This window comes from Silene latifolia, chromosome 3, assembly GCF_048544455.1.
Source record: "Silene latifolia isolate original U9 population chromosome 3, ASM4854445v1, whole genome shotgun sequence".
Lineage (NCBI taxonomy): Eukaryota > Viridiplantae > Streptophyta > Magnoliopsida > Caryophyllales > Caryophyllaceae > Silene > Silene latifolia.
In genome coordinates, this window is record NC_133528.1 from 142,120,088 (window position 1) to 142,192,176 (window position 72,089).

General features: G+C 37.3%; 3 protein-coding genes and 2 pseudogenes across 3 annotated transcripts in view; 2 read left to right on the forward strand and 3 right to left on the reverse strand.

The window, feature by feature from the left end:
• The window catches only part of LOC141649816 (uncharacterized), a 5,433-nt gene extending 3,187 nt beyond the window's left edge, over positions 1–2,246 (forward strand). Inside the window, exon 5 of the mRNA XM_074458492.1 lies at positions 195–2,246. Within this exon, the coding sequence (XP_074314593.1) occupies positions 195–2,246 (2,052 nt within the window). The remainder of the gene's footprint in view (positions 1–194) is intronic.
• Positions 2,247–16,900: 14,654 nt separating this feature from the next.
• On the reverse strand, positions 16,901–19,345 carry LOC141649817 (uncharacterized). The gene has a single exon (XM_074458493.1). The coding sequence runs from the start codon at positions 19,076–19,078 to the stop codon at positions 16,901–16,903; it is 2,178 nt and encodes a 725-aa protein (XP_074314594.1). The 5' UTR covers positions 19,079–19,345.
• A 1,232-nt stretch (positions 19,346–20,577) lies between these two features.
• LOC141646353 (uncharacterized) lies at positions 20,578–23,774 on the reverse strand (annotated as a pseudogene).
• A 553-nt stretch (positions 23,775–24,327) lies between these two features.
• Positions 24,328–27,031, reverse strand: LOC141649818 (uncharacterized; annotated as a pseudogene).
• Positions 27,032–55,423: 28,392 nt separating this feature from the next.
• LOC141646354 (uncharacterized) lies at positions 55,424–60,895 on the forward strand. The gene is made up of 9 exons (XM_074454266.1): positions 55,424–55,489; positions 55,754–56,185; positions 56,255–56,333; positions 56,688–56,838; positions 56,963–57,138; positions 59,527–59,624; positions 59,739–59,782; positions 59,878–59,966; positions 60,621–60,895. The coding sequence occupies exons 2-9, from the start codon at positions 55,761–55,763 to the stop codon at positions 60,801–60,803; spliced, it is 1,245 nt and encodes a 414-aa protein (XP_074310367.1). The 5' UTR covers positions 55,424–55,489; positions 55,754–55,760; the 3' UTR covers positions 60,804–60,895.
• Positions 60,896–72,089: the final 11,194 nt, after the last annotated feature.

Genomic DNA, 72,089 nt, shown 5'->3' on the forward strand with positions numbered 1-72,089 from the left:
TTGGGCTATGTAATGCTCCCTCTACCTTTCAAAGAGCTATGATGTCAATTTTCTCCGATTTCATTGAACAAGAAATGGAAGTTTTCATGGATGATTTCTCGGTTGTTGGGAAAAGTTTTGAAAATTGTTTGATGAATTTGGAGAAAGTTTTGAGTAAATGTCAAGAGTCTAACCTTGTGCTCAATTGGGAAAAGTGTCATTTCATGGTACAAGAAGGTGTTGTGTTGGGACACATAGTGTCCAACCGAGGAATTGAAGTTGATAAGGCTAAGATAGAGGTCATAGCTAGTCTCCCACCTCCCACCAATGTTAAGGGGGTGAGAAGTTTCCTTGGTCATGCGGGCTTTTATCGCCGCTTCATCAAGGACTTCTCTAAGATCGCGAGACCCTTGACCGAGTTGTTAGCCAAAGATACCCCTTTCTTGTTTTCTAACCGGTGTCTTGATGCTTTTAATAGGTTGAAGGAAGCTTTGACAAGTGCCCCGATTATACAACCTCCGGATTGGAGCTTGCCGTTTGAGTTGATGTGTGATGCGAGCGATCATGCCTTGGGCGCGGTATTAGGCCAAAGGAAGAATGGAAAGGTGCATGCAATTCACTACGCAAGCAAAACTCTAGATGATGCTCAAACAAATTACTCAACAACGGAAAAGGAGCTCTTAGCCGTGGTTTTTGCAATGGAGAAGTTCCGGACCTACTTGGTGGGAGCTAAGGTTATTGTGTTCACCGATCATGTTGCTTTGAGACACTTGCTCATCAAGAAAGAGTCCAAGCCTCGGTTGATTAGATGGATATTACTTCTCCAAGAGTTTGACATGGAGATTAGGGATAAGAAAGGAGTTGAAAATGTGGTGGACGACCATTTATCCCGGCTAATCAACCTCAATGTTGACAATGGGCTTCCTATCAATGATCACTTGCCCGATGACCACTTGTTGTCTCTAAGTTTGAGTGAAGCACCGTGGTATGCGGATATAGTGAATTATTTGGTCTCCGGGATAATACCACACGACTATGACTATCACAAGAAAAAGAAATTCTTTCATGATGTGAGGCACTATTATTGGGATGACCCATGTTTGTACAAGTCTTGTGCCGATGGGATGATAAGAAGGTGTGTTCCAAGAGAGGAAGCTACCTCCATTATGAGCCATTGCCATGACTTGCCTTGTGGTGGCCATGCAAGCTCCAAGAAGACGGCCGCCAAAGTACTTCAATGTGGTTTCTTTTGGCCCTCTCTATTCCGTGACGTTGCCTTTTATGTTAAAGGATGTGATAAATGCCAAAGGAGCGGGAACATCACAAGGAAACATGAAATGCCCATGAATTTCATGCTTGAGGTTGAGCTATTTGATGTGTGGGGGATAGATTATCAAGGTCCCTTCCCATCCTCATTCGGCAATGAGTACATACTTGTGGCGGTCGACTATGTAAGCAAATGGGTTGAGGCAATCCCAACCAAGACTTGTGATGCTAAAGAAGTGATCAAGCTACTTCAAAAGGTCATCTTTCCTAGGTTTGGGGTCCCGAGAGTCCTCATTAGCGATCGTGGTACTCATTTCGGAGAGAGAGCATTGGAAGCTTTGTTGAAAAAGTATGGAGTGCAACAAAGGAAGAGTCTTGCCTACCATCCTCAAGCTAATGGGCAAGCCGAGATTTCCAACCGTGAGTTGAAGACTATACTTGAGAGAACCGTGAACAAGTCAAGAAAAGATTGGTCCTTGAAAATTGATGATGCTTTGTGGGCCTACCGTACGGCCTTCAAAACACCTATCGGTACCTCACCATTCCGATTGGTGTATGGCAAGGCTTGTCATTTGCCGGTTGAACTTGAACATAAGGCATATTGGGCCATCAAGCATCTCAACTATGACTTGAAGACGGCCGGTGAGAAGAGACTTCTCGATTTGAATGAATTGGAAGAATTTAGGCTAGAAGCCTATGAGAATGCCAAGTTGTACAAGGAAAAGATGAAAAGATTTCATGACAAGCACATAATTAGAAGGGAGTTCAAGGAGGGGGAATTGGTTCTTCTATACGATACCCGTTTGAAGTTCTTTTCCGGAAAATTGAGGTCGAAGTGGACCGGACCCTTCACCGTGGTCCAATCTTTCCCTCATGGGGCGGTTGAAATAAGCCAAGGAGACCGAACTTTTAAAGTAAACGGTCAAAGATTAAAGCACTATCATGTTGGCAATCCCGTCCAAAAGGAAATGAAGACCCTTGAAACCTTTCTAGTGAATTGAGATTTTTCCTTCCTAATCATAAAAATTTGTTGGCTTGTTTACTTGGTCGAGCCTACGACGTAAAACAAGGGCGCTACATGGGAGGCAACCCATGGAATTTGTATATAGCTTGCAATTTTGGTAGTTGGTCGTCACTTGATCATTTTTGAAGCCTGGCGATGGGAAGGAGGGCCGGCGGCCGGTCGGCTGACCGGCGCCGAGGAATCTTGAATTTTGGAGGTCGAAAAATTAGAAAATGAAGTGCTGAGGACGCTGGGCCGGCAGACCGGCGCCGAGACATGTCTATTTTGACACAAAAGTCGAATTTTTTGAAAAAAAAGCTGTATGACCGAGAGCCGGTCGACCGGCGGCCGGTACCCAGCCGGCTCCCAGCCATTTTTCCGCCTTCTATTTATTTGCTCACCCACCCTTTTTCCCACCACTCTCTAAAATTCACTCTCTCTCTCTACATTCCCTCTACATCAAATCCTCTCTAATTCCCCAATTCAACCCACACAAATACTTCCCGTTTCACCTAACTTGAAGATGGCTTCCAAAAGAACAAGGGCGGACACGGCTAGGGCCATTGAGGAGTCGGCTCAATTCGGGGTGGCACAAGTGACGGATACCTCACCGGATCCCGACTTCCCTAATCTGGTTTTTGCCTCCGGTACTCAAAAGGGTAAGTTCCTCTTATTTAAAAATCGTCCAATTCATGCTACTAAATTCATTTGTAGCCAGACAATGAAGGACCTAGGGATAGATACCGATGCTAAGAAATTGTTTAGAGGGGTGGGAATGGGATTCTTGTACACCCTTAAGCGATTGACTTACCCTTGCCTTACTTGGGAATTTTTGAGCACGCTTCAAGTTGACAAAAGGAGAAGCACCGGGGAAATTGTTGAGATTAGGTTCCGTCTTATGAACCGAAACCACACTATGAACTTGAAGAGGTTTGGGAAGGCCTTTGGTTTGAATTACATGGACTCTTATAGGGAACCCGCCGACTTTCATCATTCTAGGGTTTGGGAGGCTATTTCGGGTAAGCCCGACCCCACGGTAGGAAAAAGGAGTGCCAACTCTATTCATTTTCCGGCTATAAGGGTTTGGCATCGATTTATGGGGTGGACCATCTTTGCTAGGAGTGAGCCGTGGTCCGTACGGACCGATGAACTAAATATCCTTGGCTCTTACCTATTCCAAAAGCCCAAGCCGTTCCAAATTAACATTGCTCACCACTTTGTGCTACACCTTCGGAAATTGGCTAATTTCCCGGACCAAAGTGTGGGAATTTTTGTGGGTGGGATGATTACCCAATTGGCTAAGGATATTGGTGGGTTTGACGAGTCTTTGTACAACCCGGTTCAAGAACCAAATGTCTTATCAAAATTTTACTTGACTCACTCTTTAGAATGGTTTAAAGTTGACCCCGCCGATAATCGTGAATATTGGCAAATCGATGACAAAGATTCAATTGTCCTTCCTAACACCAAAGAAACAACCATCAAGCAAGACCAAGCTACTTACCTCCTCACGGTACGTGAGCGTGACCACACCGGGGGTGCCCGGCAAACACTTTCTCGGCGAGAACGCCATGGCCCGACCTCGGAATCCCACCCATCCACCTTTACCTCTTTGCCACAACAATTTGACACTCACTCTATGCCTTCAACGTCTCAACAACCGAGCTATCAACACCCTCCCCTTGACCCTACTTTGGTAGGGTACTTTGACAACTTAAATTTGGCGTTGGGTGAAATGAAAAGTGAAATGAATACTCGGTTTGACGCGGTTGACCGAAGGCTAGACCACATCTACTATAACCAAGGAGTAGGGAATTACCCTATTTATGATGATTATGCCCGCCGCGGGTTTGTCACGAGGGATGGGCCGCACCCGGATTACTTCCAATGGCCCACCCATGGTTACACCGAGCCGACTATTCGCGGAGGATTCCACTTGCAGTCGGATTACTTTGGTAACCCGGCCTTTCCTACTCCCGTGGTTCATCATGAGAGTGGCACGTGGTTTAGTGGAGTGGCTCCTTCATTCCAAGGTGACGCGGGGGCGTCGGGGTCCGGAGGAGGGTGGAACTTGAGTACCGATGATGACGTTATTCGTGACGGGGGTAATAATGATTTCAATTTGGATGAGGATATTGATTTTGAGAATTGAGTTGGTGAAGTGGAGAGGGTACTTTCAAATGTGAGCTCTTGGCAATGGTGGCTTCCTATGCATCTCGTTCCATGACCCTTTGTTAGTATTTCATCTCTCCATTTCTTGAAAATTGGTAATATTTCTTGTTGGTTGGAAGAGTAGAGTGGCTCTTGGAATTCCTAGCCTTGCACCATCATAAGGCTTATGCTCCCGTTTGAAAATCCAAAATGACAAGTATGATCTCTCCCTTTTATCCAAATTTCTCATCCATGTTTAAATTTTTCGCATGCATTTAGTTGATAAATCATTTAGTTGCATCATATAGGATTGTATTAGACTTCAATTTTGTAAAATATTGTCACATGTAGTAATTGCATTCACTTAGCATAACTTGCATCGTCATTTAAATTTTGCATATAGAATAGAGCATGCATTGCATTTTCAAAAAAAAAAAAAAAAAAAAAAAAAAAAAAAAAAAAAAAAAAAAACTAAAAATTGAAAAATGACCAAAAAATCACCAAAAACATGTTATTTTCTTTCACTAAATTGCCCTCCCATGTCCATAAATAAGTGTGGGGAGGTCCTAAAAAAAAACCAAAAACATGTCTTTTAATTTGTATTCCCTCCACACATTTATTTCCATTTGGAAGTAATGTAAATAAATAAGTGTGGGGAGGGAGTTCTTATTTCAAAAATCACCAAAAATATGTTATTTTACCTTTGAAAAATCAAAAACCAAAAAAAATATGTTCCTTTCTTTTTCTCTTCACTCCCTATGCTTTTGTCCATTGAGGACAATGTACATTTCAAATGTGGGGAGGGAAATATCCACTCTTGTGAATATTTGTTTATAATTGTAAATGTTTATAAATTAGAGAAAATGCCTAAAAATTGAAAAATTTCTGAAAAATTCAAAAAAATTTGCATTGTATATATATGTTTTGTCTAACCTTTTGGCTTGGCGCATTGACCACTTGAGGCAAAAGGGAGCTAGAAGACCGCTTGGTATAATCCTTCCTATCTCTTGCTCCTTTTACTATTCTTTCTTTTTGGTATTTTGCATACTTTGAAGGAGAATGGGAATTTTGTTGCTTTGGGTGTCTCCTTGGGAGACCGTTTGGAATTTTGGTGTTGATGTGCTGCTAGGTTTAGCCAATTTGTTGCACGTTTCATTTCATGTTTGTTTAAATTTCCGCATGCATTTGTTCACATGTAAATACTTGTTGCATTTCTTTCTTTTTGCATTAAGTTTGTAAATAAGTTTTTAAGGAAGAACATGGTCAAAGGAAGGGAACCAAGTACCCCCATGATGAACTAATGTGCCCATTTGTGCCTTTCCCCTCCTCGTGACTCGCGCCCGTGGCCTCTTAGTTAGCCGAGGAAGGAGGGCTTGACCAATGAGTCTAGACCGATCTTGTGAGACCTTGGGCCGTAGACTAGACCTTTGGCTCGACTTAACTACTCAAAGGTAAGGGTAGAGCCTCCTAGGGCGGGTACATTCATACCCCGCCCTCATCTAGGTTTGAGAGTAGGTCTCCTCGCGAATCGTGTCACATCTTTACGCATAAGTGTGTCGCATCGTCCTTAGATCATGAAATTGCATTACATTTTTGTGCATATGATATGAAGCAAAAATCAGTTTATATGAACCTCACAATAGCCAAATAGCCTTGTTTTATTCCCTACATTATCTCCCTTTTTGGTTCACCCCCTTTGAGCCTTAGCCTTTTCATTGGCGAACCCACTAAATTAACTACATTCCATAAACACCTTTCCTTAATCAAGAATTGTTCGGTTTTGTAGTAGTGTTTTAGGAGGTGATTGGGTCATAATGGCGGATAGTTTATTTATCCACTTGGGTCGGAATTTGGTATGAATTTGGTTTGTATATAAATAAGAGGTTTTGAAAGAGAAATGAAAAACAAAATAGAAAAGTGAAAAAGTCATGAAAAATCAAAAAAATGAGTTGTGTTGTATATATTTGTTTGTTGTCAAGAAAAAGAAAAAGGCAAGCAACACCCCTACTCATCATTTAAAGGGGTAGAAAAAGCCGTTGCTAAATAAAAAGGGGCAAATTGATGTTTTTCCAAAAATGAGTCGGGTCTACACATTTTTTTGCATGGCTTGGGAAACCGAGTCGTTGTTATGGTGTAGACGTTACCATTTGTTGAAATAAAAGGAGTTTTATCAAATTTTTCCTACTTGAGTTGGGTTTATGCAATTTTTGCATAGTTTTGATCATCATTGCTATGTTAGGGCATAGACGTGTCTCATGTGTTGCAATAAGAGATGGGATGTGATGTGTCGACGATTCTTGATTTGAACCCCACATGTCCAAACGGTGCTTGCACCAATCCCGTTTCGACCTTCTCCTTAGCGCCGTTGTAACCCTTGCTTCATGTTTTGTGCATTTTCCCATTGTTTGTATTTCATTGGACATAGGACGGTCTTACACACTAGATTGCGGGCGCGTTTTCGCTAGTCGAGTTAGTTGAGTGATTTTGGTTACTTATTGTCACAAAAATCGCCTTGTTCTTTCATTGAGTGACGAGTGAAAACCGTGAGGATGTCGTTGCCTTGGTCTCCTTAGTCATGGGTCCTTTGGTTGAATCTTGTGTCGGTTTTGTAATTCTCGGCGGACTTGCCCTTTCTTCCCTTTCCCCGCACTTGAATTTGTTTCTTGAGCATTGGTCACACAAGGGTTGCTTTTGTCACATTTAGGGGGTTGGCACCTCAATTGGCACTTCTGAGACGGTACTCCCGACCAAGACCGTGTTTTGTTATTTGAAAAATTCGGCCACTTAGAATGAGGAAAGTGGACCATTTTGTTAGATGCATTCTATTTGTTGATTACGTGCTTTCATGATGAATGTGTCGAAAGTTTTGTAGCAAGACCCAACTTGCCTTGCAATAGGGCACTTTTCCCTCATGAGTGTCAAATTGTGAGTTGAAGGGGCGTTGAGTGCGCTAATACTAAATCGGCTTAGTTAGTAGCTTAGTTGAGTGATGCTTATATTGTGCACCCACTCACCGTATTTATCTTAGTAGTGCTTTGTACTTCGGTTGAGGACTTACTCGGGGACGAGTAAGGACTAAGTGTGGGGAGATTTGATGAATGAACATTCGGCCCTTTTTACCCCTCCTTTTTGCTAATCTTTTGGACTACTTAGGCACGATCTTAGGCCTTTTTCTTGCATTTTGCTCCATATTCCCGCTACTATCAATTCCGGTGCTCTATTGTAGGTAATTGAGCTAGCTAGAGTAAATTTGGGAAGAAACAAGGCACAAGAGGAAGATAGCAAGGAAGAAAGAGGAGGAAAAGACGAAGAGTGACCCTGAGCGGGTAGCGGCCGCCCGCCGACCGGCTGGGCTGTCATATTGCCAATTTCGAGCTTCAAATTTGGCATTCCTCGGCGCCGGATGGGCCGCCGGCCGCCGGTCGATCGGTCAAGGTCATCGCTACGCGTGTTTTGTATTAATTTCCCCTTTTTGTAACTTAAGTAGGAGGACACTATAAATACCCCCAAAATTCGGTGTTTTGACACATAACCCTAGATATGAATTATTTCCCTTTCCAAGTTTCAAACTTTGTTAATTACTTCACTAATCTTTCCCTAATCATTCCCTAATTAGTCTAGTTCTTCAATTAATTAGTAATTGGAGTTGGGTTGTAAGAAGAATTGAAGGTTCCTCCTTCTTTGATTTTCTATCCTAATTCCTTTCTTACTATTTGATTGGTATTATTTCTCTCCTTATTTCCATTTGTTTACATTTTGTTCTTCCTTCAAGTTTTTGATTGTTTATGTTAAAAATTGTTGTTGTTGTTTGTTTGTTGTTCTTATTTTCATCATTGTTCATCTTTGAATTGTTCATCTTTCCTTTGTCTCTCTTTTATTTGTTCATCCTTGGTTAGTTTTCCTCAAAGACTTAATCTTTGAGTTGATTTGGGTAAAGATCGTGTCTTTTAGTTTAATAAACCTTGTTATTAGATTAAAATCACTTTTCCTCATAATTATTGTTGGATTCTTGCATGCTTGGTTGTAGAAATTCATCTTATCACCATGTTTATGCCTAAAGACTCTATCTTTGTTGTTTTCCTTGCCTCTAAAAACATGATTAGTGAGTAGTCTCCTTCTAGGACTCGGTTTGACCCGATATGGGTAACTTCACTAACTAATTGTCATTAAGGCTAATTTGTGGGGGAAATTGGTGAGGGTAGTTTAGAGGAATTTGCATGCTTAAGGTTTGGGTTTTGGGTAGTGTCAACTTGTGACCCTTGTCCACCAACGGAAGTTGGTTAGGTTGTAAATTGGATACCCGAAATTTAGCCTTGTCACCAACTAAGGTTGAGACCGGAAGGGAGAACCGAGGGAGGGAGCCTCTTAGCTAGTGTTTGAAATCGACCTCCGGAAGGGGGAGTGGGATGACCCGGAATATGATGAGGGCTTAATGACCTTGACCATTTCCTTGATCTCCTTGGGAAAATGCATGTTCTTGGGGTGGTCGGGTTTTGAGTTAGGGAGACCGGCTTTCGAACCCGGGAGGGGGGTTAGTCGGAGTAGCTAGTGTCCTAGTGCGAGACCGGAAGGGAGGTTCTAGGCGAATTAGAGCCATCTCCCCCTTACCTTTCTACCCCTCTTGATTAGCCGAGACGATTAGTATGCGGAATTACTCATATTCATGTCGGACCGAGTTCTAGTCTTCCTCTTTATTTGATTTATCCTTTATCTTTAGCTCGTTTTTATCTTACCTTGTCTTTAGTCTTTAAATTTGATAGTTTAGTGCTAGTTTGTTACTACCCTCTTTGTTATCTATCGACTTAGCTAAGCTCAAGAATATAGACAATTAGTAATCACCCCTACTCCTTGTGGATCGACCCTCTAGAGTGTACAACGATAAAATCGTGCACTTGCGAGGTTTAACTTGAGACCATCAACCACCCAACGGATGTGAGGACCACCTTCCTCCGCCAATCTTGCGGCCCAATAAGCCTCGGTCGAAGCAAAACTATCCGGGTACAACTTCTTCCTCATGGTAAGGTGACGGAAGGAATAAGAAGAAGGATTAACCGGAGGCTCTACATACCTTAGCCTCTCCAATAGCCACACTTGGAGGATCCTTGGGGATCCGAAAGAAGGAGCTTCTCCACAAGAGCCTTCCTTGTCCAAAGCTTGGATGATCTCGCCAAGCACCAACCATGATGGATCTCTACCATGCTCCATTTGCTAAACCACATGAATAAGGGTCATGCTACCATAGCATTTTGGCCCCTCCTTCTTCAAGACATCAACAAAGAGGTACACATGGACAAGGCAAAATGCAAGAGCCCTTCTCCTAGCCACCTCCGAAACATTGGCATCTAATCGGTTTGAAAAGATGTTGATGAGAGCCAACATATCCACACCATGAGGAGTAAGAAGGAAGTTGATTTGGCTTGTCGACAAACCCAACATGGAACGGAATTTCTCCTTGTAGCACAACCGAGTCGGAGGAAGCACCGGAACACAACCCGGCCACCCACCAATGGCTCCAACTTCTTCGGCAAGAGGACAAAGCTCACCCTTCGGAAAAACGAAAACATGGTGTTTCGAATCCCAAAACCGAGAACATGTTTCAAGAAATGAAGGTTGCACCTTGACTTGACGAAGCACCAACAATTGACCAACTCCCATGCAAACGAGTTGATACTTTTCGGGAGGCGACAAATCCCGGCACCATTGTCGCAACGCGCTCTCAAAAGCATCCATGAAATATTTTTGTGGAAGAAGAAAAGGTTTTGTATAGATGATTTTGTGTTTCGGATGATGAAATAATGAAGCGCGAACGTCCTTATTTATACAAAATGATCAGCGCGTTTTTCACAAAAAGGGGAGAGCCGGCTTCCATCGCTAGGCTGCTCGCGCCTCTTTGAGGCTTCCCCAGGATTCCCGCTGTTGAGTTGTCTCTTTCAACTTGTGTTTTCTCCTGACACCTCAAACCTCCCGCCAGGAAGCTCGCGCCTCTTCGGGATGACCCAGAACGTTTTTGTGTTTCCTCATACTCACATTTCCTTGTTTTCGCGTTTTACGAAATCCAACACGGTTTCCATGACGCAGCTTTAAACATACGGATTTTTCTTTCTTATTTTAAGGGGGGAAGGGCTAGTCGCCCCGATCCGCAACGGATCGTTTCTATGTCGGTCGAAATTCCGAAAAATTTTCGCGTTTTCGCAATTTTCCATCAAAAATCAAAATCGAAAATTGATAACACGACGTCAATTTTCCTCAAAATTCAAGCACTCACAAATTCGAGTCTTGACCTCAAAAATCAAAAATCAAATACACTCGTAAAAATCTTTTCTAAAATTCATCCTGGCGGTTTGAGTTTGAGTTTTTCGAGTCACAAATCAATTTCAATAATTTCGATGCAATTTAATTCACGACACGAGTTAATTGCTCAAATTTTCAAATCAATTCCTTTTGGAGTCCAAACGTGACGACTTGTCGCGGAATTTTCAATTTTCAAATTTTAACTCCAAGTCATCTTGGTTAATTTTTGATCAAATGCTTTTACGTGTTTACGTTTATGAATACGTGCTACCTATTGCCTATTTTTCTACACTAACGATGCAGGAACTGGTGCGAGGCAACGAGGAGAATCAACAGCCGACAGCGCTCCCCCGAAACACAACACAAAAAAGCCAAAAATTACAAAATGAACCACAATCCAAAAATACATATATACAAACCGCCTCACGCAAAATACATCGACACGCGTTTGATACGGGCAATTGACCGTACAAACAGGATCCAGTACAGACATCTATCATACCGACACTGGCCTAAGACAACGAACTGGGGGCTATCTGCCACCTACCGAACTAAGCACTCCCTACCCTTCCAATCAGAAAAGAAAGGGAGCAACACAAGGAGCAGAGGAGCAACAGCGGAAGCAGAGGTGGTTACCATGACGGTAATACCTCGTTCCTGCTCCACGACAAAAAGAAAAAAGGTGCCTGGCAGATTTTGGATGATGCGATAACCGAGGATCGTAACTCAGCGCGCTACCCCGACGTTGGCCTCCAATCGTCAGAATTCAAGGGTGAAAAGGGACCAGGACAACGGATACTACCCCGATGTTGAACCCCAATCAGCTGAATTCAACGGCGATTGAAAGCGGCAACATGGGATAACACACCCGTATTAAACCCCACTCATCGGTCATCCGGACCTCCGCAGACAACGACCAACGATCGATACCCGATCATTGACCGGGCAAAGGCCGCCAGGCAGAAACACAACCAAGCCTGTAACAAAAAACAGTCGCCTTCCCCCCTCCAGGATCGTCTTCCTCCTCCAAAGCCTCCACAGCAGACCCCATAGGTCCCAAACGATACCCTGCAATAAATAAAAAAACACAACAAACAAAAAACATCAGCCGAAATTTCGGCATTATGACGGCGTAAAATGGACAAACCCAAAACAAACACAACCTGCAAAACAAAACAAGGGCAATTCCGCCCAAAATCCAAACGGCAACAAAACCATTCAAGAAAAACAAACACAAAACGACTCGCCCATCTTTTCAGGCAAAAGACGAGTCAAAACCACAAAAAAAAAACGGCATTCCGAGACCCCTACAAGGTCCGCCAACTGACCAAAAATACATTCCCAAGGCAATGGGAAATTTTTCTACGGCTCGAAAAGGCAATTCATACGCCAATTCGAGCACAAACCGGTCAAAATTCAAAAAACGACCGCAACAAGGCAAACGTGATTTTATCACGCCTCAGGGTGACCTAAACAACCAATAAGGTCCATTTCAAGGCAAACTGACTCAATTTAAGCCCAAACAAGCGCTTATTTTGTCAGACATAAGACCGTCACAAATAGCAAAAATTCCAATTTTGCCCACAATACCCAACGAAGGTCCATAAATGGCGAATACAGGTTTTCCCAACTACAATGCAACCTAATGGGACCCACTACCCAAGCAAATAAACTTGGCATTGCGAAATGAGACGGTTTCTCACCTCACTCACGTTTTTCGAGCATGGGGAGCGGGAACGGGGACCAAAATGCAAACTAAAAGCACCCCTATACTCCTAAATAGGTTTCTAACCTAATGCAATCATCAATTTCACTCAAAATGGGCTCAATCAAAAACGCCCAATTCGATTTTCTAGGGTAAAATTCCGCCCTAATTCAATTAAGCTAAAAGATCAACAAATTTAAATGGATTCAAGAGGAAATACATACCTTGAGATGACATTGTTGTTAATGGCACGAGTGGGAACGAGCTAGAAGGTCCAACAATGGCAATCTTAGCTTGTTTTTGTCGAAATGTGAAGAAGACGGAATGAGGATGGTATGCAGCATGAACTCGCGTCTCTTACAAAAAAAAGGGAAGCCCCTTTGGTTCGCAAGGAGGCTCGCGCCTCAATGAGGCCTCCCCTTGCTTCTTCACCGAAATTTGGGCTTTGGCCCAATTTCATATATTAAACTTCGAATTTTCATTGACGATATCAAAGGTCGTCATTTTCTCAAAGACAAAAACAAATAGTGGAAATTTAAATTCGCTATTTTCGAAAATTTCAAACAAACGGCGATCAAAACCGCCAACTTCAAAATAATGGTGAAATCAAAGTTCACTATTTTCCTTCAAAAATTTCAAAAATAATAGCGAGAATCCAAAATCCGCTATTTCTTCAAATTTCAAACGACGGCGATTAAAACCGCCATTTTCAATTAATAGTGAAGATTCCAAATTCACTATTTCGATCAAATGTCAACGGCGGCACATAAACCGTCACTTCAATTAATAGTGAAGATTCCAAATTCACTATTTCCATCAAATGTCAACGGCGGCACATAAACCGTCACTTCAAACGTAATAGCAAAATTTAAAATTTGCTATTTCCTTCAAAATTCAAAATTCAACGGCGGCAACATAAACCGTCACTCCAAACGTAATAGCGAAAATTTAAAAATTCGCTATTTCCTTTAAAAATTCAAACAAACGACGATCGAAACCGCCATTTCAAATTCAAAAAAGAACGACGAATGGTGAAGATTCCAAATTCACTATTCCTTCCAATACCAGCAGGGGGTTTCCTCGCGGAACCCGCTCATTTCAAAAACAGTGATAGTGAAAATTCGAGCTATTTTCACAGCGGCATCATAAGTTCGCTACTTTCAAAACAAGCCCATTTGACGCGGCTATGTTCACGGTCCGTTAACCGACCGCCATGGCTGGCGAGCCTTTGTCCGCAAGCACATCAAGGACACATCCCGAAGATGCCTCGGATACATTTCCTTACCATGGCTGGCGAGCCTTTTTCCGCAAACACATCAAGGACACATCCCGAAGATGCCTCGGGTACATTTCCTTGCCATGGCTGGCGAGCGTTTGTCCGCAAGCACATCAAAGACACATCCCGAAGATGCCTCGGGTACATTTCCTTACCATGGCTGGCGAGCCTTTGCCCGCAAACCCTCAAGGACACATCCCGAAGATGCCTCGGGTACATTTCCTTATCACAACTAGCGAGCCTTTGTCCGCAAACGTGCAAGGACATATCCGAAGATGCCTCAGGTATGACTCCTTCTTATGGCTGGCGAGCTTTTGTACGTAGTATAACGGACTTTAAACGACCCGCACGGATAGTCGACAGACTCTAAACTGTTCCCGACGACAGGTCCTTAGCTCGTACCCTCGAGTCGCCTTGGCGTCGCCCTTCCCGACGGCAGGTCCTTGGCCCGAATCCTTTCGAGCCGCCTTGACGTCGCTCGGGTCTCCAGGTTGTAATCTTCGATTGGCCTGGGGGCTCTACTTTGACTTTCGCCCTGTCCAAGCCTCAGTTAAAGTGGGGGCTCTGTAGATACCCAGTATCTGCTGAGACTCCGACAAACACCCGATGATTATCGGACTATAACATGTTTTGGAATCGCGGCGTTTGATCGACAGTTTGTATACAACTTTACGTCGGAAAACTTAAAAAGATTTCGAAAATAAAACATTTCAAAACATTTCAAAAATACCTGGAGTGTTTAATGCACGACGACGGGGTCGCAATGACACTAACTAGAGTCAAAACCGACACCGGACCGAAAACCGACTCAAAAATTCAAATCCCGACTCCAACAACGAGTCAAACCGAGTCAACCACCAAAAACAAAACATTTCAAACCTTCTACCTTAAGTTTTCCCGGATTCATGTTGGTCAAGTACCAAACATGTGACTACAAAACCTAGGATAGAACAAATCATGATTGCGTTTGTTGTGAAAGTGACAAGACAACTTGAAGAACCGCGACGTGGCTCGCGCCTCTTTGAGCAGCCCAAGTGGCCACGTCGTTCAAAACTCACACAACCACTCATTTCCCTATAACATGCTAAAACGTGCATAACATGAAACAAAACATGGAATAAACGAGCCAAAACTGATTTTTGGCCTGGGACAGAGGCCCCTTGGTTCGCCGGCTAGCCCGCGCCTAAATGGGGTATCCAGGCCAGAGATCAACCGTGTTTGTTCTCGTCATTTCCCTTTAATCCATTTTCATATTTGTAATCGGTTTTCACCATTTCAAATATTTTCGAACCCTTTTTATTTCATGTTATTTGTTTTAACCATAAAACATTTTTCACCCTTGGTTCCTCATACCATGACGGTTAAATCCGTGTTTCGGTGATAATATTTGGTTAATGACATTTAAAAGGTATTTTGAAACCTTTTATTTCATTTCTTTACATTTCTAAAATAAACATATTAGTCACCAACACAAAGTCATCCTTGGTTCTACATACCATGCCGGATTTTAACCCGGGTACGATGATGAGTATCGACTAATTACATTCAAATGGACTTAAAACAATTAGTCCATAATTATTTTCAAAACTATTCATGTCAAGTTTGTCAAATCGAACCCGACACCGAATATTACCAAAATAATGATGATTATTCGAGTCTAGTTCTTCAAATCAACAAATGCGGTCTAAACGACCCCTTCAAATCAAACCGGGTTCAAATACCCATTTTCAACACGTTTCATAACGTTTTCTAAAAAGTCAGAACACGGCACATAAACCGTGGGCTAACCCGCGCCTAAACAGGCCCTCCATTTCTCATTTTCAAAACCAGGAAGAGGCCCCTTATACCGCCGGCTGGCTCTCGCCTCATATAGCCGTCTGGTACAGGACCTGTTCCCTTTTCCAGCATGAGTCTAGGACGATCCCGACTCCGGTTAGCCCGGATACAGGGCGGATCAGATGACTATTACTCGTTCAAAATCATGTTCGCAAAATACCAAGACAAATGGATCATGTTATACACCCTAAACCTAACACGGTAAATGGATGTTTAATTCCCGTCTTGCATGTAAATCTATTATTAATCCAACTCGACATCTTATACTTGATACTTGGATTAAATCAACCGACTTAGAAAGCTCTCACATGTTAGGTTTAAATTATTGGATGCGCATTCATGCATTTAAACCGTTTTATCAACTTTTGCATTCAACCAACCAAGATCGATCAGAGAGGCGCTATCGCGGGCGGGATTGGGTGTCTGATTAAAGGGCTTCCCAATACGTACCTTCACCTCTTACTCAGAAACTTTGGATAGTGGACGACCTTATCCAGGGCGTACGAGAGTCATTCTAGAGATATGATGCTAAAGAGGGATGATTTCCTTATCTTTAGTGCCTATGTCAAACGTTGCTTTGTGCTTCGATTTGACCGAGGTATAAAGTGGATTTCGAACGGGTTCCAGGCATCCCACAAATGCTTGGTGGCGACTCCGAACATCTCTAATCGTTTCGAGACCCTTACCGAGACGAAACCGACCGATCTAAAACGATCCGGTCGAAAGCATTTTTACGCCGCCGAGCGTGGCTTTCAAAAGACCGCTACATGTCCACCAGATCGGCCTGGCGTGCAGGTGGCCCGTGACTACGGACCGGTAGGTGGAACCCCAAATCCACGGACCGAGACGTGGCCCATGTCCACAAATTAACAAAACATCAATCATGATATTGTTGGATTGACAATCATCTTGATACTTCTTATGTAATATTTCTGTTGAGTTAGTTGTTTAACTTTTATATTTATCGTAAAGGGTATTTTAATCAAATGTAAATAAATGATTGAGACGTAGGGAGTATCACGGTATGTGGGTATGGATGTGATTACGGATAACATTTGTGATATAAGTGGAAAGAAATTAGTTAAAAGACTTACTAAAAAATAGTTTAATCTTAAATGTAGTTAAAAATTTCTAGTATTTATTGTGAATTTAAGATGTAAAATATTCTGGCATCAATTATCAGTTACATACAACATTGTGATATATTTTTTGGATAATTCTGTCTCTTGCTATCAGGGGCGTCTCAAAAGAATTGTAGGCCCAGTGCGGAAAAACAAAATGAGGCCCTAAAAAGTGAACACACTGTTTATTTTTCATATGCTTAACACGTAAAAGTACATAAGAAAACTTGGATTACATCATTTATTCATTCAAAACTACGTATATAAAATAATCACTTGAAAAGTAGCCTCCTGCGAGCTTTTCTTGAAGAAAATATATCAATCAGATGCTCATAATCAACCTTCTTCAACAAATCTTTCTCTATGGCTATCAATGCTAATCCATTAAGTCTTTCTTGCAACATTGTGGAGCGTAAATAAGATTTCAACAACTTCAACTTTGAGAAACTCCTTTCTGCAGATGCAACTGTCATAGGTATAGTCAACAAAATTCGATACACAATAAATGCATTAGGGAAATAACATTTAAGTTTCAAAAAATCTAAGATATCGTTGGCTTTCATCTCTTTATCGTGCAAAATATCCTTGAGCAACTTTAACTCCATATAAAGATCATTTCCATTAATATCAAATTGTTCGCCATTAGTAAGAGCCTTTTGAAGATTATTACATTTAGAATTCAAGGTTTCGTTATCTAATGAATGCAAATGACTAGAAGTGAACAAAAATCCAAAAATATTTTGAAACTCTTGATATTGCTCAAATCTTTTATCAAGTGAACCAATAGCCTGATCAACAATATATAAGAAATAATTCACTCTAAATGATTCCTCGGTAGTTTGGGGAACCTCGTCAGATGAGCTAGCTTGATTTTCATCAAAATGTTTTTTCCTTCTAATTACTCGTCTTTTTCGAAATATCGGATCCACATTCAATTCAATGGCAATGTTTTTAGCGACACTTAAAGCATCCAAAAATCCAGATTCTCTATATTCTTCAAAAAACAAAATCAATTTCCTAATATCTTCAATTGCTATATCAAGAACCATATTATGTGATTGTAAACTTTTGCTAACATAATTAACTCTAAACAATATTTCATACCAAATGACCAATGCTACCAAAAACTCAAAATCGCCAAGTTCATTTTTTGCCAAGGATTTAGCTTCACTCCTTATCTTAGAATCATTGTCCGTTTCTCCTACTTGAAGTAAAGCTTCGCGTATCTCCGCAATTTGAAATCTTATAGCTTTAACACTTTCAACACGACTTTCCCAACGAGTAGATGATAAGGGTTTTAGAGTAAGATCGGGTACATTTTCTAACAAAATTTTCCATCTTTTTGTTGAATTTGCAAAAATAGTATATATTCTTTGAATGACTCCGAAAAAATCTTTTGCCTTACCACAACTATTCGCAATATCACATAATGTTAAGTTGAGACTATGAGAACCACAAGGAGTAAAAAATGCTCGACAATTTATATCTAAAAGTTTTTTTTGTACCCCTTGGTGTTTACCTTTCATATTTGAGCCATTATCATAACTTTGTCCTCTCACATTATCAACATCAAGGTCAAGTGATTTGAGCTCATTTAATAAAACATTAAAAAGACCTTGACCAGTAGTATCGTCTACATTCAAAAATCCTAAAAAAGACTCTTGAACACAAATAGAATTAGAAGACACATCAACATATCTCAAAATCAATGACATTTGCTCTTGATGACTAATATCAGGAGTACAATCAAGAATAACAGAAAAATACTTTGCTTCTTTAACATTTTTAATAATTTCAGCCTTAATAATTGAAGCAATAAGAAGTATCAATTCGTTTTGAATATTATGACCAAGATAATGAAAATGAATCTTATCATTAGTTATATGAAGAACATGCTCTTGAATAATAGGGTCAAACTTCGCTAACATTTCAATTAAACCTAAAAAATTACCATTATTTTTTTGATATAATCTTTGTTTTTTACCGCGGAAGGGTAAGTTATGCTTTGCTAGAAATTCCACCACATATATAACTCTTTGCAATAAATTTTTCCAATGATCTTTCTCTTTTTTCATTTTCTTTTTAGCCACTTTATCAATTGTTTTATTCTTTTTAACTCGTTCACGTAAATCATACCAAGCAGTCATATTAGTAATATGTTCAACACCGTTTTCGTGCTCCTTAAGTCTATCACTAAGGTGAGACCAATGCCCAAAACCCTCATTAGCTAATTGACCTCTAGCCGCACCTTTTCTAAATATTTTACAACAAAAACAAAATACTTTATCAAGCTCCTTTGAATATACGAGCCAATCCCTATCACACTTCTCCCCATTTGACAAAACTCTAGTGAACCATGTCGACGAAAATTGTCTAGACCGATAATCCTTGGGACCTTTTTCAAATGATAAATCTCTTTGAGGACCTTTATCGGCTAAAATACTGATCATATTAGTGTCAAGCACATTCCAATTTCTCGGATCAAAAATATCGAACACATTCTCAACATTATCAGCATTTGTATTAAGGACTTCCTCCACATTAACATCATCATTTTTACCATCAAGGACTTCCTCTACAATAACATCGTCATTTTTATTGTTACTATTATCATCATTATTTTCAGTATTATTTTCATTATAATCACCATCATTACTATTATTAGTATCATCCTCATTAACATTATTATCATTAACAATCACATAGTCGTCTTTGGGGGCACAATTTAAAGATTTTCATTAACAATCACCAAATCATCACCATCAACACAATTTTCAGCCGCAATACTAGTCTCTTTCACAAAAAATTTATCAAGGGCTCCGGTTTGGGATCGAGTTAACTCTTCTATTCGCTTCCTTTTTTTACGTTTTTCAGAACCCGAATCAAACTTTCTTATTCTCGGTGGCATGTTAAAAATTGGTAGAATGGAAAGAAACAACCTGATACAGTAGACTTGAAATTGATGTACAAGTGTTCTATGCTCCTCCGTTTGAATCAATTTCCATGAAAAAAAAAAAAAAAAATTCGAAAGCCGAAAACCTTCAATAAAATACAAACAATTAACCAAATGTTAATGGGGAGCGATGAGCAGATCTCGCCATCTCGGTCACATATCCAAAATCCGTCGCGGCGTCGTCATCAATAAATTTTTCAGACATCGATGGTCCAATCGGACCCATATAACGAAATAATAATTAAACAAAATAATTATGAATTACAATTTACAAACTAATATTAGAGAAGAATTTATACCTTGTCGGAACTTGAAACCGATGAACAACGGATGCTTTTGTCAAAAATAGTAATGATTGATCTTTAATCGGTGGTTAATCCGATCGAAGGAAAAATTGGGAGATGAGAATAATTGATTGTAAATTTGTGTCATAATTTTGTGAAGAATCAAGATATATATAATCAGAAATCAGAGATATAATCAGAAATCAGAGATTTTATGAACGTTTGATTGATTATAACGCTTGATTGATTATTTTGGGAATCTGTTGAGTGGAAATCGGGAACGAAATATCAGAATTGGGATTTTGGGAATGAAATAATTGGGAAGGAGATAAATTAGGAAATTGGGGAAGAAAATTAGGAGTGTAGTTGACTCCCGTATGTTCCAACGCTCAATTAGTTTAGTTTCTTTTTTTTTTTTTTTTTTTTTTTATTATCAAATGGTGATGGACTGGACAACGAACTTGGGCCTAAAATTTGGAGGCCCTGTTCGACCGCCCGGGCGCCTGGGCCTTAGACGCCACTTGCTTGCTATGCATTGTGAATTAACCGTCGATCATCTGGAAACGGTCTCACTGTGTTTCGACATAGGGTTATGTTGCATACATTACACAAATTTTCAGGGGCGTCTCAAAAGAATTGTAGGCCAAAGTGCGGAAAAACAAAATGAGGCCCTAAAAAGTGAACACACTGTTTATTTTTCAGATGCTTAACACGTAAAAGTACATAAGAAAACTTGGATTACATCATTTATTCATTCAAAACTACGTATATAAAATAATCACTTGAAAAGTAGCCTCCTGCGAGCTTTTCTTGAAGAAAATATATCAATCAGATGCTCATAATCAACCTTCTTCAACAAATCTTTCTCTATGGCTATCAATGCTAATCCATTAAGTCTTTCTTGCAACATTGTGGAGCGTAAATAAGATTTCAACAACTTCAACTTTGAGAAACTCCTTTCCGCAGATGCAACTGTCATAGGTATAGTCAACAAAATTCGATACACAATAAATGCATTAGGGAAATAACATTTAAGTTTCAAAAAATCTAAGATATCAGTGGCTTTCATCTCTTTATCAGGCAAAATATCCTTGAGCAACTTTAACTCCATATAAAGATCATTTCCATTAATATCAAATTGTTCGCCATTAGTAAGAGCCTTTTGAAGATTATTACATTTAGAATTCAAGGTTTCGTTATCTAATGAATGCAAATGACTAGAAGTGAACAAAAATCCAAAAATATTTTGAAACTCTTGATATTGCTCAAATCTTTTATCAAGTGAACCAATAGCCTGATCAACAATATATAAGAAATAATTCACTCTAAATGATTCCTCGGTAGTTTGGGGAACCTCGTCAGATGAGCTAGCTTGATTTTCATCAAAATGTTTTTTCCTTCTAATTACTCGTCTTTCTGGAAATATCGGATCCACATTCAATTCAATGGCAATGTTTTTAGCGACACTTAAAGCATCCAAAAATCCAGATTCTCTATATTCTTCAAAAAACAAAATCAATTTCCTAATATCTTCAATTGCTATATCAAGAACCATATTATGTGATTGTAAACTTTTGCTAACATAATTAACTCTAAACAATATTTCATACCAAATGACCAATGCTACCAAAAACTCAAAATCGCCAAGTTCATTTTTTGCCAAGGATTTAGCTTCACTCCTTATCTTAGAATCATTGTCCGTTTCTCCTACTTGAAGTAAAGCTTCGCGTATCTCCGCAATTTGAAATCTTATAGCTTTAACACTTTCAACACGACTTTCCCAACGAGTAGATGATAAGGGTTTTAGAGTAAGATCGGGTACATTTTCTAACAAAATTTTCCATCTTTTTGTTGAATTTGCAAAAATAGTATATATTCTTTGAATGACTCCGAAAAAATCTTTTGCCTTACCACAACTATTCGCAATATCACATAATGTTAAGTTGAGACTATGAGAACCACAAGGAGTAAAAAATGCTCGACAATTTATATCTAAAAGTTTTTTTTGTACCCCTTGGTGTTTACCTTTCATATTTGAGCCATTATCATAACTTTGTCCTCTCACATTATCAACATCAAGGTCAAGTGATTTGAGCTCATTTAATAAAACATTAAAAAGACCTTGACCAGTAGTATCGTCTACATTCAAAAATCCTAAAAAAGACTCTTGAACACAAATAGAATTAGAAGACACATCAACATATCTCAAAATCAATGACATTTGCTCTTGATGACTAATATCGTGGAGTACAATCAAGAATAAAGAAAAATACTTTGCTTCTTTAACATTTTTAATAATTTCAAACCTTAATAATTGAAGCAATAAGAAGTATCAATTCGTTTTGAATATTATGACCAAGATAATGAAAATGAATCTTATCATTAGTTATATGAAGAACATGCTCTTGAATAATAGGGTCAAACTTCGCTAACATTTCAATTAAACCTAAAAAATTACCATTATTTTTTTGATATAATCTTTGTTTTTTACCGCGGAAGGGTAAGTTATGCTTTGCTAGAAATTCCACCACATATATAACTCTTTGCAATAAATTTTTCCAATGATCTTTCTCTTTTTTCATTTTCTTTTTAGCCACTTTATCAATTGTTTTATTCTTTTTAACTCGTTCACGTAAATCATACCAAGCAGTCATATTAGTAATATGTTCAACACCGTTTTCGTGCTCCTTAAGTCTATCACTAAGGTGAGACCAATGCCCAAAACCCTCATTAGCTAATTGACCTCTAGCCGCACCTTTTCTAAATATTTTACAACAAAAACAAAATACTTTATCAAGCTCCTTTGAATATACGAGCCAATCCCTATCACACTTCTCCCCATTTGACAAAACTCTAGTGAACCATGTCGACGAAAATTGTCTAGACCGATAATCCTTGGGACCTTTTTCAAATGATAAATCTCTTTGAGGACCTTTATCGGCTAAAATACTGATCATATTAGTGTCAAGCACATTCCAATTTCTCGGATCAAAAATATCGAACACATTCTCAACATTATCAGCATTTGTATTAAGGACTTCCTCCACATTAACATCATCATTTTTACCATCAAGGACTTCCTCTACAATAACATCGTCATTTTTATTGTTACTATTATCATCATTATTTTCAGTATTATTTTCATTATAATCACCATCATTACTATTATTAGTATCATCCTCATTAACATTATTATCATTAACAATCACATAGTCGTCTTTGGGGGCACAATTTGCAGCATTTTCATTAACAATCACCAAATCATCACCATCAACACAATTTTCAGCCGCAATACTAGTCTCTTTCACAAAAAATTTATCAAGGGCTCCGGTTTGGGATCGAGTTAACTCTTCTATTCGCTTCCTTTTTTTACGTTTTTCAGAACCCGAATCAAACTTTCTTATTCTCGGTGGCATGTTAAAAATTGGTAGAATGGAAAGAAACAACCTGATACAGTAGACTTGAAATTGATGTACAAGTGTTCTATGCTCCTCCGTTTGAATCAATTTCCATGAAAAAAAATTCCGAAAGCCGAAAACCTTCAATAAAATACAAACAATTAACCAAATGTTAATGGGGAGCAGTCGAGCAGATCTCGCCATCTCGGTCACATATCCAAAATCCGTCGCGGCGTCGTCATCAATAAATTTTTCAGACATCAGATGGTCTGAATCAGACCCATATAACGAAATAATAATTAAACAAAATAATTATGAATTACAATTTACAAACTAATATTAGAGAAGAATTTATACCTTGTCGGCAACTTGAAACTGATGAACAACGGATGCTTTCTGTCAAAAATAGTAACAGATTGATCTTTAATCCAGTGGTTAATCCGATCGAAGGAAAAATTGGGAGATGAGAATAATTGATTGTAAATTTGTGTCATAATTTTGTGAAGAATCAAGATATATATAATCAGAAATCAGAGATATAATCAGAAATCAGAGATTTTATGAACGTTTGATTGATTATAACGCTTGATTGATTATTTTGGGAATCTGTTGAGTGGAAATCGGGAACGAAATATCAGAATTGGGATTTTGGGAATGAAATAATTGGGAAGGAGATAAATTAGGAAATTGGGGAAGAAAATTAGGAGTGTAGTTGACTCCCGTATGTTCCAACGCTCAATTAGTTTAGTTTCTTTCTTTTTTTTTTTTTTTTTTTTTTTTATTATCAAATGGTGATGGACTGGACAACGAACTTGGGCCTAAAATTTGGAGGCCCGGTTCGACCGCCCTGGGCTGCCCTGGGCCTTAGACGCCACTGCTTGCTATGCATTGTGAATTAACCGTCGATCATCTGGAAACGGTCTCACTGTGTTTCGACATAGGGTTATGTTGCATACATTACACAAATTTTCAGGGGCGTCTCAAAAGAATTGTAGGCCCAGTGCGGAAAAACAAAATGAGGCCCTAAAAAGTGAACACACTGTTTATTTTTCAGATGCTTAACACGTAAAAGTACATAAGAAAACTTGGATTACATCATTTATTCATTCAAAACTACGTATATAAAATAATCACTTGAAAAGTAGCCTCCTGCGAGCTTTTCTTGAAGAAAATATATCAATCAGATGCTCATAATCAACCTTCTTCAACAAATCTTTCTCTATGGCTATCAATGCTAATCCATTAAGTCTTTCTTGCAACATTGTGGAGCGTAAATAAGATTTCAACAACTTCAACTTTGAGAAACTCCTTTCCGCAGATGCAACTGTCATAGGTATAGTCAACAAAATTCGATACACAATAAATGCATTAGGGAAATAACATTTAAGTTTCAAAAAATCTAAGATATCAGTGGCTTTCATCTCTTTATCAGGCAAAATATCCTTGAGCAACTTTAACTCCATATAAAGATCATTTCCATTAATATCAAATTGTTCGCCATTAGTAAGAGCCTTTTGAAGATTATTACATTTAGAATTCAAGGTTTCGTTATCTAATGAATGCAAATGACTAGAAGTGAACAAAAATCCAAAAATATTTTGAAACTCTTGATATTGCTCAAATCTTTTATCAAGTGAACCAATAGCCACGATCAACAATATATAAGAAATAATTCACTCTAAATGATTCCTCGGTAGTTTGGGGAACCTCGTCAGATGAGCTAGCTTGATTTTCATCAAAATGTTTTTTCCTTCTAATTACTCGTCTTTTCGGAAATATCGGATCCACATTCAATTCAATGGCAATGTTTTTAGCGACACTTAAAGCATCCAAAAATCCAGATTCTCTATATTCTTCAAAAAACAAAATCAATTTCCTAATATCTTCAATTGCTATATCAAGAACCATATTATGTGATTGTAAACTTTTGCTAACATAATTAACTCTAAACAATATTTCATACCAAATGACCAATGCTACCAAAAACTCAAAATCGCCAAGTTCATTTTTTGCCAAGGATTTAGCTTCACTCCTTATCTTAGAATCATTGTCCGTTTCTCCTACTTGAAGTAAAGCTTCGCGTATCTCCGCAATTTGAAATCTTATAGCTTTAACACTTTCAACACGACTTTCCCAACGAGTAGATGATAAGGGTTTTAGAGTAAGATCGGGTACATTTTCTAACAAAATTTTCCATCTTTTTGTTGAATTTGCAAAAATAGTATATATTCTTTGAATGACTCCGAAAAAATCTTTTGCCTTACCACAACTATTCGCAATATCACATAATGTTAAGTTGAGACTATGAGAACCACAAGGAGTAAAAAATGCTCGACAATTTATATCTAAAAGTTTTTTTTGTACCCCTTGGTGTTTACCTTTCATATTTGAGCCATTATCATAACTTTGTCCTCTCACATTATCAACATCAAGGTCAAGTGATTTGAGCTCATTTAATAAAACATTAAAAAGACCTTGACCAGTAGTATCGTCTACATTCAAAAATCCTAAAAAAGACTCTTGAACACAAATAGAATTAGAAGACACATCAACATATCTCAAAATCAATGACATTTGCTCTTGATGACTAATATCAGGAGTACAATCAAGAATAACAGAAAAATACTTTGCTTCTTTAACATTTTTAATAATTTCAAACCTTAATAATTGAAGCAATAAGAAGTATCAATTCGTTTTGAATATTATGACCAAGATAATGAAAATGAATCTTATCATTAGTTATATGAAGAACATGCTCTTGAATAATAGGGTCAAACTTCGCTAACATTTCAATTAAACCTAAAAAATTACCATTATTTTTTTGATATAATCTTTGTTTTTTACCGCGGAAGGGTAAGTTATGCTTTGCTAGAAATTCCACCACATATATAACTCTTTGCAATAAATTTTTCCAATGATCTTTCTCTTTTTTCATTTTCTTTTTAGCCACTTTATCAATTGTTTTATTCTTTTTAACTCGTTCACGTAAATCATACCAAGCAGTCATATTAGTAATATGTTCAACACCGTTTTCGTGCTCCTTAAGTCTATCACTAAGGTGAGACCAATGCCCAAAACCCTCATTAGCTAATTGACCTCTAGCCGCACCTTTTCTAAATATTTTACAACAAAAACAAAATACTTTATCAAGCTCCTTTGAATATACGAGCCAATCCCTATCACACTTCTCCCCATTTGACAAAACTCTAGTGAACCATGTCGACGAAAATTGTCTAGACCGATAATCCTTGGGACCTTTTTCAAATGATAAATCTCTTTGAGGACCTTTATCGGCTAAAATATCGATCATATTAGTGTCAAGCACATTCCAATTTCTCGGATCAAAAATATCGAACACATTCTCAACATTATCAGCATTTGTATTAAGGACTTCCTCCACATTAACATCATCATTTTTACCATCAAGGACTTCCTCTACAATAACATCGTCATTTTTATTGTTACTATTATCATCATTATTTTCAGTATTATTTTCATTATAATCACCATCATTACTATTATTAGTATCATCCTCATTAACATTATTATCATTAACAATCACATAGTCGTCTTTGGGGGCACAATTTGCAGCATTTTCATTAACAATCACCAAATCATCACCATCAACACAATTTTCAGCCGCAATACTAGTCTCTTTCACAAAAAATTTATCAAGGGCTCCGGTTTGGGATCGAGTTAACTCTTCTATTCGCTTCCTTTTTTACGTTTTTCAGAACCCGAATCAAACTTTCTTATTCTCGGTGGCATGTTAAAAATTGGTAGAATGGAAAGAAACAACCTGATACAGTAGACTTGAAATTGATGTACAAGTGTTCTATGCTCCTCCGTTTGAATCAATTTCCATGAAAAAAAATTCCGAAAGCCGAAAACCTTCAATAAAATACAAACAATTAACCAAATGTTAATGGGGAGCAGTCGAGCAGATCTCGCCATCTCGGTCACATATCCAAAATCCGTCGCGGCGTCGTCATCAATAAATTTTTCAGACATCAGATGGTCTGAATCAGACCCATATAACGAAATAATAATTAAACAAAATAATTATGAATTACAATTTACAAACTAATATTAGAGAAGAATTTATACCTTGTCGGCAACTTGAAACTGATGAACAACGGATGCTTTCTGTCAAAAATAGTAACAGATTGATCTTTAATCCAGTGGTTAATCCGATCGAAGGAAAAATTGGGAGATGAGAATAATTGATTGTAAATTTGTGTCATAATTTTGTGAAGAATCAAGATATATATAATCAGAAATCAGAGATATAATCAGAAATCAGAGATTTTATGAACGTTTGATTGATTATAACGCTTGATTGATTATTTTGGGAATCTGTTGAGTGGAAATCGGGAACGAAATATCAGAATTGGGATTTTGGGAATGAAATAATTGGGAAGGAGATAAATTAGGAAATTGGGGAAGAAAATTAGGAGTGTAGTTGACTCCCGTATGTTCCAACGCTCAATTAGTTTAGTTTCTTTCTTTTTTTTTTTTTTTTTTTTTTTTATTATCAAATGGTGATGGACTGGACAACGAACTTGGGCCTAAAATTTGGAGGCCCGGTTCGACCGCCCTGGGCTGCCCTGGGCCTTAGACGCCACTGCAAATTTTCATATGAGACGGTCTTAGGATACAAATTGACTGTCATGGTTTGATGTCTGGTTAAATTTCAGGGATTGAGAAAATTGAGAATGAGTCAAAGCTCGGAGTTATGATGAGTTTCACTTCCACGTACTAGATACTTGTCAAACATATCCAGAAGGCCCTAACAACAAATACCTTTTACCTTCGTCTCTTACTCGGGCTCAAGGTTTTTGTGCAATAGGTCGCACTTATCCTAGTGTAAATTTCATCGTGAGTTGAATCTTATCCTTGCATAAATCGTTGTATGTAGGTCGTATTAAAGATTTCGTGTAAGTTGCTCATGAGTATTGTTTCTGGTTTACAGATAGCCTGCGTCTTTTCAGTTGGAGAGTCCAATGCTAAATCTTTTGCGTTCTGCTTCCGCGCCACGGCTGCTTAGAATGGCAGCTAGCCTGCCAGGTCGACAATGGTGGACTTAAGAGAGGGATTAAGTTTTAAAGGTTAATTGTTGTCTACTCTTAAGTATCTTATTCGTCTTAACTCTTAACTAGTATGTCTCTGATGTACTAGTAATACTGTATTACAGTATCTTATTGTCCAACTTCTATCGTTTGGAATTTAATTAATATTCACTGACATAATTTAAGATTTTTTGGTCAGTTGTACGGTTGACTTAAGAAATGTCGGATATTAATACATTGTAGATTAATGATCTTTTTGAGATATATGTTACTAAAATCACTAAATCGCTCTTAACAGAAAGTTTCCGGTTTACAGATAGCCTGTTTCCTTTTAGTTTGGAGACTGCCAGTTATTTCACAAGCTTAAGTTAGGTCCGATGCTAAATCTTTTGCCTTCTGCTTCCGTGCCAGGGCTACTCAGAACGGCTGCTAGGCTGGTCGACTATGGCGATTCAGGCATTTTAGGGAAGCATTCGGCGTACATTATATTGCCTTACGACTTCAGAGAATTAATTGATGTCTATTCTTTAGCACGTTATTAGTGTGGACTATGGACCTATTAATCCTAGTATTACCCTGATGTATCGGTAATACTGATACTGATCAGTGTGTAAATAATATCGGTAATTTACTCTGTTAAGAAATGTCAGATTCACTATTTATTATCAACCAGTTAATAAATTTCTGAATAAAAACAACAAACCACCATAATCACAGAATTCTGACCCTGTTAATAAATTTCTGAGTGATATAACCTAAATGTCGAGGCAAAGGGCTGATACCAGTATGCAGAGAAGACTTGCTCGTCTTCCTGGCTTGACAAGCTCATGTGGTGCCTCATATATGTTTCCTGAAAAGAGTACTATAGTCATATCGACGGGCAAAATTATACGGAATAGAAAGGGCGAAATTATGGGTAGGTCCGAGTTGGGTTGGCAGTGGTGTTGGATCGGCTGGATACGGTGGTTTCCAACTCAATATTCATGCTGCCGTTTTATTGTCGCTTATTTATTTTGTTGTTTCTATTAATAATCTCCTTAATAAATAATGAAAAGATGAGATCGTGTCCGGTCTATGTTGGATGCATCCTAGGATGGTTCCCTATGGTGTTTCTGGACAGGCATTTGGTACAGGAGTCATTTGTGTTTAGGTTCGTCTGCAGGTGTGGTTTCTGGGGTTGTTGGTCTCTGGTTTGTCTTGTTCGATTTTCAGGATGTAGGAGTTTTTTCTCCATTAGAGGCAAGTTTGTTTGGCTTGCACTCGTCATTTCCTTTCTACGTCCTTGTGGCGTAAGTACATCTTGTTCTTCTCACTAGTCAAAGCAAATGTCTCAATGGTCTTTGCAAGTCTCGAACCGTGGAGATGCTGCGCATGATGAAGCTTGTGTCCACGTTACCGTACTCCACCAACATGTTGCAGTTACCCGACATCTCATCCCTCGTAGTCTATTAATAAGAGATTGTAATTTTAATTTCAATAATAGCCTTGCATGTAAGGCTATGGATAGCTAGATGTATCTTTATTTACAGCTGCCAAAGATTATCTAAAATTACATTGGGAAATTGAACATCCCTTCAAAGTGAAAGCATGTGTTGATGGCCACCAAGGACATGCTTTTTAAAAGTCATTTTAATCATCCTATTGAAAACAAAACCCATTTCTATTACGAATGTCCCTTAATTGATTCGGTTATCCAAGACCTGAATATTATTAGCTTTAACAACTTTTTGTCAAATTATGATAATATTGCAAGTCAAAGTTTTCTAACGAAATTCAATCATTGCAAAGACTTAATTCCAAAATATGATTTCATTAAAATTATTTTTCTTTCGTAGAAAGCACGGTTTTACAAAAATGACATTATCTTTAATAATGTTCATTTCAATATCAGCAAACTTATTCTTTTATGCGGTAATAGTGTCAAGATTTGGAATGAGATTAGACATAAGGATCTCATCAATCCCGAGAAAGACGAGTCAATTAGAAACGCTACTAGTAAGGAGGACATCTGGTGGGAGAAACCTAGAAACAGTTTTCTAAAGCTCAATTTTGACGGATTAAAAATAAATGGAAAAAAGCTGCCTTAGAATATTTTATAAAAGATTATAATGGTAAAGTTGTTTTGCTAGGAGCAAAAGAGTACGGATCTATTAGTATAATTGTTGACAAAACTCTTGCTTTAAAAAAGACATTTTAGCCACTAAACAATTAGGAATCTCAAAGTTGATTGTTAAAGGTGATAATTTATGTGTTATTAACTAACTTCGTAGTACTCCTTGGAAAATTTCTAATATTATCAAAGATGTGAAATTATCACTTCATCGATTCGATGAAGTGATAATTAAACATAACTTTCGTGAAGACAACAAGGTTGTTGACTTCATGGCTTCTATTGGACATTCGTGTCCAACTCTTTCGAGGTAGTTTGAAAATCGGTGACTTCAACTTACCTCTCTCATTCGAAATGATAAGATAGGGTGGTCATACCTTAGAACATCAACCTAATTAGTAATTTCCTTACCCTTAAAAAAAATGGTATTTCAAAACTCGATTAGACAAAGATGGGAAAGTGTACATGTAGTGGGCCGTTATTTTCGGCCCAACAACTAATATGGATGTATCCCTTATTCCCTAACCAAATCACTTAATGAGTAACCTCCCACATTAATGACGCACTCCATTTAAAAAGAGAGAAGGCATTTGGGAAGGTAAAATCCAACCAATGCCCATGCTCTAAATTACATTTTCACGGACAAATTAGATTTCCAAAATTGATTCTAAAACTTTTTCTACCTTAAACTTGTGTTATTACGTATTTACTCGAGACGCTTGCTCATAGACATCTTGATACCGTGTTAAAATTAGTATAATAAATTACTCCCCTTGTCCAAGACATTTGTTTACTTATTCTGTTTTGAGTGTCTCGCCCATTTGTTTACCTTTCTATTTTGAAATGCTCTCAAAAACTAATTTTATCATCCACATCAACTTCCGTCCCCTTGTAATTCAATAATAATACAAACCAAACCAGTATTCCATTATCGGTTGCAGCTTCCATTATACTCCGTATGTAAGTATGTAACAACTAACAAGGGAGTAGTGTGTATTGTTGTCGACCAAAGACATCGATGAATACCAAGGCTGAAACAAACAAGCTATTGCAGCTTCCCGAGCTTCTCTACAGATAAATTACAGCAGAACTTATTTATACAAAATCTAAAAGTTCAGACTCACTTTAGAAATATCTATTTCCAATTTTCCATATGGTGTCGACAATTCAACGCAATTCTAATTGAGGGCAGGGCCGTCTTTGGACCCGTGCGGGCCGTGCGGCTGCACAGGGCCCCCAATTTTTTGGGTTAGAAATCAAAGTAAAAGAAAGAATAAATAAATGCAATACATTAAATATTCAATGAATGATAGTGTCTTGGTGGTTAGTAATTGACTTTCTATACATAGGTCTCAGGTTCAAGGCTTGTTGGTAGCTACATTTATGGACTTCTTTATCCTTCTTTTTTAAAATTCTATTTCTTAAAATGTTATATAGGGCCCCATATCTAGAGTTCGCACAGGGGCCCCCAAAACCTCGAGACGGCCCTGATTGAGGGACGTCCAAAGACATATTTCTGTAGGTTAATGCAAGAGTAAGCCTTTTATAAGAGTCCTTGCGACATTGGGATAATGTTGTTGACCGCCTCCAATAACAAACAGCTACTCAGCTACATGAGGGTAAATATTTCCGCCGAGAAACTCCAATGCAGATAACATGTTCCCACATTCTGAAATAGGCCTTAAATAATTAATAACAAATACTCTAGTACATACTACATAGAGTATTACAGTATTACAAATAGTACATACTACATAATGTGATGAAAAACAACCAACCACCATAATTAAAGAAATCTGGCCTTGTTAATAAATTTCAGAGTGATATAGCCCAAATGTCGAGGAAAAGGGCCGGCACCAGTATGCAGAGAATACTTGCTCATCTTCCTGGCCTGACAAGCTCCTGTGCTGTAAAGTCGTTGCTGCAAACATGCATGTTTCGGAATTGGCATAGATGCGCTCCTCGTAGGCCTCGCATACGTATACTGAAAAGAGATCCAGTCATATAAACGGCCAAAATTATTGAAAACACCAATCAGATTGTCGAAAATTACATACCCTACATCCAAAAAAAAAACACTGGAACTCTAAATTCAACATTTTTCAAGCAAATAATTTCACTAATCTTGTCATGCATGCAAGTCTTTCATACTCAAAGCCCAATTCTGTTAACCATGCTAATTATCACAGTAATCTGATCATACATGTATCGTACTATTATTCAGCTGACATATTCATGCCAATCATGCGAATTACTCCACTTATTTTATCATGGATGAAAATTTTCTGACGTTTCTGTACTCGAAATTTTAGTTTGCTTCTAGTCTCAAATGTAAAAGGGGTAAGATAGACATGGAATGGCCAAGAGAGTATTAAACAACATAATGCTAGAGAACAATATATAATTAGATCATGTCTGAAGAGTATCGACTAAAGACAACTACATTCCAATCTAATGTTTCAACTATTTAAAAAGCACACAACCTGTCTAGAGTTGACATTTTTGGCCAAGACACCAACAGGTGACGGAGTTATAAAGGTTTTGGAGGCTACCGATCTGTGACCATATTCTGAACAATATTAGCCATATACAGCGAGATTCGAACACAAAAGCCGACACAGCGAACGTAACCAAAATCGAGAATCAATTATATACATACACTGTCCTACAGGGGTCCTTGATAAACCTTCCAAGATATAACTCGACTTACAATATTATCATTTGAGGGATGTATAGCATAAATTAAACTTAAGCACCCATACTATGGGACATGTTATTAGCCAAGTTCAAGAAGATAATGCACATTCACCTGTATCAAATGGAGCTATAACCTTCTCACGAGCAATCAAAAGCAGAGCTGTAAACTGCCTCAACCCTCCATTCTTTAAAATAGTCCAGGCAATATCATTGATTGAATCAGTGTATTTAACAAGGACACGTAAAGAATCCAAGATTGGCTTCTACATATCCAGTAAAATACACAAAACAAGTGAGGTATTTCATATAGTATAACAAGTAAATAGTGAAAAACACGGGAATCGCAACAATACAGGCACGCATAGCCACAACAAATAAGCATCGGGATCAAGATTTCATGTATGACGTGAGTACTCATAGGCTATAGTTACATAAAACCGCATGCCACTAATATATAAGCCTAGGATTTAAGATTTCATGTAAAAACTAATAGCTAAAACAATGTTGGACCGTTTTGGGCATTAATACGAGTTCTGCGACCATAATTTGAGAGGGTTACACCTCATTTAATGCGCAACACCGCAATGACCAATATCAAGGAGAGGTCACAGACCAAAATCTAATACCATGCTAATCTAATACCATGCTCTCGAGTGACATTAACAGCTAATAGAGAAGTCTTATGTCTATATTAAACATTTTAAACTAATTTCTAAACTATTTGTTCACTTAAGGAAACACAAAAGCAGAAAAGAAGCAAATAGGCCAAAGGAACAATAAAGCTAGCCAGTTACGAACCATTTCCCAGTGGCAGAGTAGAAAGACAAGTTTGAGGAGCGGAGTGCCTCTATACAAAAGGACTAGGTGTTTCATTACACTACAAAAAGTTGGCAAAAACACAGAAAATAAGCAGCACACTCAAAATTGAGTGACCTAAACAAGAGCTAACAATTATAATTGCTAAGGAAACCACAACACCTTAAATTAATTAGAACAAAATGAATTGGAAGCCCATGCACCAAACCAATGGTGCAACTGACATTCGCGAGACAAGCACCACCACACTTAGTGAGCATTAGGTTAATAATAACTTCGGGGTCAGGGCAGCTATGAGCAACATAGGCAAGTGCAGTCATGCCACTATCAGGCAGTTTTCCGGTATTAAATGTAGGATGTATATTGCAGACTTCTCCGCGGATCAAGGCAATCAAACACTTTTGCGCACCCGATTCTACACACTCCTCCACCAAAGAGTTGATTATCTTGAGATCAGTAGGCTGATCTCGGAGCAAATGCACAAGACGAGCCTTGTCGTCTGATTCAAGGATTTCCTCAAGCCTTGTGTGTGGTTTATATTTATATTACACATAACAAACAAACTGAACAAAACAAAACAAACTAAAAGGCAGTGCACAAAATAGGCAAGGTTATATTAGTTCTTATATACTTGAAGACAATTTCCATAACTTCTAACTTCCTTCAACAAAATAAAACCACACCTACTATTTGTGTGTGGTTTATATTTATATTTGCGGGGTAAAGGGAGGTCGGATGTACACAACCTTACCCTTGTGTTAGCACGAAGAGGCGGTTTTCGAATGACCAATAATGAAAATTGCGTCGTGAACTACATTGAAGGACTCCTACTTCAGAAAGAAGTACATCCACTTTAGTGAGCCATTTTGATTTTGATTTATTCCATCGTAAATCCAGAACCAAAGAGTTATGAGCTTTGGCTCCACCAGATATACATTTATATACATTTCACAGCAAAAGATAAATACCAGAGTTATGAGACAAATACCATACAAATTTGAGAAGGGAGACAGGTAAAACAATCAACCTTTATATACATTTCACAGCAAAAGATTGCTTCTTTCACTTTTACATGGCTCAAGAGTAAAAAAATTCTCAGCAAAGATTGCTTGCTTACGACAAATTCATGCTAAACAACAAAAACTAATATTTTTTTTTTAATTAAGAAATCTTGGAGACAAATAACATAGCAACTTTAACCAAGTTAATACGGCGTAATAAAAGCTCACCAAATTGTTTGCATAACTAACACAAATATTGGTCAAGAGTCAAGATGGCAATCACAAACGATTTAAATAAGGAAAAACTAAAAGGAGGGTTGCGGGAGGTCTTAACTTAGAAGACGATGTTAATCAAGACGGCTAAATACAATTATACAAAAAACCCTTTTCATACTTACAAAGATTGATCCTTCACCCTTCAATTTGGCTTGGATTAGAAAATGACAAACTTTTAACATCAATAAAAATAGATGAAATAAAAAATTTACTGATGTAAAAAATGGAACATGAATCTTAGTTCACATGAATCATGGTAATGATATATGCTAAAAATTCCTTTCGAGCAAATTCAAGGTACGGCTTGCTTAATACCGTCTTAAGTTAAGGACCTGTCACAACAAGTCACAACCCTCCTTTCATTTAATTATTGTAGTGTCGTCTTGTCTTGACTTAAAACGGTCTTACCCAAGGATTTGTAGAGGGAAAAAACATTTATTCGCAGCAAAGATTGATCGTTCACTCTTCAATTTGGCTTGGAGTAGAAAAAGACACAAACTTTTCACATCACATAAACAAAATAGATGGAAAAAAAAGGAGCTTGAATCTCTAACACATGAATTATTAGTGAAAAGTAAAATTGTGATGCAAATTTATGCGAAAGACTTAAAACTCTTCACATGGGATCGATAGAAGGTAAGAGCATGTACATTGAAGAGTATGTTACCATCCTCTTATTTCTACTCTCTCCTTCTATCTTTTTGACACATCACATTCTCTTTCATCCAACTCATTTTCCAGTATCTACATCCTCCTCCTCTTCTTCTATTTTTTTTCCCACATCAAAGAGGATCCTCTCTAGTTCCTTTTTCATATTTTAATTATTTTTTTTATTGAAAATTAAATAAAATAATGTTGACATGCATTATTTCTATAGGAGGATGGGCACAAAAGCCTAGGTTGTACTTCCTCTAAAAATAGAGGAAGTCTTCCTCTTCCTCCTTCAAAGAGGATGATTAATATTAGTTCCACATTGAAGAGGACATCCTCTTAACACCCTCTTTCATCTAAGAGGATGTTGAATCCTCTTCAATGTGGATACTCTAAGAAAAATGAAAATTATGATATAAAATTATGGTAATACCTGTTCGGCCGAGGTTGCGACTACAGACAAACCAGGGAAAAGGGTAACCCTTGAAACTAGAAAGTGATGGGAATTGAGAAGAACAATTTTTTATTCACAAATTCTTGTTTACATCCGTTATTATTTACAACGGAGGTATAAATCCAACCCAACCAACACCTTTTTTCGGGGTGATAGGGTGATACACTCCTCCGTTATAATTTACAACGGTTATAAGCAAGACTCACTGTTTTTTATTTTGAGATAAATAGGTTAAAAGGGTGGATATATTACCTTTATTTTTGGGACTTGCTAAATCCGCACGCCAATTTATTTAATTCCGCATATTTTTTCCCATTATTCCGTATATATCCCATTTTTGTATAGGATGTAGTAAATTAGTGTGTAGAAAATAGCAATTACGTTATTGTGACACCCTCATACTCCAAGTGCCTTACCAGGACCACTCAGGTATAAAGATGTCACCATCTCGGTTTCCCGAGGCAATGATAATCATAAGACAATAACGAAACAACATTTAAATAGTATAAGTTTAGTGAATACAATCCAAAACCAACTGATAGAAATACGGTTACATGTTCTTAAACCAAAAGTCTAACAAGTAATCAAAATGTCTGACAAACTACTCAAACTACAGCGGAAGACTCTATAATCTTGTGGCGACACATCCCAGCTAGCCCATATGCCTCGACTCATACCTGCTCAACAACTGCTCACCATCCCCGAATGGATCACCACAGTTTTTCAAAACAAAGACGGGGTCAGTACTAATCACACAATCATTTATACAATCACTATAATACAGAAACCAACATATCTCAACCGTCACATAACCCAACCTCCACAATCACTCCTCATTACTGACTACACACTAAAGTGTGTAGTCCTGCCAGAGTACCCATCGCAACATATTACTCCACTCCGCCAGTGGGGGACCGCAGTCGTTCCCACCTAAGTCCCGCTCATACCATAGAGCGAACAACCCAAATCCATTAATGTGCACATCCCTTCTGTGGCGGGTTCCACAGAAGGCGAATAATAGGCGTGAAGCCACTCCCGCAAGTGACCCCACTCAGCCAGGGACGCACCCCGAAAACCACAGACAGATACAATTAATTACAACTATCAATAGTAACCAATTCCAACAACCATCACAATACAAATACGATATTATACAACAATCACAACCAACAACCAACACATTATGTGACTAATACTGAGTAGGGAAACCCTACCTGAAATGTAACACACGCAGACGATCTCAACAGCTGTATCAAAAAGCCTCCTCTACGAGTCCTCCTCCTAACATATCATCACATAATCACTAAACATACAAAAACTAACACAAATTCCCAAACCCCCAAATTAGGGTTTAACCAAACTTGACGAAATACTATAAAATTAGTACATAGATCTTACCCTCGACGCAAGGATCACAAGGATGTAAAGAACGGTGAAATCCGACCTCAAAAGCTCCGGGATTTGTCAATAACACAGATGAATGCGAAGAACGTAACTTGAATCTCTTTTCAATGTAATTAGGTTTGTAAAATTGTATTATGAAGATGACGGAAGAATTTAAATACTAATCCGTGTTATTAACAAAACCCGACAAAACATCACCCGTAAACCGAGCTACTCGATCGAGTAGCTGACGTACTCGATCGAGTGCCACTTACTCGATCGAGTACCGTGGTGCTCGATCGAGTACACTACGCATGTAACACTTGTTTTAATAACCAAAACACCCTTACTTGACAGAGTAAGGTCCACTCGATAGAGTACCCAGAGACTCATAAAACCGTGGTATTACAGTCTTCCCTCCTTAAAAAGAACTTTGTCCCCGAAGTTCAAACCACAACAAAACAAAACATACTACCACACTCCCGACACAACAACCAAAACAAAACTCAGCATAAAAACATGCTACCAACCAAACTCAACTCGACTCAAACCACCACTAAGTATACCGACACAACACAAAAAGGTGTAAAAACTATGTAAAAACTCTTTGCGATCATCTCCTATCCCCCTAAAAGAAACAAGGTTACGTCCCCGTAACCATACATACCTGATCAAAAAGGAAAGGGTAACGCTCTCTCATGGCCTCATCTGCCTCCCATGTAGCTTCCTCAACCTCATGATTTGACCAAAGGATCTTAAGCAAAACTGTCTCACCACTCCTAGTCTTCCTAACCTTCCGGTCAAGAATCTGCTTAGGCACCTCAAGATAAGACAAGGACTCATCTAGCTCTATGCTCTCTGCCTCTAACACATGTGACGGATCACTCACATACTTGCGCAGCTGAGATACATGAAACACGTTATGTACCCTATCCAAAGAAGATGGTAAAGCCAAACGGTAAGCAACCTCTCCAACCCGGTCTAGGATCTCATATGGCCCTATGAACTTCTGACTCAGCTTGCCTTTCTTTCCAAATCTCATAACCCCACGCATAGGAGACACTTTCAGAAGAACCTTGTCCTCAACCTGAAACTCGATATCCCGGCGATGTAGATCTGCATAACTCTTTTGCCTATCCTGAGATGCTCTCATCCTCTCTCTGATCATCTTTATCTGCTCAACCATCTCATGTACCATCTCTGGTCCTAAAACCACTGCCTCGGCACTGTCGTCCCAACAAATCGGACTCCTACATCTCCTCCCATATAAGGCCTCAAATGGCGCCATGTCAATACTAGTGTGATAGCTGTTGTTGTAAGAAAATTCAATCAAATCCAACCTCTGTTCCCAGCTACCACCAAAATCCATCACACAAGCTCGTAACACATCCTCAAGAGTTTTGATTGTTCTCTCAGTCTGACCGTCTGTCGCAGGATGAAATGTTGTACTCATCTTCAATGTGGTTCCCAAAAATTCCTGCAACTCTTTCCAAAACCTTGAGATAAACCTCGCATCTCTGTCAGATACTATGTCTTTAGGCACCCTATGTAACCTCAACACATGCTTCCGATAAGCCATAGCTAATTGTGCCTTAGTCCATATATCTTTCATTGGCACAAAATGAGCTGACTTGGTCAGTCGATCCACTATAACTCATATCATGTTGTTACCCTGTTGGCTCTTTGGCAAACCCACGATAAAATCCATAGAAATGGATTCCCACTTCCACTCAGGTACCTCAAGAGACTGAATCTTACCTTGTGGTCATCGTTGTTCCCCTTTAACTCTCTGGCATGTCAAACAACGGGCCACAAACTCAGCTGTTTCTTTCTTCATCCCAGGCCACCAGAACGTCTTCTTTAAATCCTTGTACAGCTTGTCACCACCTGGATGTACCGAATATGGTGTACAATGTGCCTCTGTCATGATTGTCTTTTTCAGCTCCTCATCATTAGGGACACACCACCTCCCATCAAACCTCAAACTGCCGTCTGTATGAATAGAGAATCTAGACACTGTCCCTTTCTCTACTCCAGCTCTCCACTCTACCATCTTAGGATCCAACACCTGTTTACCTCGAATATCATCATATAGATCAGGCTGCACTGTCAAATCTCCCATGGCATCCCCTCTCTGCATCATGTGTATTCCAAACCTCCCAACCTCATCTCTCAACCTCACCAAAGATATAGCTGTGCACAAAGAATGTGCACAAAGATTTGTGTTTTATTTGGTATTGTTTAAATAACTTTTATTGATGTCAATTTGTATTTCTCACCTTGATTTATTTTAGCAGATGGAATGGTACAATTTTCTTATTATTGCAAAGCTGGATTGTGCAGTTAATTACGTTATACATAAGGTATGTTCTACGAGTTTTGTTTGTGTAATTTATATAAGCTTATTGTAAAATGCACAGTTTTTTGTAATTTATCCACTAATATTGCTTTGTGGTAGATTTATTTTATACTATCTTTATGTAAACCCTCTTACAAGATTAATTGAATTATCGTTAAATGTATGTTTGTTTCTTATTCCATTTTTGTAGGTGATGCTTCCTTTGTCTTCTCATAATATTAACATAGTGTGTTAAAAAAACTACATGGAAAATGTGTAGGTAACAGAAGGATTTAATTGAACAAAAACTTGATATCCGTCCTTGAACCATGTTTTAATGATATTAAAATTTATTTGGTACGTAATTGTCTCACTTGATATAAAAACCAAACATTTTTAGTTTTTAATTCGAATTTAGAGGATCTTAGTAATTTTTTTTTTTATAACTCTGTTTTTGTAAAAAAAAAAAAAAAAAATACAATATAGTTAAAAGGCTACTTAAAACATCTAATTTTAATTCACATATCATTTTTATAGTATTGGTTAATATTAAGGCTACATCAGACTTATTTATTAAAATTCTTCATAAAATTTACTAATATTTTTTTATGGAAATCATAATACCGATCATGATTTAAATTATAAAAATGAATTAACAATTTACTCTCATCATTTAAATCGTACAATTTATCCATCTAACTCTTCATTAACCATAGAGATAGTAGTTAAAAGGTCTTATATGTAGTAAATAAAAAGTCTAATAATTTGGATTATAAAGTTACTAATAATATTTTTTAGTGGAAACCATAAGATCATGTACTAAATTACAAAAATAAATTAAGAATTTACTCTCATTATTAAAATTTAAATCGTAAAATTTATCCATATAATTCCTCATTAGTAATAAAGATAGTAGCTAAAAGGTCTTATATGTGGTAAATGAAAAATCCAATACATCTTGTATTATAAAGCTTCACAATTTCTCATATTGTTACTTTTGATTTATTTCAAAATCATCTTAAATATTGTAATTAGCACACTTACGAAAAAAGTGAAAAATAAGGTGTATATGTGCATGTGATTCAAACGTTCATAGTCTTCTTAAAAGTACTCCATATTTCTATCTTTTAAGATTTTAAAATTTTAAACGTTAAATAAGCTGTATAGTTAGTTTTGTAATTAAGATGATGCTTATTTAATTTTAATTTTAATTTTAATTTTAACTATCTCAATTTGCAGATTATTGATTGTGATGAGGCTATTAAAAATTGGAGATTACATGTTTGGATCTAAATGTGAAAAACGAAAACATATTTTTTACTCTTTTAGTTGGCTTACAAAGTATCACCATTCATCATCGGCGTAATTCTCTATTTTACATGTATATTTTTGATAAAAAGTATAGATTTTGAGGAAAAATTAAATTAATAGTATCCATTTAACTTTCTTAAAAAAAACCTATCAGATATGTAACCGCGATCTTGAAGTGTTTTGTTTATCGACCTAACGACGCAGCCGTTTTTAGTTTAATTATTTATGACGTACATCATAAATATATAAAAATAACAAATTTGTAAAAAATTTAAACAAACATTTATAGTTATAAAATTAGCTACATTAAATTGTTGACTACAAAATATTCATGAATAATATTAACATGTATTAAAATATATGGAAATAAAATTCAAATTAAAACTTCTATCTATATTACTATGATCATGAAAAATAATGTAAAAGAAGTAAATATTTACAAATGTTTGGTTTATAGCTTATTCACGATTAAAAAAATATTTTATATTTTAGTTAAAGATAGACGTCAATAAAAGCAAATAAATGGAACAAATATAACAAGTCCGCGATTTTTGCGGGTACAAAACTAGTATAATATAAAAAGGCAAGCCTAAATATTAGCTTTCAACATTCACCTTTAAGACTATTAGAGCATGACACATCATCATTATTATTTAAAAAAATTGAAAAAATCATAACATTAAACACTAATTAAATCACAATAAATATTAGTATTTGTTTTTTATTTGTTAAGAAAAATTAAACATAAAATTAAAGCCAATATATCTCATATTAAACACAAATATAATTCTCACCATAATCTTTCAAAATAATGCTAACAATTCAATCTACCTTAAATTATTGTTCACAAATAAAAATATAAAAAATCTATTTTGAATTTTTTTTAGGTTGAATTAATTACATAGCTAAACAAAATTGAAGACAATAACAATAATAACAATAATCGTGAGAAAACACTAATAAACGTAACAATATTCGTGGCAAAATATTAATAATCCACGGCAAACATTTAGTAAATTGTAGAAAATATATATTGATAATATATTGACAATATATTATGGTAGTATAAGTATAGACTGATAAAAAAAAATTCTTACGAATCCTTTTTGTCAATAGGGCTCAGTGCGACCGCAAATCCGGGATTGTATAACACCACCAACGTGACAATACAGATAACCCCGTGAATTTTACGGGTAATAGAACTAGTTTCCCATAATTACTCTTACAAATAAAAAAACCCACCAAAAATTTCACAGTAAAACAACGAATTTTACCCTTAAGCAAAATAAAAAACTGAAGTTGCAACTTAATAAATAAGGAGGATTAACCTTGCGATTTAACTAACACTACCGATCCAGGGCCACCTCCGCGTCTGTGGGATCCGCCGTAGTAGGTAGGAAAGGAGTTGTTTGTAGTCCGGTGATAATTTAGGTTCTAATTTTTTGAGATAATTACACATAGATACTGTGAATGACATTTTTTTTTTTTAGATTGAAGAACAACTTTTTTTTTTGGAGGAGAAAATTTGATTACTGAGGAAGAAGAGGAGAGAGAGAGAGAGAAGTGAGTTTTTTTGGTGCGTAGTAAAGTGAGGTAGTGTGTGTGCTCATCCTCCAAATTATTTGTCGGAATATGGACCACTTTAAAATTCAAAACATTAATTTTTTTTATTACATTCTCCAAATTATACCAATTTGGTGATTAAACATACTCCGTATTTAATTAGCTTTAATTTGTGTTAATTAAATATCCTGACTTGATCTCGTCTAAAATAATTTGACACTAAATTAGTGTAAACAATTACTTGAAGATAAAAATACGCATTTTCAAAACATGGATATGTAATAAGATAAGTTAAGAGGGTGTTTATGTAAAATTGTGAGGTGGTTTTACTTTACCCTAATTTAGTGTAAAATCGTCTTAAATAAAAATTATTGAATAAATTGTGGATATGTTTGATATAATGTATAATAATGGTGTTAAGTCTACTAATTCATGACAAATTCTTATTTAAGATAGACATATTCGTCTTAAACTTAATATAAATAAACAGTAAGTCTTACTTAAAACAGTAACTATCTGTCTTAAGATTAAAACTGGTGAAATACTACCACATAAATGTAACACCCCCAAACTCCAAGTGCCTTACCAGAACCACTTAAGGCATGGAAGTGCTACCATCTCGGTTACCCGAGGCAATGATAATCAAATGACAATGAAGAAACATAATTTAAATAACAATATAGTTTAAAGTGATTACATGATCAAAACCAAAACTGTAAAACTGAATAACAAGATTCTCAGACGGTCTATTGCTAAAACTATCAAAGCTATAAAACATCGTCTGACATAGCGGAAGACTTCTAACTGCCACGTGATGACTCATCCCAGCTATCCCATACGCGTCATATGATACCTGCTCAATAACTGCTCACCACCCCCGAATGGATCACCAGAGTTTTCAAAACATTTAAACGGGGTCAGTACTAATTACACAAAAACAATGCCACAATGAAACAAGTACACAAACTGTTCGTTCGTTTAATTTTCTTAGTGTATCCAAATTTAAAATTTCTTAAATTGATTAATGCTAAAGTTTAGCTTATTAACTTTATTGTTGGGTATAATATATAATGAAAATTTAATTAAACTATTAGAAAAAATTCCCAAAAATTAACGAAAACTGAAAAAAAAAAAAGTAATATAGAACGATTATCGGTTAACCGGTAACCGAACCGCTAATAACCGTTTAAAGTGGTTAACCGAACCGTTTATAACCGTTTCTAACGGTGCGGTTTAGGTTCGGAGTTTTGCCGAACCGAATCGTGTGCGAACCGAATTAAATTAGAGGTTCGGTGAACCGAACCGCGAATGAACACCCCTACTCCCAGCCCTCTCATAAGCTTCCTTAACATCGGTAAGGACTCCCACGGGTAACTTATCCATTATCTTGGGGGTCAACCCCTTCTCAAACCTCAGAGCTAGGTTCTCCTCACTCAATCCCATATCATCAGCATACCTAGACTTCTCATTAAACTGCTTGTAGTACTCAGCTACAGACATCTCAGAGGTCATCTTGAACCCATCAAACTCCTCCCTCAACTTACTCCTCACATGCTCCGGCACGAACTCCCTCTTCATAGCTTTCCTAAACTCTTCCCAAGGAATAGCAGGCAGCCCCTGCTTCTCATACATCTCTCTAGCACTCACTTTCACCTTATCCCACCACTCTCCTGCTGCCTCTCTCAAGTAGAACGCAGCTTGTTCTACCCTCATCTCATCCGGACAATGCACCAAGTCCAAAATGTTCTCCATCTCACGATGCCAATTGTCAAGAAGAATTGCCTCCCCGGTTCCCTTATACTTTTTCGGGTTAAACCTCGCTATGTAGAGACTGATCTTAGAGTGATCAACCTCCTTATCTTTCCCCACTCTCTTTAGGGCCTCGGTAAGAGCATCTTGATGCTCCAACATCTTAACTATATCGTCAACGTTCATGCTCTCAGCTCTCGCATACAAAGCGGTTTTCTTTGGCGGCATCTTGAAACTATATAAGAAAAGGTAGATATAAACATACATACCATAACCCAAAACACGAAAACAACCTGCCCAGAACCCACTCGATCGAGTGCCAAAACCTACTCGATCGAGTGGAGGCTACTCGATCGAGTGCCCAACATACTCGATCGAGTGCCCCGACTCCAGACCCCAAATAGTCCTTCTGATCTCTAACATACTCGACCGAGCTGACAAGCCACTCGATCGAGTGCCCTCTACTCGATCGAGTGCCCTTATGTACTCAATCGAGTACCCAAAAACACGCTTCTGATCATAAAAACGTCAAACTGACCACTCGATCGAGCACCTCACCTACTACTCGATCGAGTGCCCCCCACTCGATCGAGTCATGCAGACTTGTGAATTCTAACCGCATGTTATCTCACTTCCCAATCTTACATATATTACCACACTTTCAATGCTATCATAAATACTCATGTTTTCTAACAATTCTATACACAATCAACGAACAATTCTACTCATGTTATCAAAATGCCACGTTATAAACAACCAATATGCCTTTCATTCAATTCACATATAAAACACATATCTTCTCTTTTAACCATACTTTCAATTCTCCACTTCCAACATCCAACAGTTCACAACACATACCGTTATGCACACATTTGAACCAACAGACAACACATACGACCTTGACACATACCCCCCATGTGACCGGTTCAAAATTGTAGAGCGAGTTCGCGACTTTAGGACGTGTCCCAAGCCTTTGCATTAGCTTCTACAACTTTTACCCCGGGTTCATTTTAATTGACTCCCTATGTTCATTAGATTCATTAATTACAGGTTTCAGGATCGTCGCTCTGATACCACTTTGTGACACCCCCATACATCAAATGCCTTACCAGGACCACTCAGGTATAAAGATGTCACCATCTCGGTTTCCCGAGTCAATGATAATCATAAGACAATAACGAATGAAACAACATTTAAATAGTATAAGTTTAGTGAATACAATCCAAAACCAACTGATAAAAATACGGTTACATGTTCTTAAACCAAAAGTCTAACAAGTAATCAAAATGTCTGACAAACTACTCAAACTACAGCGGAAGACTCTATCATCTTGTGGCGACACATCCCAGCTAGCCCATATGCCTCGACTCATACCTGCTCAACAACTGCTCACCATCCCCGAATGGATCACCACAATTTTTCAAAACAAAGACGGGGTCAGTACTAATCACACAATCATTTATACAATCACTATAAGACAGAAACCAACATTTCTCAACCGTCACATAACCCAACCTCCACAATCACTCCTCATCACTGACTACATACTAAAGTGTGTAGTCCTGCCAGAGTAACCATCACAACAGGTTACTCCACTCCGCCAGTGGGGGACTGTAGCCGTTCACACCTAAGCCCCGCTCATACCATAGAGCGAACAACCCAAATCCATTAATGTGCACATCCCTTCTGTGGCGGGTTCCACAGAAGGAGAATAATGGGCGTGAAGCCACTCCCGCAAGTGACCCCACTCAGTCATGGATGCACCCCGAAAACCACAGACAGATACAATTAATTACAACTATCAATAGTAACCAATTCCAACAACCATCACAATACGAATACGATATTATACAACAATCACAACCAACAACCAACACATTATGTGACTAATACTGAGTAGGGAAACCCTATCTGGAATGTAACACACGCAGACGATCTCAACAGCTGTATCAAAAAGCCTCCTCTACGAATCCTCCTCCTAACACATCATCACATAATCACTAAACATACAAAAACTAACACAAATCCCCAAACCCCCAAATTAGGGTTTAACCAAACTTGCCGAAATACTATAAAATTAGTATTTAGATCTTACCCTCGATGCAAGGATCACAAGGATGTAAAGAACGGTGAAATCCGACCTCAAAAGCTCCGGGATTTGTCAATAACACGGATGAATGCGAAGAACGTAACTTGAATTTCTTTTCAATGTAATTAGGTTTGTAAAAGTGTATTATGAAGATGACGGAAGGATTTAAATACTAATCCGTGTTATTAACAAAACCCGACAAAATATCACCCGTAAACCGAGCTACTCGATCGAGTAGCTGACGTACTCGATCGAGAGCCACTTACTCGATCGAGTACCCATGGTGCTCGATCGAGTACCCTACAGACAGAACACTGTTTTAAAAACCAAAACAGCCTTACTTGACAGAGTAAGGTCTACTCGATAGAGTACCCAGAGACTCATAAAAGCGTGGTATTACAGTTATTTTTAGGTAAAATTAATGGGAGGGAATAATAATCTCGCATTTATCCATCTTTTCAAAATAATCTCATCTTTAAATAAGGTCATGTTCTTTTGGATTTAGGCCCTGCTCTTTTGGACTTAATTTCAGTTCTAATAAGTTGATTGATTCGATTGATTCACTCTATTAAGTTGATTCGATTGATTCGATTGATTAGCTCCATTCGATTCGGGATTGATTCGATTCGATTGATTCGATTCGATTCGATTGAGATCGATTCGATTGATTGATTCAGAGTAGTTTATTTCAACATTAATATTATAATTCTTATTTTATATTCTTATCATTAGTCTTATATTAATTTATTTACTATTGTTATTATTTTATTAAAATTTATTTTTAATATTTATTATATTACTATTACTATTTATTATATTATATTATATTTATTATTATATTATTATGATTATTGGCAATATTAGGGTATTAATATTTATTATTATTATTATTATTATTATTATTATTACTATAATTTTATTTATTATTTTATTAATATAATCATTTTAATATTATTAATTATTATATTACATCTATTATTATTATTATTATTTATATTAATTATTAGTATTATTATACTTATCATATTTTTTTAGTTATTATTATTAATATATTATATTATTTATATTACTAATATATTATTATTATATTTATTATTATATTACTATTTTATTTTTTATATTACTTATTAGATTATTATTATATTTTATTAATATTTTATTATTATTAATAATAATAATGAATAATATTATTATAACATTTATTATTATTGGTATTATGGTTTTATTATTATTATTATTATTATTATTATTAATATTATTATTATTATTATTATTATTATTATTATTATTATTATTATTATTATTATTATTATTATTATTATTATTATTATTATTATTATTATTATTATTATTATTATTATTATTATTATTTCAGTTCAGTTCAGTTCAGCTCTATTAAGTTCAGTTCAGTTTAGTTCAGCTCCATTAAGTTCAGTTCAATTCAGTTCAGACAATTTCAGTCCAAAAGAACGGGGCCTTAAAGTCACTTAATTTAAGTTCACTTCAGATCCTATAAGTTCAGTTCAGTTCAGAGATCCTATAAGTTCATTTCAATTCAGATCTTATAAGTTTAGTTCAGTTCAAATCTTATAACTATAATTTCATTTCAGTTCAGATCTTATAAGTTCAGTTCAGTTCAGATCTTATAAGTTCAGTTTAGATCCTATAAGTTCAGTTCAGTTCAGATTTTATAAGTTCAGTTCAGTTCAGATCCTATAAGTTCATATCCTATAAATTCAGATCCTATAAATTCAGTTTAGAAAAGTAATATACAGAGTATTATTTTTAAAAACCGATGCAAAAACATTTGACATTATTAATTATTCGATACATACATACATTATTATTTTCAAAACAAAATTATCGCTCTTCTCATTATTTTTTATCGTAATATAATCGTAGTATAATGTATGAACAAACCAATGTATATAAAGCGAAAAATTTTTATTATTTTACCTTGTGTTTTAGACTATATTTTCTTATCAGTGTTCTCTCTTGTCTGCCCACTAATTTCATGTAAAAATTTTGTTTAATCTCACCAAAAGTTTGCGTTTTTTTATAATAATAATAATAATAATAATAATAATAATAATAATAATAATAATAAAAGTTGCGGTTTTATAAAAAAAAACAAAAAAGAAATAATAATAATAATAATAATAATAATAATAATAATAATAATAATAATAATAATAATAATAACAATAATAATAATAATATTTAAGTTAAATTAACTTAAGTCAATTTAAATTCGGATCGTGTAAGTTCGGTTCAGATCCTATAAGTTCAATTCAGATTATATAAGTTCAGTTCAAATCCTATAAGTTCAATTCAGTTCAGATCCTATAAGTTTAGTTCAGACCCAATAAGTTCAGTTCAGTTCAGATCCTATAAGTTCAGTTCAACTTAGATTATATAAGTTCAGTTCAGATCAGATCCGTTTCAGTCCAAAAGAACAGGGCCTAACCCATAAATAATCTCATCTTTTCAAAATACTCTTCTTAATAGGTCTCACTTGTGACGGATATATCCGTCACAAGTTTATCATGAGTCAAGTATCACCCACATGGATAGATAAGACAAAAAATAGAATGCATAGGAATCACAAATGACTTGTGTTTATTCTCCCACGTAGGTTTTGTTTGACCCGTCACAAGGAAGCTTGTGACGGATATCGCCTGTCACAAATGAGAATTTGTGATTTTAACCCTCAGGTTATATTCACTAGCCTCCAAACCATGTATACTAGGTAAGTCACGCGAGGGTGGCAAGCTCGAAATTTATAAGGTATGAACTCAGAGTATAAATACTCCACAAAATTACTCTTGAAAAAGTGAGAACCTGAGTTTACTAAGATTCTCACCCAAGTTTTAATCACTAAACTTCATCCTTACGGACTAGTCTTCTTAATTAGTCCTTTCTAAAACATGACCTATTATCATAGGTAATGTAATTGTAACCATTTAAAACTTTTTTTTATTTTTTTATTTTTGTTTTTTTCACATCTTCTCCTTCCTTTAAACCTATTTTCTTCCTTTATACTTCTACCTTTTGCAATCTGTGAACCCATATTTTGGTGCAGATGAACAATCCATGGTGACCTTGTGTCCCCTCCGTGATAACACCACTGCATGTTTACCGTTTATGTTTATGGGTCTTATATTGCCAATACAGGTAATGTCTCGATCGTAATTTGAGTCTTAAAGGTAAACAAGGAACACTGCACCACCAGTTTATGAGTCTTATATTGCCAATACAGGTTATGTTTTGATAGTTAATAAATGAGTTTTTTTGTCAAAAACTACCTAATATTCACCTCGTTTTCATAAATACTACCTAAAGTTTTTAGTTTTGCGAGAAACAACCTAAATTTTCTTGACTTTTGTCTGACACTACCAAATTGAAAAATCCGATCAAATTAGACAAAATTATAACTTGAAAATATTATTTTTGGCATTGAACATACATTATTTACTATACTTAACCACCGCCAACTGTATTGATTAGCTATTAACACGTTTATTTCAATTTTTTTTTACTACAATTTGACTAGTTTGGTCGAGATTGTGGCTAATTTGGACAAAATTATGATTATTTCGATTGGCATTTTGACTTATTTCTCCTAATTTTAGTTAATTTGGAAAAAAATTGTCGAATTTGCTCATTAATTTCAATTTAGTAGTTTTCAACAAAAGTAAAAAAATATTAGGTAGTGGTAAAATGAAAGCAAGGTTCGAAGTTCGAACCCAAAGTAAGGACTTTAAACTAAAGACTCTATTTTTAACTATTAATCAACTAATTAAAACACTAAAAATAAATTAACAATAAAAATGCAAGCTTTACTATTGAGATAATAACATAACACAAATACTAAAGGTGCAATAAATCAATATGAGAAAAAATTTGGTGTAATTTTCTCTTAGTAATCCAACAGTAACAAAGTTTAACTCTTTTCTCTCTATGTTATCTATCCAATACTACAATCTCAAAATTGGCACACACAAATTAAACCATCTATGTAATACGGAGTACTATGGTTTTATCTGATGTTGGGTACTCTATCGAGTAAGGCTTACTCTGTCGAGTAAGGGAGTTCTGCATACGAAACAGTGTTTTGTCTAATGGGTACTCGATCGAGTAGGGGCCACTCGATCGAGTAAGTTGGTTTTTACGGGTTATTTGTTGGGTTTTGATAGCAATGCGAGAAGGATATAAAAACACCTTTCGTCAGTTTCTTTTCACTTTTACCCTTTTCTAAACTTCACAAAGATAAAACAAAGTTACGTTGCTTCTCTCTTTCGCATTGCTATCGAATCCTAAGGCTTGTGTTGTCGGAATCCAAAGTTCTTTATGTCGTCGAGACCGTCGCGTTGGGGTAAGGTCCTAGTATAGTTTTTGTATTGTTTTGTTGATTTTGGTTTAAACTCTAATTGGGTAATTTGGGGGTTTTGGGTGTATTGTTGGTTTAGATGGTGATTGTATGATTGTGTGATTGATAGGAGGTGGTTTCGTAGAGGAATGTTTCTGATTCCCTGTTGTGACGATAATGGTGATTGCATTTTCAGGTAGGATTTCCTACTCAGTTATTGGTTACATGTATATTAGATGGTTTATTGGTTATTGATGGTTGGTTGATGTCATTTATCTATATCGTATTGAATTGGTAATTGTTAATGTTGTTGTTGGTTTCATGTGGTTCGCGAGGTGCGCCCTCAGCTGGGTGGAGTCTGTGGACGCGGGCCCACGGGGGCGAAAAGCGAGCAAGTTTTTGTGCATTTGTGGAGTCGCCACCAATTTATTGTGGAAAATTGGAAACCGTTCGAATATCTCGTGTCATGTCAAGACACAAAGTAGTGACATGAACACCAAGAACTCGTTACCCTCAGCATTCTATGTCTAAAATGACTCTCGTGGATGCCAATGAACACGGATGTTCACAGAGATCTGGAATAAGGGGTGAGGGTACGTATTAGGATGCTCTTTTGATCGAACACCTAATCCCGCCCGCCTCGATAGCGGCCTCTACTAATGATTAGGAAAAATTGTCTATACTCGATATGTTGTTGATTTATATGCATGCAATGCAACATCCATTATTTTGATCCTAGCATGTGAGAATTAGACTAAGTCGGTAAACATGTAATTAGCATACAATTGGGTCAAATTGGAATTTAAGGTTGATTACATGTGAACATACAAACAATATGATAAAATAAATACAATAAAAATACAACAATAGAAAATTACAATAATTACATTGGGTTTATTGATTTACGTCGAAAATACATTTAAAACGGATAATTTGAGGAAAGAAAGAATAATAAATAAACGAACAGAAATTAGGTGATAATACGAATAATAGTTAATTAAATACATAATTAATAAACTAGGTCAAAGAAGAAACGGAAGTTCAAGGACATAAATCAACCGGGAACAGGCGCAGCAGAGCTGCGTCCCTTGAAAGAGGCGCAGCAGTTGCTGCGTCTGTTCCGGGGTTGAGTTCTGGCTGTGAAGCCGGAACTGCATCTCGTTAATATTCGTAGGTAAATTTAATGCTTGATTATGAAAAATTGACTCGGATGGAAGTGATTAACAGATTATTTACATGTGATTGGGTCTTAAAAACAGTAAAACACGGATAAAAATAATTAAGACGAATTATTTACAAGATTAATTATGAGAATTAATAAAACAAATTAAACAAACTAAGACAAATTAATTGGGTTAAACAAGTTATTAATGACGAACTAATGATGGAGACGATAAATAACAGGTGAAAATATAACATTGATGAATTCCAGAGACTCAATATCGATGAATCGAACCTCTAAAAATCCGGATTGATTTTAATGACGAAAACCCGCAAATATGAATTATAAGGGATTTAAGTCGGGAATTTAAAAGATGGATTAAATACTAATGATGGATTACATGTTCAAATTATCATATTAGAATTATCGTGTATATGAACAATGAACAAACAAGGAAAACGAAAACGAACAGACAACAAAAGACGAAGGAAGAAGAAAGGAAACAGGAACTGCGGCAGCCTTAGGAAGAGGCGCAGCAGGTACTGCGTCCATTCGAAGAGGCGCGGCAGTTGCTGCGTCTTTTCTCGACGTTTGTCTCCTGTTAATCCGTAAAAAGAGTTTGAAACAAGGTTTTATAAATCGGTTTTAAAAGTGTTTTCGACGTAAATCTTACATTAATGATCACAAAAATAAATAACAACAATAAAATAGGGATTTACACCCCAGACTTACATGTTTGACGAAACGAGATTGACTAAGTTAACGTTTAGTGATGCTCGACTCGAATGTACGACGAAAGTGCCCTCTAGGAGGAAAACGAATAAGATTGATTAAAGTTGATTGATGTGGAGTTGGTCAAATTGGTCGGTCATGCAAAACGAGACTGGTACTCAGAAAGATTCGAGCTTACGTGGTCGAAAGTTCAAGCACGTAGACGCCAAAAAGCAAGAGCGTGGTCTAGAATGCAAAGGGAGAAGAGAAGGGCGGACACTCGCGTGAGAAATATGAGGAACGAAGGTCCCTATTTATACTAATCACGGAATTATGGTTTCGGAGAAACTTTAGAAGTGAATCTCGAAAAGATACGAAAAATACGCAGAAAAGGACTTGGGAAGAGGCGCAACAAGCACTGCTTCTCTTGGAAGAGGCGCAGTACCTGCTGCGTCCTTTCCCAAGTGGTTTCCTCCTGCGGAAGAAAAATTTCCGCGTTTCTATTATGGAATAGCGGATTGCTCTTATTTTCCTTAATATTTTGTATGATTATTTCGGAATATATTTTACCAAAGATTAAAAGATTGGAAATATGAAATAGAATTATCCGGAATATTCCAGAACATTCTGACTCGGCATTTTAAACGGTTATTAGAAAATGAAGACGATTTTGACCCGGACTCCAAATGTGCTCTAATTACTGCCAAAACGACCGTATCGGCGCGTAGATGACGACTATGAGGTAGACACAAGTATTTGAGCTATCACTTGACGATAAACTTATGAAATGTCATAAATCGTTCTGTGTACCAAACATGCGGCCCAATCATCACCGGGTGTTTGGCGGGAGGTGCAAAAATGAGGTATCTACAGAGTCACTTGTGGGAGTGGCTTCACGCCCTTGATTCGCCCCTTGTGGAACCTGCCACAAGAGGGGATGTGCACATTAAGAAACATAGGTTTGCGTTCGGAATAGAAGAGCGAGGCTTAGGTGGGAACGCCTGCGGTCCCTCACTGACGGTGTGGATTACTGGTTGTGGCCGTAATCTGGTAGGACTAGACTTTCAGGCTAGTTAATTGATTGGTGATGTGACGGTGTTGGGGAAATGTATGTATTGTTGTTGTTGCATTATTGTATATTGTGTAATTAGTAACTGACCCCGTTTAATTGTTTTAAAAACTGTGGTGATTCATTCGGGGATGATGAGTAGTATTGAGCAGGTATGAGATGGATGCGCGAGGGATAACTGACATTGAGTCATCACGAGTTGTTTAGAGTCTTCCGTTGTTTTACTAAACTTTACATTTGATTTAGTTGGTTTTGGATTTGAAATAGTTGAATTTCTTTTAACAGTTTTGGATTTTTTTTGTATCACTTTAAACTTATTTATTAAAGTACGTTCTTTTATATTCATTTTGATATACATTGCCTCAGGTAACCGAGATAGCAGCACTTTCATGCATTAGATGGTTTTGGTAAGACACCTTAGTGTATGAGTGTTACAATCTATGTGAGTCTTTCAAATCCAACCAACAATTCAGCATTGAAAATCCGTCCTCTTGCTTGACTTGTGTTGCTTTATTTGAGAACCACCTCGTATTTCCTTACTCGTGGTGCATTTACTTCTTATGGTGCCTCTTGAGTCTCGAATTTGTTCTTGGTTGTCCGCTGTTGACCTAGTTCGGGTTTGATTTGACTTCATTTTGACTTTACAAATTCCCATATAAAAAATAGTCTAAAGTATAAAGGTTAGAACCCGTATTAGTAAATGTGTAGTAGCACCCCTCTTTTTATCACAACTAGGGTTGTTAATGAGACGAGACAGCTCGCGAGCAACTCGAGCTCATCTCGGCTAAAGCTCGGCTCATGTGAGCTCGCCTCGGGAGCTTAATGAGTCAAACCGAGCAAACGTTGGCTCGGCTCGAAAAGCTCGTGAGCGGCTCGAATTTGTGTAATTAGATGAGATATTACTCATATTTTATAAAAATATTTTGTCATGATTATATATTTGTATCACACATATAAAAAATGTCTTATTGATTTTCCAAAATTTGTATATAAAACTTTCGAGCTTTGTTATTGAACATATCGAGAGAGAAAAAACAACAATTCAACAATTATATATAGGCTCGAGTTTGGCTCGAGCTCGCATTAAAGCTCACAAGCTTGATAACGAGCACAATTTTTTCAAACTTAAGTAAGCTCGAGATCGGCTCGAACTCAAGTTTTACTTTATGAGCACAAGCCGAGCAAGGCCAAGATCGGGCTCGGCTCGTTTCGTTTCGTTTCGTTAACATCCCTAATTCACAACAATGATGAGATCCCATATCGAACGCTTGTAAGCCCATTTCAACTTTTCAAGTTTCAACAATTCAACCTACAAAGTTTACTCCATTCATTGAAGGGACACCTTCTATTTCATCCCACAGCAGCTCTCTCCCTCCCTCTCTGTCTTTATCCATCCCTCCCTCTCTGGGTAAGTGTAGTTTTCCTCCTCTCCTTACCTTTTTTTTTTCTTTTTAAAATCACGAAACTTGAAATATTCTTGATAATGGTGCATTAGTTTATATGCTTAATTCTGAAACAAAGCACGAAAATTGAATTGTCGTTGGCAGTTTAATTTCATTATTATAATAAAATGCTTGTTTACTGTAATTAATTATCAGTTAGACAATTGTATATTTTATTTTTAATTTTTTTTATTCAGCATTCATTAAACAATCACCCAATTGTGTGGCAGTGTATTCATGGATATCTTGGAAAGGCCCTTCTATGACAGACTAGAACTGTCTGAGGAAATAGTTAAGATTGTCGAATGTGATGACAAAGAACGCTTCTTGTCGTTGATCTCAAAATTTCCTGATTCTGTATGCATGCATGTGGTAGAGCTTTGTGCATCTTTTCATGCCAGAAAGTGTTTGCTTGCAATAATCCAAGGGGAGGTGTCCATATCTGCCCTAGAAATTTATGAGAAATTTGTACCTCACTTTCCCGAAACACCCACACCTCTTGCCATTGTTGCTAGTTTCTTCCATGAAGCGTATGATATTATTGACCTATTGCTCAAGCGAGGCCCAGTGGAGCATGCCAAAATTAAGGGTCATGCGTCTCAAACGGTTACTGATGATTCTCCATGTGCCTATCCGCTAGACCATTTGCTCACGTCTTTGAGGTAGTGATGGCCCTCTTCAGTCTTTAATCTTTGATCCATGAGTCTGACTCTATTTCTTTCTTATGGTAGTGATGAACCGCGTCTGTGTATATGGGCTCCAGGCACTTCTCTCAACAAACTTATTATTTTACTTTGCCAGTGGGAGACGGTAGGTTGTTTATGTTACTCATCTCGTCGATCTGAGCCAGAGCTTCCTTCATTTACTGTTTCTTTTTCATTTCCCTAATTCCTTAATGTTTTATGCAACTTTAGAGTATTGCCAACTCGGCTACCGTATTATCTCTCCCTTTCCCTCCAAAACCCCTCATCCAAACAAGTCCTAAGTGTGTTTAAAACCGACCCTTTTCGTTAAGATTTTTTTTGTGTGCTGTTTCAGAAGCAGATTCATGTTTTCTTTAGAGTAGAAGAGTTGTTTTCCATTTCAACACTGCCTTGTGTTTTATTTGTCTGGAATTTGGCCTATGATCGGTCTTGATATTTAATATGTTCGTTTCTGATATAGAACTCAAGTTTGAAAAGTGCACGGTTGCTTGCTCCACACACTGATGGGATCAATGATATGGCATGGACATATGTTAGAGATGGAAGATTGGTATCATTGGCAGCTTTGCTTCTTGTGGCTCAAGAAAAGGTCTTTGTTCCATTTGACTCGGGTATCTTGCTTTCTCGCAGCTTTCATTACCGTGTACATGTGCTTGTCTTCTGTTTGGAAAATCTTTCTGGATATTATGATCAATGGACTTACTGTGCCCTCTATTGGAATCTTGTGCAACTTAGGCTTGACAATTAGACAACGCATTGTGGAAATTGTGGATGCATTGCGCCGCGAGGGTGATCTTGACCATGAAGCAGTTAAATATCAGTCCATGCTTGTAGAAGCCCGCGAGTTGCTTGATATTTTTCAGAGGGCTGGTGATGCCTTGAGCTTATATTGTAGTTCACTGCAAGAATACGTACGTTATATACTTCAAATCAATCAACTAGCTACGAACTTCCACTGAAACGATAGCTTTATTTTTGTTGGTGTATGGGGGAGTATAGGAAGTAGAGTGGAGATTAGTTGTTGTTTGTTTAGTTGATTAGTTGAAGTTTAGTTTGAAGGAATTAGTTTGTGTATTATTTGTTTATGAAATTTTTGGGATACACTTGGGTTCATAGAAATGGGAGGGGAGGTCCTCTATTTATACAGCTCCTCCTCCTTCTCATACATCCTAAGAACACTCTAGAATAGGACATTCTAGAGTGGCCTAGACACGGAACTCTCTAGAGTTCCTTACCACTTATACACACGTCTAGAAGGTTCTAGGTTGTTCTACATAAACTTAGAACATACATGACTCTTCTAGATCCTTCTAGACTCTTCTAGATTCTTCTAGTTGTTTCTAGATTATTCTAGCACATTCCGGATAAGTTTAGAACTTTCCGGAAACGTCTAGAATACACTAAAAGTCTCATACTTCAACACTCCTCCTTGAGACTTTTGTTGTAACACGGAGCTTGAAACTTGAAACTAACTCGAACATTCCACTTCTTTTTCTTTTTTCTTTTATATCGCCAAACTCGGAGGTTGCTTGATGTAAGTCTCCTCCTCGAGCTCGTAGCATGATAAACAACGGGAGCAAATGTATCTCTGTAGTCTATTCCAGCTTGTTGGGAATATCCTTCGCCGACTATTCTTGCTTGGGAATATTCTTCGCCGACTATTCTTGCTTTGTGCTTGTTGATGGAGCCATTAGGATTTAACACTATTTTATAAACCCATTTTACACCAATTACCTTTCGATCTCTTGGCTTGTCAACCAACTCCTTTATCATATTTATCTCCTTCTTCATAGGTTCTTGCCATTCCTTCTGTTTGGAAGCCTCATCAAAGTCTTTTGGCTCCTCAAAAGTGAAGTAGCATCTCTTGGACTCTTCTGTATCTTGAATGGAGGGACATTCTACATAAATTTCAGAGAGATTTTTCTTACCTCGTGCTCCTGTAACATTCTCCACATTGTCATTCGGGGATGGAGAATGTGCATTAGGAGTTGGTAGAGGTGTAGGAGGATCATTGTTGTTGGTTGTGTCAACATCACCTTGTGAATGCTCTGGATGATTAAGGATAAGAGTCACATTTGTTTCTACCTTCTTTTCTTCCCAATTACAGATTGCAAGAAGAGCTAATCAACTAAACAAACAACAACTAATCTCCACTCTACTTCCTATACTCCCTATACGCCAACAAGTGGTATCAAGAGCTCTAAAGATCTTAGGGCAACAAAATAAAACTATGGCTTCCACATCAAACACTCTATTACCCGCTCCTTTAGATTTTCTAGATTTATTTAGAGGAGAAAATTACGACCATTGGTGCATTAAAATGAAGCTCTTTTTAAGAGCAAATGCACTATGGGAGATAGTGGAAAATGGTCCCCAAAAACAACAAGAAGGCGCCACCGAAGCAACCTTAAAGAAAATAAATGAGGATGAAATAAATGATGCCAAAGCCCTGTATTTCATCTTTAATACCGTTTCGAAGATCTTTTTTCCAAAAATAATGTGGGCTTCTACCGCAAAAGAAGCATGGAATTTACTCCAAAAAGAATTCTATGGTGATGAAAGGATAAGGGCAATACGCCTTAATGCCTTAAGAAAAGCTTTCGAGAATCTGAAAATGGGGGAGAATGAAGACATAAAAATCTACACTTGGAGAGTAATGGAGACAGTTAACCAAATGAAAATATATGGTGAAGATGTCGCCGATACGAGGATTGTGCAGAAAATTCTCGTAACTTTGCCAAAAAAGTTCGACATGATTGTCAATGTTATTGAAGAATCAAGAGATCTATCAAAGCTCACCGTGACAGAGCTAGTTGGATCTTTACACGCCCATGATCAGAAGTTCAAGACTCAAGAATCTTCTTCCGAGGATACATCTTCTTCCCATGATGAACAGAAATTCAAGATTCAAGGATCTTCTTCCAAGAATGTAGGAGAAGGAGGAGGAGCACTATAAATAGAGGTCCTCCCCTCCCATTTTGATGTATCCAAAAAATTCACAATAAATCAACTAAACAAACAACAACTAATCTCCACTCTACTTCCTATACTCCCTATACACCAACAATTTTATACTCCCTCCGTCCCGGTCAATTGTTGTCCTTTTATTTTGGCACAATGACCAAGGAAAGAGGAAATGACCAATAACTAAATGACAAGTGGAACAAAGTGAATGAGAATGATCAAATTACTCATCAAGTTCATTCTTAAAATAGAAAGGACAACAAATGACTGAGACACCCAAAAATGGAAAAGGACAACAAATGACCGGGACAGAGGGAGTATATTTTTTCTACCAGGTTCCTCCACACAAAGTATTGATTGATGTCGCTAATGTGCTTAAGAAGACTGGTCATGCACTGCGGCCGATGGACCATGACCTGAGAGATATTTACAGGTTTGAAATTTTGGTCCCTTATTACTTGTCATTGTTGTTGCTGCTGCTATTGTTGGGTGTTTAAAATTTATCCGTGTCTATTCATTAAATTTGCTTCTATTTTTTGCCAAATAGCGAATGCCCTGAGTTAAAAGACGCAAGTTTGTTCAAGCTGTCAGGTAAGCGATAATCATCGTTTATATATGGAGTTAAACTCAGTTTGTTTGATGTTATGATGAGATTCACTTCCACATATTGGATGTTTGTCAAACAGATCCCGAAAGCTCGTACAACAAATACCTTTTATCCCCGTCTCTTACTCGTGGCCAAGGTTTTTGTCCAACAGGCCGCAGTTATCCTAGTGTAAGTTCCATCGTGAGTTGAATCTTATCCTTGCATAAAACGTTATTTGTAGGCGCTATTAAAGATTTCTTGTGTAGGCTGTGCTTGTGTTTGCGAGTCTCATTTGAGTATTGCTTAGGGAGCATTTTATTGTTTTTGTTTTGTGCTGATTCTTCTGTGTTCGTGAGTCTGCATTTCTATACAAAATATTTTGTGTTCAAATTGAATCATAGTCTAACTTTCACTCTCCAATCAATCCAGAAACTCATTATTTTGACTTCGTAATTATGACGAAATAGAGTGAAATGACTCATTAAAAAGTCTTAAAATTTAAATGTCATGAAGGTATATATTTAGTTGATGCAAGTTCTTACACGATTTTTATTTTGGGTTACCGAGAGCAAACCTTTTGCTTTTAACATAAGAAGTCCACCCTTTATGTTGCCATGGATGGGAGGCTCTATGGACTATTATCCAAGGCATATCAACGAATAACAATAATCATGTATCATTACTTTAAAGGCAGTACAGCGCACTTGGGTAATGTGGTGTGAATGAATGATCTTATTACCAAAATACTTTGAATTAAAGTTGAATTCATTTGTTCTTCGGTGCGTCTAATGGATGATACAGGAGTATTGTTTCTGATTTATAGATAGCCTGTTGTCTTTTCAGGTCGGAGATTGCCAGTTATTTCACAGGCTTAAGTCAGGTCCAAAGCTAGATCTTATGCGTTCTGCTTCCATGCCAAGGCTGCTCAGAACGGCGGCTAGGCAGGTCGACGATGGTGTTTCCGGTATTTCAATGAAGCATTTGGCGATCATTGCCGTACGACTTAATAGAGGGATTAAGTTTTAAAGATTATTTGCTGTATACCCTTAAAGCATATGTTGTTCGTCTTAACTCTGAACTAGCTGGTAATGCTGTATTTTACAGTATTGGTGTGTTATTTCTTGTATTCTATAACTTTATCTATCTGATTATCCTAACTTGTATTAACTTTAATTAATATTATTATTAACTGATGAATTTTAATTAATGTCGGATATTAATATATGGTCTAATTTTAGTTTTTGAAATACATGGTTGAAAGCTTTCAAACTCTAGAAGTGAAATTTCGGTATATGGCAAGAGAAATGGCATTTGAGCTAGGAGTGTATTAACTATCAAGGCATGAAACCATTGAACAAGACTTGTTGAAGTGAAATAAATGGTAGCTTGATATTTATGTGGTCGCTAGTTGGCTACTACTTGGGTAAGATTGGTGTTCATGATGGCCAATTTGGTAAAGTCGGGTTTAGGTCGGTTCATTGTCCAGTCGGGTCATTAACGGGTTTGTCATGTAGTCGGGTTTGAGACAAGTTTTGCCTCTGAGCGATTTTTCCCGATTCTTTTATTAGTTCGTGTTGAATTCACCGGGTCATTTATGTCATTAATTCAAGTCATTATTTTGCGACTTTTAAAATCACTTAATATTGAATACTTTTATTAACACTTTTCATATACATTAAAGTGATTTAGTTGTTTAATTCCTTATTAATATTACTTATGAAACAATGAGTTAGTGATTAGTACTCTGTAACAATTAACTTTTTATACTGCAAACATACCTCTACAAATGTATATTTAACTTGTACTCCCTCTTTGTTATAACCTTGTAGTCCCTTCCTCGCAATCTAGCTTTAACTTCGTCAATGACTTGGTCTGCTAATCTCTCAGGCCTTAGCAATACCCCTTCCATGTTGCTTTTATTCCGCTGCTGCCAAACATGATAAACCACTCCCCACATCAGAGCAGCTTGTACTCCTTGTTGCAGTTTCGTGCCCGTCCTCTGTGTGCACCATACAATCATATCATTGACTGGAAAATTGATCTGCATCTTCTGACTGATGGACTGTATGACTCTCCTACTGTAAACGCATTCACACAGTAGGTGATCTATGCATTCAGCCTCCTGCTCACAAAGCAAGCACCCATCATCAATATCCAAACCATATCCTATCAGCTTGTCTCTTGTTCTCAGAGCTCCATGTGCAAATAACCAGCCTATGAATTGATGTTTTGGTATCACATGTTCATTCCAAAGCCATTTATACCAGATAACATTTGAGGTTCTCCCCTTTAGCCATTCATAACAGGCACCAGGGGAGTACTTAGTCTGAGCATTCCAGTTGCCAGCAGCATAGCCAGGGAGCATTTCCTCCTTAACATTGCATATCCTTCTCCAAACCCAACTAGAGCTAGCAGTAGGCTTATAGTCTAGCCAGTCCCTCCCTTTTAGGTAATTCTTTTGCACCCATTTCACCCAGATAGAGTCTTTCCCCTCAGTAATCCAGTGTACTAGCCTGCCAATCATAGCTTTATTCATTATTTCCTGATCTTTCAGACCTAAACCTCCCTCTTCTTTTGGCCTGCATATTTTATCCCAAGCTACCATTGGCACTCTCCTGTAATCTACGCTATTATCCCACAGAAAGTTCATACATGTGGCTTCAATCCTACTAATGATCCCTTTTGGGATAATGAACATTGAAGCCCAATACGAGTGTAGGGAAGATAGGACAGCCTTGACTAATACCAATCTCCCAGCATAGGAGAATTTATTTGCCCCATAGTGATTGATTCTGCTGCATATCTTCTCAACCAGGCACTCACAGTCAGTCTTCTTCAGTCTGGTGGTCTGTATTGGCATGCCCAGGTACTTGAATGGCAGTTGTCCCTCAACAAACCCTGAGACTCTCAAAATATCCTGTTTTATATGCTCAGGCACACCCTGAAAATATGCATTAGACTTGGTGGCACTTACCTTCAACCCAGATGCATTGGAGAAGGTAGAGAAGGACTTTAATAGGATCATCATGGATTGAGCATCACCCTTGCTAAAGAGTAGGACATCATCTGCGAACATCAGATTTGCCAATTTTAGTTCTTTGCAGAGAGGGTGATAGTTGAAATCAAACTTGTTAGCTGCATACTTCAGGGTCCTTGTCGGGTATTCCATGCATAAGGTAAAGATAAGAGGGGAGAGTGGATCTCCTTGTCTAAGGCCCCTCTTGCCTTGAAAATACCCAAACATATCCCCATTTAATGAGAGTGGAAAGCTAGCAGTGTTGATGCACTGCATAACCATAACTTTGAAATTAGCAGGAAATAAGAACTCATCTAACAGTTGTTCAACAAAAGCCCACTCTACTGTGTCATATGCTTTTTGCAAATCAATCTTGAACATACATCTAGGAGTAGCATTTGGCCTTTCATATAATCTAATTAGGTCTTGACAAATGAGAATGTTCTCCTGGATGCTCCTATTTTGAATGAAAGCCCCCTGATTCTGATCAATAATACCAGGCAACACTTCTGCTAGTCTAGCACATAGAAGCTTTGAAATAATTTTGTAGATGACATTACAGCAGGCTATTGGACGAAACTGCATTACACTTTGGGGTCTCTAACATTTGGGTATGAGTGTAAGAGTTGTTGCATTGATTTGCCTAAGAAGTCTTTCTGATTAATGAAATCCTTGACAGCACTGATAACATCCCCACCTACCACTTCCCATGCATCTTTGAAAAATTTGCTCGTGTATCCATCAGGTCCAGAGGACTTGATGTCAGGTATGCTGAACAAGGTGTCCCTGACCTCCTTGCCAGTGACAGGTCTAGTCAGCTGCACATAATGGTCTGCATTACACCTATGACCTTGATCAATGATTTTCCTATGAATCTTTTTGGTTTCCTGAGTATCACCAAGCAAGTGTTGATAGTAATCCAGAAAAGCATTGTGCACCTGCTCTGGGGTGTCACACATTTTTCCAGTCCTGTCCTCAATCATGATGACTCTATTCCCATTCCTTCTTTTTTGAGCAATCCATGAAAGTACGCACTATTAGAGTCTCCCTTCTGCATCCATTGCATTTTAGCCTTCTGAGCAGCTAGGAAGCTATCCCTGGCAGCACTCATCTCCCTTAAATTTTTAGAGACTTCAAACTCTTCTGAAATTAATTGCAGGTTAGTAGGGTCTTGTCCAAGCAGTTCCTGCAACTCAGCAACCCTTCTCTGCATAATGGAGGTAGTATTCTCAATGTCACTGTAATTCTCCCTGTTCAAAGCTTTCAGTGCAGGTTTCAAAAGTTTCAGATTCTTTGTTAGCCTGAAAAGAGGAGTACCATGGATACTATTACTCCAACAGCGTTTGATGGTAGGCAAGAATTCCTTGGATGCTCCCCACATATTATAATACTTGAAGCTTCTGACATTCTGGACCTGAGTTGAACCGCGATCGGACAAGGAGTATGATCAAGCGAGGCCCTCCTCAGCAGAAATTAGCATATAAATCAGGAAAATGGTTACTCCAAGCTTTATTAGTCATAAATCTATCAATCCTGCTATAGATCCTATCTTCAGGCCTTTGCTTATTATTCCATGTAAATAGTGATCCAATAGCAGGTATATCCACTACTCCACAGTCAAGCACACAGGTCCTAAAGGGTTCAATCTCAGCAATAGGGGTATTGCCTCCCACTCTCTCAGTTGCAGATAGCACACAGTTAAAATCACCAGCTATGTCCCAGGGACCATCAACCAGCCCTGCAATTCTCCTTAGATGATCCCACAGGGGAGCCCTATCATGAATGTTATTGAAAGCATAGATCATTGTTAAATAAAAGACACTTCTACTCACCACTGCCTCAACCTTCATGTGAATAAACTGAGCATTATACTCAAGAAATTGTATCCTGAAGACCTTAGGATCCCACAGAATCCAAATTCTCCCACTATTATGATACCCATTATTTGTAGAAATGCACCAATTATTGAAATTATTTACAGCTCTAGCATAAGACCTACTCTTTATTTTTGTTTCCAACAACCCAAATAAACCTAATTCCTTATTTTGCAAGAAAAAATTTATGAATTTCTGCTTATTTACCCTATTCATGCCTCTCACATTCCAAAATCCTATTTTATCCATAAGAATTTGGAGGAGAATTACCATTACTACTATCACCACCATTCATTTTTGAAGGAGAGGCCAAGACATCCTTGTAAGAGTGAGCTCCAAATGATTCAGTGCTGTATCCACTCTTGTCTCCATCTTGCCCATGCATCCTAACCAATCTTTTGCGTGGTGTAACAGTCCCAGATACCAGTTGAGCTTTCTGAGCAGTGTTCACAATCACATTGCTCTCCTGAGGTTTAACAATAGCACTCTACTTCACCACTGGCTTCCACACTTTCTTGACTGGTTTTGTAACAAAGTTCTCCTGTGTGCCTTTCCTACAATGCTCCAAATCATGCCCCATACCCAGGCATTTCTTGCATTTAATAGGCCGTCATTCATACTCTACATCAACTCTTATGATTGAGCCCTTCTCATCTTTGAATTCAATTTGTGAAGGCAGGTCCCGATCCACAACTAGTTCAACCATGACACGAGCATACCCCAACCTAGTCCTCTCCTCAGTGGCAGCATCACTCTTTATAAACTTCCCAAGCAGACCTGCTATTTTAGGTAATCCTTTACCCCAAAATTTCAGGGGTAGTTTGTGAATTTGAACCCAAGCAGGAACCGATTTTACATCCTCCTTTGTCATTTCTAAATCTCTTGTCCATGGCTTCACTATTATAGGCTTATTATCAAATAAATAGTGCCCTGAACTCAATACCTTTTCTTTCATTTCCATGGTTTTAAATCGCACCAAAAAGATTCCATTTGGCATAAACGAGATTTTGTCAATATTATACTTCGTCCAGATACGTCTTATGAAACCTTCAACCACCTCCCATGGCGGATTCGCCCCTAGAATGAAGCACACTACTGCCTGGTTCCAAAACTCAATTTCCTCTTCAACATCCTCCATTTGTATTTGTAACATGTCATCATTCTTTGTTTTTGGATCATCCTCAGCATTAGGGTTCCCCTGTTCTGCCGTCTCATGCACTATTTCCTCGTCCTCCTCAGTAACAATGTCAGTCTCTGTTTTTAGAACATCTTTAGCATTAGAGTTCCCCTGTTCTGTTGTCTCTACCACCATTTCCTCGTCCTCCTCATTAACAATGTCATCCTCATCCTCATCATATTCCTCTTCTTCATCATCAGTTTCTACTACTAGTTCAGGAATTCCAGTAATCTCATGAATATTCTTAGTCTTACCCTCCTCTTCAACATTCGGTCCTGTCTTTGCTGCACTAGGGTTTGAAGTTTCCACAGTTTCCTGATTTGGCTCATCCTCAACTGAAGACTTTGTGCCTGGAACACTCCGTCCTCGTAACATCATCTCCCTCTGTCTTTGTAGATTCGATTTCCTAGCCATAGGCTCGAAAATCAATGGCGGCTAAATCTCTCTAGTTCTCCATCGCTTTCTCCCTTATCTCACATTTTACCAAAAAAAAAAAAAAAAAAAACTTGAACTCCCTTCACAAACCTATTTTCGCCCCATTTGCTTTATTGCGGTTTTCAAGACGACACTTTGACCATCTTTTTCGAAGTCTATATGTTATTTTTTTTCTTGATTTTTTTTTCATGAAAGCTGTCATGAAAATAAAAGTAAATGGGGTGAAAATAGGTTTGTGGAGGGAGTAACAATTAACTATCGGGTCGGGTTAGGTTTCGGGTCAATTTCGAGTTATCTTTCGGTCGGGTGTACCGAGTTCGCGAAAATAGTAATTGACCCCCATAACTTTGCCTAATCGTGAGATTAAGCCCCTCAAGTTTTAATTGGAGTGATTAAGCCCCTTAACTTATATACAAAGTGAAATCAACCCCCTACCCAAAATCTCATGAGAAATTGATATCTCATACCACAAATACAAATATTTAACCTACTACATAATCAAATTAAGGAAAATAATACAAATAACAGAATTATAATATTATTTAGAAAAAAATCATATTTTGGAGAAAATGCTAAAAATTTAGAAAATAAAATGAAAATTCTAAAACCTCTGAAAAAAATTTTGTGTATATATTTTGCATGTTATTTATGTTTTATACCGTCAACTTTTTTTTAATATATATTTTTCATAGAAAGATCGTTATTTTTTTTTTCCAAAATAGTTGAACAAAAAAAGAAAAACTTTTGTAGACGAAATAAAGTTTATTATAAGGGGTTTTCGAGTTTTGGCAAATTTAATTATTCCTGTTTTTTTTTTACAATTTTTGAGAATTGCTAAATAATTTAGAAGAAAAACTCATTATTTACAAAAGAAAGACAATTTTTAAGAATTAGTTTTTTTTATAAAAAATTATATGTTGTGAATTAGTTTCAAATATATATTTTTACATTATTTATTAATTTTTTTTTCGAAACTATCAATTTTAAATTAAAAAATATATATATTTTCCAAAATTTGATTATATTTTAGGTTAAGTATTTGTTTTGTAGTATGAGATATTCAATTTCTCATGATATTTTGGATAAGGGGTTGGATTACACCTTTTGTCAAACTAATGGGGCTTAATTACTCCATTTGAAACTTGAGGGGCTTAATCTCACGATTAGACAAAGTTATGGGGGTCAATTGCTTACTCTTATCACATCGATGTCATGAGTTCTAATTATTGCAAGGGCAACTTTCTTTTCTCCATCCGGACATAGAGCTAAATAACTAAGTAGAACCAAAATCAATCTCAACCTCTCAAGAAGGCGACAATGGTTTCTTCCTGCTCCCTTTGTAGTATACGTTTAAAATGTCTCTTGCGATATATATAGACATACCCATGTTTGCTGACCTTATTCGTATACTATTGTTGAGTACTTAATTAAACCCAAGATGCACTTAACAAAGCATCTGCTTACCAGTTGCATTATTCCCATCTAAAGTAACTGTGTAAATCCCACTACATCTTAACAAAATTTTGTGACATGTTCATGGACGCACCAGTTAGGAGGCTGTAGACTTTGAGAACTGAAAAGGTCCCTAGAGGTAGAGGGAGACCGAGACAGACATGATTGAGAGTGATAGAGCACGATATGAGATTTCTGGGGCTCGAGGAGAGTATGGTGACGAAGAGGGCACAATGGAGGGAAATGATACATCATACATGTGGATTTTTAGTATTTGATGTTTTTTTTAACATATTTATTTAGTATTTTTATTTAATTTTTTTAAAAAATTATTTGTTCTTCTCCTTTATTACACTTTTTACCAACCCCTTTCTTATACTTTGAAGTAAAACGCTCAAGACTCGGATTTTGATTGAAACTGACTCGATTTGGAGAGTGAATGGGACTGTTTAATTGTGATAAAAACGACTAAAAACTAAACAGAAACTCCGAGGATTGCAATCGAACAGTCGACAGAACTGTTTATAACCACGGTTTCCAGAACTCTACAATCGAATAGTAAAAGACGTGATTGGGATATGACTTAATCCAAGCACTAAACCACTAGACTAAGCCTAAGGATAATTTCAAGCACTAAGCAAAGAAAATACCCGACTCTAAGCACTAAGAAATAGAGGATTTCCCAGCACTAAGCAAAGGAGATTAGTAGAAATCAATGTTTCTAACTTGTGTTTTTCATTCATCAAATCTGATTTTTACACTAAGGAATGCCTTGCTTTTATAGGCCAAGCCAAGCAATCCTATCCATCCATCCAACCTAGCATCTAACGGCCCAAAAGACCCTAGAAAACCGGTTTTAAAAGGTGGCCCTAAGCCTTACACAAAGTTTTTACACAAGTTAAAAATCTTAAAAGAAAACAAGAAAGTAAACTAATAAGGACAATGATTAATTAAACATGGAGTAAACTCTTTTGGAAGCTTCAAGGGGGTCCGGCCAAGCTTATGCAAGAGTAGTAGAGCAACAAAAGGAGCCTTGTGGATGTCTTGGTTAAATTAGGAAGGGTGAAAGGGACTTGAAAGCGACCCTTGTACTTGCCATTGCAAACCGTGTAGCCATAGGTCCACCGGTTTTGTTCTTTGCCTTTCTCTATGATTATCACCTTCCCAAGACATAACCTCTTGGACAAAAATACTCTAAACTCCTCATGGAAGATTTCTAGGCCGGAAAAGGACCCATGTGCTTAGACAGATTCCGATTTGGACCCCATTTCGGATAAGGGACCAAAACCGGGTACAAGCATGCCTAAGGTGACTCGTTTTGCTTCAATCTCCCCGTCTTGAAAAGAATTTGTCCTAAAATCCTCGGCATCTTCATCACTAAGCTCTTCACAATAAGGACTTAAAATCTCAACATCAAATGTGACATGAGTTCCAAAGAGATTAACCTTGTATTTGTCGGGTCCAATTTGATTGACGATTTTGAATGGACCTTCTTCATGGACCATGGACTTGTTCTTCCCATGCTTGAGGATCCTCCCCTTGCACGGACGAATCCAAACACGATCCCCAACTCTGAATTTTATGAATTGCTTGGAGTTCATGGACCCTTCCTTGTTGGCCATGAATTGAACATGACGAATGTGCCCTTGTTAAACCCGTTCCTTGACAGCATTTCCTTGCTTACTTGGGTGAACACTCTCCTTGACTGTTTTGATCATACCGCCCATGCCATTGGCATTGTGCTCATCTTTAATTAAACTTGGAGTAGAGTGTATGGAATAGTCACAATGCACACCATCATGGACACCTACGGTTTGGACATTGTTAAGGATCCCCTCTTGAACCCGTTTCTTGATCCTATTTCCTTGATCGCTCAAGTAGGCACTTGACTTGTCCTTGCTTTCATTCCCAATTGGACTAGTGGTGGGAGATACGGGATGATGAACTTGCACCCCACCAATGGTACTTTCGGCTCCAATCTTGACAAAGAGCTCATCTTGAACTTGATCATTGGTATTACTCCACTTGGATACCTCTTTTGCATTTGAACACTCCCCTAGTTTGTCTTTGAACTTATGGACACCATAGTCGAACTAAGGATTTTTAGGGACCTCGGCCTTCATTCTTATATTAGCAATTGGAGGAACATTTTTATGGACCTCGACCCTTGTTCGAACCGTATTAGTGAACGGCTCATCTTGTTCCATGGACATATGATCGACATTAGGTGGATCATCTTGAAAGAACTTGTTCAAATTTTGAACCATGCTAGGGAATGTTTCGTCTTGTTCCTTGGATACACCTTCAGCAAGGTGAACATGAACACCTTTCTCATTACTCTTTTCGGGGACCATTTCGGCCTCCTTGATTAGCATCATTTCTTTGTAAGGTTCAAGCATGGAGGGTGGTGGAAGAGGTGCTAGAGTGATCTTCCTCTTGTCACACTCAAAGGAGTAAGTGTTATCCTTTCCATGATGCACCGCACTCTTATCAAACTCCCAAGGTCTACCAAGTAGGAGATGGCAAGCATCCATAGGTAGAACATCACAAAGAACCTTATCAACATAATTTTTGCCAATGGAGAAGGACACTAGGCATTGTTTGTCAACCTTCAATTCGGCCCCCTTGTCAAGCCACCTCAATTTGTAAGGACATGGATGGTTTTGGGTGGTTAAGGAAAGCTTCTCAACAAGGACACTAGAGGCCACATTAGTACAACTACCTCCATCAATGATTAGGTTGCAAACTTTCCCTCCAATGGTACACCTAGACCTAAAAAGTTGTTGTCTTTGATCCATTTCCAATGGTTGAGCACTCAACACTCTCCAAGTGATTAGACTCATCCCGGAATCCGGCAATACTAACTCCTCATCCTTAGTCTCCCCGGTTTCCTCATCCTCATCACACGCAATAATTTCATCCTCTCCCCAATGAACCACTTCAAAGCTACTAGGGGCTCTTTGAGTTGGACACTCTTTGGCAAAGTGACCATAGCCTTGACATTTGAAACATTTTTTAAGGGGTAAGGTCTTTCTTTGTGAGGTGTCAATGCCTTTTCCTTTGTAAAGTGTGGGGTTCACGGTTGGGGTGTGGGTTTCTTTGGGTTTGGTCTCGGCATAGGTAGTCTTGGTGGTTGTTTTGGTCGGCAATTTTGAGTTGGAGGGTTTCCCCTTGCCCAATTTTTCCACCCTTAAAGCCAAGTTCACGGCTTCATTAAAAGACCACAATGGTTGCATTCAGACTCTATTAGCAATTTTATCATCCAACCCTTCAACAAATCTAGCAATTTTTTGTTCCGGTTTCTCATTGATTTCATATTCCAAAGTGAGTTGTTCAAAATCCCTAATGTAAGACTCAAGTGGTTGTTGATCTTGTTTTAGTTGAGTAAGTTTAATGAACATGTCTTGAGTATACTCTTTGGGAATAAACTTGTCACTAAGCTTCTTTTTCAACTTTGACCAAGATTTTATGGGTTCTTTACCATCCCTCTTCCTTTGATTCTTCATGTTTTCATACCAAAGAGATGCATAACCTTTAAACTTTAAAATAGCAACCTTGAAAGACTTAGCATCCGAGTATGATTTAAATTCAAAGACTCTTTCAATTGACCTAAACCAATCTAGTAAGTCATAGGGATTTAAACTACCATGGAAGTCCGGAATTTCTACCTTTAGGTCTTTAGGATGCTCTTCATGCTCGGCCTCAATAAAAGAACCCTCTTCATCCGAGTGCAAGTCCTCCTCTTCATGGTCGGCTTCTTGGTTTCTTGCTCTAAACCCTCGGCCACGTCCTCTACCACGACGAGGTGGATGTCTTCTTCGGTCCCTTGTTGGTGTTGGAATGTTAGCCATGATAACATTGAAGGAGTCTATCATTAGGTCGCATTTCTCGGAGAGTTGTGTTACTTGAGTCTCAATTCCAAGTAGTCTTTCTTCACTCATGGTTGTTTTTGTATTTTTGTATGTGGTTAAGGTTTATGGTGAACTTACAAGAAAAGCTTCTTCCCAAGACTAACACAACAATGGAATTGTGTTAAACCTTTGCTCTGATAACCAATTTGAAGTAAAACGCTCAAGACTCGGATTTTGATTGAAGCTGACTCGATTTGGACAGTGAAATGGACTGTTTAATTGTGATAAAAATGACTAAAAACTAAACAGAAACTCCGAGGACTGCAATCGAACAGTCGACATAACTGTTTATAACCACGGTTTCCAGAACTCTACAATCGAATAGAGTAAAAGACGTGATTGGGATGTGACTTAATCCAACCACTAAGCCACTAGACTAAGCCTAAGGATAATTTCAAGCACTAAGCAAAGAAAATACCCGACTCTAAGCACTAAGCAATAGAGGAT

Bases quoted from the DNA above. Each gene is read 5' to 3' on its own strand.
- LOC141649817 (XM_074458493.1), bottom strand. From the start codon at position 19,078: ATGATCAGTATTTTAGCCGATAAAGGTCCTCAAAGAGATTTATCATTT.
- LOC141646354 (XM_074454266.1), top strand. From the start codon at position 55,761: ATGGATATCTTGGAAAGGCCCTTCTATGACAGACTAGAACTGTCTGAG. The intron at 56,186-56,254 runs GTAGTGATGGCC...TTCTTATGGTAG, and splicing joins CATTTGCTCACGTCTTTGAG to TGATGAACCGCGTCTGTGTA. The intron at 56,839-56,962 runs GTATCTTGCTTT...TGTGCAACTTAG, and splicing joins CTTTGTTCCATTTGACTCGG to GCTTGACAATTAGACAACGC.